The sequence below is a fragment of the Dipteris shenzhenensis genome, chromosome 2 (genome assembly GCF_047967505.1).
Source record: "Dipteris shenzhenensis isolate YYH24624 ecotype China chromosome 2, Dip_SZ_1.0, whole genome shotgun sequence".
NCBI lineage: Eukaryota > Viridiplantae > Streptophyta > Polypodiopsida > Gleicheniales > Dipteridaceae > Dipteris > Dipteris shenzhenensis.
Window position 1 is genome coordinate 56,085,045 of NC_141597.1, and position 72,089 is coordinate 56,157,133.

The 72,089-nt window shown below is 41.9% G+C and overlaps 1 protein-coding gene across 2 annotated transcripts; it reads left to right on the forward strand.

Annotated features, from left to right (window-relative positions):
• The first annotated feature begins 22,373 nt into the window (after positions 1 to 22,373).
• LOC147905008 (general transcription and DNA repair factor IIH helicase/translocase subunit XPB1-like) lies at positions 22,374 to 60,391 on the forward strand. 2 transcript variants are annotated; one of them, XM_087389313.1, is made up of 20 exons: positions 22,374 to 22,586; positions 22,948 to 22,991; positions 23,126 to 23,219; positions 23,341 to 23,506; positions 23,618 to 23,840; positions 35,205 to 35,264; positions 35,643 to 35,795; positions 55,009 to 55,089; positions 55,275 to 55,362; positions 56,882 to 57,219; positions 57,311 to 57,386; positions 57,543 to 57,736; positions 58,087 to 58,250; positions 58,390 to 58,462; positions 58,546 to 58,659; positions 58,744 to 58,824; positions 58,964 to 59,023; positions 59,177 to 59,260; positions 59,380 to 59,522; positions 60,038 to 60,391. In XM_087389313.1, the coding sequence occupies exons 2-20, from the start codon at positions 22,989 to 22,991 to the stop codon at positions 60,126 to 60,128; spliced, it is 2,286 nt and encodes a 761-aa protein (XP_087245439.1). In that variant the 5' UTR covers positions 22,374 to 22,586; positions 22,948 to 22,988; the 3' UTR covers positions 60,129 to 60,391. The 2 variants fall into 2 exon arrangements, with proteins under 2 accessions (XP_087245439.1, XP_087245446.1); XM_087389320.1 differs by lacking the exon at positions 22,374 to 22,586 and adding an exon at positions 22,657 to 22,813.
• Positions 60,392 to 72,089: the final 11,698 nt, after the last annotated feature.

A 72,089-nucleotide genomic window follows, 5' to 3' on the forward strand; every position in this document is an offset into this window, starting at 1 on the left:
CCCCTGAACTGTGATCTGCCCCTTTGCACATTTAAGGCTGCATCCTGCTTGTTGCCGTCCATAGACTTCCGTCTAATCTCCTCAGCCAACAAGCTACCCACAACATCATCAAATTTCAGTACTCCACTAGGTGCAGAGTTACCGACAGCTTATGGAAGGTATCCCATGAGGATGGCAATGAACATCAGAGAAATATTGCCTTAGTCTCCGCATCAAAGTTCATCTTCTGAGCTTGAAGCTGACTATTGAATTCATTCAACTGAGAAGCAATGGAGACCCCTTCCTTCATCTGCAGCTCAAACAACCTCCTCATGAGGTAAACTTTATTAGAGGCAGTTTCCTTCTCATAAGTGGCACACAGTTTCTTCCACAAATCTTCCGTAGTTTGCTCATTTACTACTGTGAAATAAACTGACACTACAACATGAAGTCTAATAGTAGACTTTGCTAATGCATCCAACTCATTCCAATCATCCTCAGACATATTTGCAGGCTTAGCTTCAATCCCTACCAAGGGTTTAATCTGCTTCTTTTGAATAAGCATATCCCTTATCTGTTCTTTCCACAAAGAAAAGTTTGTCCCATCAAACTTTTTAATGTTGAAAAACTCCTTTTCAGACATGGAAGAGGATGCCATAATGCAAATAAAGCAAAATCCCAAATGCTAGTGCCTACAAGAGAGAATCACACCAAATACCAGGTGCACCCAAATGTGTATGCCACAATAGAGTGAAATATCACCAAAACTCATGTCTCAAAGCATCTGACTCATGTGCATATACTATGCATCCATATGAGCAAATCTGGCCCAAAAGAAAATGCCAACTACAATGGCAATCCAAAATGCCAATAAGTGCCAAATGACTCAAGCATAAACACCGTCCACTGGCATATGCATTAATAATATCTCATCCAAGAGAGCATAGCACTATCAATGCATCACCTGCAATGTGTCAAAGCTGTCCCTCAGCATAAAATAGCATCCATGTGCAAAGCGTCCATAAAAATAGCATCCCACAAGGCAATTTGGGCCTATCAGCGCATCCAATAAGGATCGCAATGCATCTAAATGGCCTATAAATCATCCACTGCAACCCAATGCACACCACGAATGAGCGCACACTGCTCAAATTGCAACCAGAGTGATCTGCATAAGGTATGCTCAAGAAATCATGGTCCTACGGTAATGACCGCTACTGAAAATAGAACCTGAGATGCCTCAAAACATGGGTGCTATTGCATAATCGGACTCAACAAGAAAATCTGCAAATATCTCTCTTCTACCGGAACTCCAAAATCCCAACCAATGAGTGAGATATGGGAGTCAACACTTATCCACTGCCATGTGGCATAAATCTAAGGTTTCAAAACCTTAGAATGAAAAATGCATAACAGAGAGACGAAATCGAATACACAGAGATCTATAACTCTAAAAATACTTCATCGAATCGCACAAGAACTGATAGGTAGGGGTTTTTGGGCGTCCGAAACGCAATGGGATAGACGGTTTTGGAAACCGTGGTCTTATTCACTGGGTCCAATACACGCGCTGAAAAAAGTTTTTGGAAACAGAGCTATTTATAAACTCCACCGGAGTACGAATGATGAACAACATAGAAGTTTTAGGACCTCCTGAGTCCACTGGAACTGATAGATCTGCAAATGGTTACTCCAAACTTGAGTTCCAACACTCGAGTAGAAAAACGCAAAAATTGACATAGTGAGTCAGAAATCCAATGAAATGATCCCAGATTCAAGAATGAAGGTGTTTCCAAGCTCTTGAAGTAAAGTGGACACCAAAAGCAAGCAATAGTTGCCTCTACAAGTCAATACGGAGTCTCTGTCATCGAACGGAATAGGGAAAAGCTAAAAAAACGACTTTTTCTTTGAAAACACTTAACAGGCTCTCAAAACCACTTCGCAAAACCAAAGTGACTTTTCCAAAGGTTCCTCCAAGGTCTCTATACACTCGGATGCAAGTAAAGTCACCCACAAAGCTTCCCACAGAGCTTCTCCTTCCTCCCACAGAGCTGTTGAGCTTCCAGCATTCACACATGCTCAGCTAGATCATTTAGGTTCTGATACCAGTTGAGAGTGCTCTCAACGGAAGCAAGAACGGAAGAGGGAGAGAGAGAAACAGAGAGCCACACAAGTTTTGGTGGGTGCAGAACCACCCTAATCTTCTTTTTCATTCATTTATATATGTGTTTGAGTATTGTACATAACCAGGGTAAAGGCACAGTGACTTTTAACCCCCACATACTCATGAGGCTTCCAGATGACTAAGTGAATAAATGGACGACAGGATAAGGAAGTTGAAGAGAGACAAAGCCAAGATTTCAATGCCAAATGCAAGAGTAGTTTGAGGAGATGGAAGCCCAGTGGATATGGTAGGTTTAGAAGATAAAGTACAGAGAGAAGAGACTAAACGACAGGTTGAGGAAAATAGTACAAGATGAATTGAGCTGCAAAAGGAGGTTTCCACCTTCAATTGAAGAAAAATGCATTCGTGGGGTAGGTCAAAGCTAAAACAATCTCAAGAAAAAACTAGAGACTCAGCGCAGGAGATTTCAAACTTGAATAATGCACTTGAATGCTCTCCAATGAAATTGTCAGTAAATGAGTACAACAAACCAGCAAGGAGGAATAGGGAGACAAACAAGGAGGTATAAGGCTAATGGAAAGCTCCACAAACTATGTACAGTGCAGGAGACAGTGATACAAGGGCTACTTTAGCAAAGCCGTTTTCTCTCTCTCCTTTCTCTCTCTCTGTTAATTTTATTTGGACTTTCCCTTTGTGATTGTATTTGGCCTCATTGTGGCTTTCTTGACATTGTCATTTGATTTGAATCATTCCCTCGATGATTTAAAACAATTTCTTGCAACTTTTCCTTTAATTTCAAGCAATAACATTTTAGGTTTTATTATAAATCTCAATCTTTAAATTTTTTAAAGGAATTTTTGAATTAGATATAAGTAAATTCAACATTTTTTTAAGTTGAAAAAAAGGTTTTAGGCATATTTAACAAGAAGAGCTAAAAAGGAATTATACACGTGTGTTGCACAATCAAGGCCACACACACACCTATAGACACGTCTGTATTTACCTCTTATCTTTTATTAGGGAAGACTTGCCATGTGGAGCCAAAGACCAGAGAGAGCTTTGAGTTTCTGTTTGCATGTGTGAGAGGAATAGTCACAAGAAAGAATTTGTTTTTACATGAGAGAGAGAGAGGGAGAGAGAGTCTATAACAATGATGTGTGCACATACGTGTGTGCAAGTGTACATGAGAAAGAGAAGGGGGGAGGGATCTCCTATGTTGAGGGTGCATGTGTGTATGCATGTGAGGAAGACACTCAAGGGAGAGAGAGCACATGTGGGCATCATGTGTGTGATGGAGAGAACAATATTATGTGCACTAAGAGAGAGAGAGTGTGTGTGTGTGTGTGTGAGAGGTAGGAGAGAGAGAGAGAGATGTTTTAGTGCATGTGTGTGCACATGTGCGTGCATGAAGGAGACAGTAAAAGGAAGAGAGGGAGAGAGAGAGTGCCTGTTTGTGTTGGGGGGCATTTATGTGAATGCTTGGCCTCTCGATCAACATCATATGGCCTCTCATCTAGCTGAATGCTTGAGTAAACTGAGCATATAGCTGGCTAGGACAAGTGGTGCATATAGTGGAAGGGATGTTGAAATTTAAATTTTTATTTCTTGAAATTAAAGACATTTCAAGAGATTTCCACCTTGAGACCTAGCGGAGCGGGTCTCTAACCCATCGTAGATGGGTCACACTCCTCATCCTTTTATTATAAGAGGACATTCCCGTGTAGTGGAAGCTCTTGGACCAAGAATTAGGCATGATTCATGCCAAGAAAGCCAGGCAAGTATTCCCCCGTGTTTGTTGTTGATGCAAAATTCCACCTTTGTTGTGAAATTTGGTGACTATTCTGTCATCTCAGTTGCCATAGACGTTTGGTGCAACATCTCAGCCCACAAAAACACCTTTTGATCTTTAAGGGCTCCTATAATCCCACCTAACATCAGCCATATAGCCGATGTTAGTAGAGGCCTTTAACAATCCTATAAGCACGGCATAATTCAAGGTCGTCTACATGGGAACAACTCAAACCTTCCATTGTGTAGAAATAGGGAGAGCATTCCGTGAGCATGGGAATGTTGTCTAATATTTTTTAAAGTGTTGTGTAAACAATTGAGTGAGGCGAAGTTTGTCCCGAAGATAAGATTTTGTATGTTGTTATTTGTCCAAACATGGTCTATAGTGGATCCGTCGGTGAACTTATTAATTGTGTCGTATCTATTTTGATAATGAATTCTTTTAGCAATTTAGATGGCTTGTTTGCTTTTGGAAGTCGATGTTGAAGTCTCCGACAATCTAACTTATTGTGTTTGTGTTTTGTATGTTATACAATTCTTGCAAGCATTGAAGAAGCTTCTCTAGTTGTGTTTTTGGGTGTTTGTAGACATTAAATATTCAAATTGTATTGGTTTTTGTTGTTTCGAAAATTGTAAGTAGGCACTCAGCTCCATCTTTTATTCTATAATGATTTTCTTTTAGTTGCATTTCTTTTTTGTAGTATGTTGCTATTCCATATCCATCTTCCCTATGAATATTTAGAAATCCTTATCGTTGTAGTGTATTGTTGTTTGTTGTATGTGTTTCTTGAAAGCATATTATGTTTGCTATCATGAGGCTGTTGGTTGTCAATATATCATGCTTATAGATTGCAAACGATGTTGTATTTAGTGATTGGATATTGATTTTGTTGTTTTCAAATGTTTGCCAATCTATTTATTTAAATTGCCATGTTGATTCTTTTTGTATTTCTTATAGTACATGTGTCTCGACTTTGATGTGTTTTGGTTCAATTTTGTTTAGTAGTATTAGTTACTTGGGTCCCGTATTCTCGATAGTGCAATATATGCTAAACCATGTATTTATATATTCGTTGGGTCAAATGCAAGACAATGCAATGATAGGCCTTGTGATCGATGAATTGTTCTACCAGACGTTGGTTGGATTGGAAATTGTGTTCTTGTCATGTTCTTGTCATAGTGTTTAATTGGTTTTTCCCCACTTGAAACTCTCTTTGTATTTGTGTGATTGGTGTCCATGTTGGTGGTGTGTTTTTGTCATAAACATCTTTGTTCTTGTAGCGTGTTATTTTTCCTATTTTTTGGTCTCTAAAGAGTATCCAAACGAAAGGCTTGTCTTTTGTGTTACTATATCCCATGAATAATCCATCTGCTCCATTTACTAGTCCATCCAATATATATAAGTTACCTAAGCAAATTTCGACAATCATTCCTTCTTTAAGTCGTATTTGTGAGTGAAGTCCTGTTGTGCACTTTGGATCATTTGGTATTTTTATTAATTTGATGCATGTGTTATGCTTTTTATCTATTGCATTTAGCAAATGAGGTTTTCCTTCAAGGATGTTGAAAACTTTAGCATTGTGTTTATCTTTTAATGCATTTGTGTAGAATAAGTGGGGAGTGTGTTGTTTGCTTATGGGTTATCGATGGTATTGGTTGTTTATAGTTGTAATATCATCTTGGGATTGTTTGCCTACTCATATTTAGTTTAAGATTTGAATGTATTCCTTAGGTTGTTGTCTTATTGTCTAAATGAGCTCATAGTATTTGATGTGCTCTCTCCAAATGGTATTTGCTAGCATCAATTCCCTTGCTTTTTTCAAGGAAATCCAATTGTCTTTAGTTGGGCTTGCTTGGCAGAGGTCTCCATAGAATATGATGTCCATGCCTCCAAATGGTTCTGAGTGGTTGTGTTTAATTTCATGCATGTGCATGTCAATTGCTGTGAATGTGTTTTGGTTGACCAATGATATCTCATCGATGACTAGTAGTTCTAATTCTACATATAGTGTTGCTAATACTTAAAGTTTTTTTAGAGATAAACCTGTGTACTTAGTTAATAGTGGCAGATGAAGTGCAGAGTGTATTGTAAATCCACCAATGTTGTACATAGCCTGGCCTGTGTATGCTAGCAGTAGCGTCCTTGGCTTTTCTATGTTATATGTTTGCTTGTGTGTGTAGTGTCGAAGTAGCATTTTCACTAGTACTAGTAGTACGCACGTTTTTCCCATTCCTACATTTCCAGAAAGAAATAGTTTGATTTGTTCTTGTGGTTTGGTTCTCTTCTCGAGTGCAATGTCATCAACAAGCAAACATTGTTGGCAATTTAATTTTTGAAATAGTTCTTGGTACTCTATATTTTCCATTATTTCGTACGTTTTGTACATTGCTCTGAGCAGTTGTGTGTTGGTTTTGGGGATATGCATGTCCAGTGCCAAATCATATTGTTGTGGTGTTGGTTGTTGCATTGTTCTAGATGATGATGTTTATGATTCAATACCAATGTTATTGTTCTCGTTTAGTGGGAGTATGTTTTCATTAAACTTTGCTTTGTTGTTTTCTATTACTACCTTCTTTTGCATATAGAAGTCATGCCAGTTAGTGTTTACTGTATCAAGTGGTGCTCTTTAAATGTAAAAGGTAAATATACTAGACAAAGTTCTCTGTAGTGGTTCTCAAGGTCTTGTTTTGATTGTAGTTATTGAACCGGATTATTATCGGTTTTTGTCTTCTAGTTATTTTCTGACCAGCTATTGTGTAGTTACTATCGAATTCTACTAAGCAAATGTCGTGGATGGTACATGGTCTTTTCTTGTACTTTGTGATTATGTCATCGAAAAACACTTCTGTGTCATTCAAGTGCATCTTCTCCAACTGCGTCCGCCGTTTTAGTAATAGGGTGTGTTCATCTAGTCGACTTGTGTTGATGTATGTGAACTCTCTTGTGCTGCTTGCAAGTGGTAGGGAAAGTGCATTATAAACTGCTTGTTGTGTGCTAATGTGTTGTGCATTAAGTATTGCATTTCCCATTCTTCATACTCTTTCATTGGCAGGGGATCCAACTTGAACACATTGTGTTAAAGCATCATTCACTACATTAGTTGTTGCTTTGTCTACCTTTGCCATGTATGATGTGCAATAAGCTACAACTCCATGTGGGTTAAGTAAGAATTGTATCTCAGTGTTCGCTTGTTGCCACACTATGGATATGTTTGGGTTGAAATTGTTTGTGTATATATCTTTGGGGTGGTGGTGCAGGTACACTGTCCACTGTGTAGTGAGTGTGTATTCTTATATCGCAGTGCGCATATGTACTCATGCTCAATGAGTCCAAGTTGTTGTAGAAATGCTTCGAAGTTCAAATTAATTGTATTAGGTTCTTCAAGCATCTTCACTAGTAATTTTTTTAAGTTTGTTGTATGTCGAACATCATCATTGTCATTGTTCAATGGTAGCAAGATATGTCTTTCCCTCATTGGCAGTTTAGGGAAGCCAAACTGACATTGTTTGTTCTGCCTTTGACAACCTTTTTTGTGCTTGTGCGTTTGGATTTCTTGTTCGAGAAGATCTAGTAATGCAATGTCAATTGTTATGCACTGGTCTATGACTTTTAGTATTTCGTCCATAACAATCCATGGTCATGTTGACTTCCTTTATTTTGAAACCCTGTTACAAAGAAGTAGTCCATTACTTCTCCAATGATGTTGTTGTCCTTTTGAAGGAGTTATTTTAGTGCCTCGAACTGGTGGACATAGTATCGTGCTGTGGTCATGGGATCCAAGCATATTAAGTCTCTTAACTGTGTAGGGCTTTTTGGAGTTTGAATTGTTGTGTTTGGGCTACGTAAAATTATTAAGCATTCGATTAGTGGATCCCACAGCCTTTCAGCTACTACTACTGACACCGTGATGAAAAAATTTGGAGTGCCTAATTGACATATCATTGCAAAGATGTTCTTCTTTAATTTGTTTTTGTAGTCCATTGAAGTTTGCCACACAAAGTCTTTGTATCCAATGTTTGATTGTAACATCTTCTCAATGTTTGTGTCAGCAATTGCGTCTTTGACACATAGACTTCTTCCTTTTAGCTTTCCTTTATGCTTCCTTACCCATGTAGAGGACAATCCCTGTTTCGTCATTATTTTCATTGCTTTAAAAAACAAGTCTCGATTGATAGTGCAAATCTTCGATCATAATTTTTCAATTCCCACTGTGCAATACTCTGATATGATGTAGTTGTTGGGATTTTGTATGTTCTAGGGTGTCCATAAAATAGATTAGGGAAAGCAAGCTCCTCACAATACTTGTCTTTGAAGAAGCCCAGTGGTGAGAAGCCCCCAGAAGGTGCAACATTAATCACTTTGTCTTCAAAATTGATTACTCATTGGCTAGTGCATATTCCGTCCAAAGTGTCTATCTCTAAGTCAACCTCTATTTCATTGGAAATGTGGTGGTTTGTGTGACTATTGCTCCTGTCAAAATTTGTTTATAGCTCAACGGTGTGGTGCAACCAAGTTGAGTTTAGCTTTATGTCATTTTTCTCGTACAACAGTGACTGCAATAGCTCCTTCAATGCACACATTGTTAAGAATGGGCGTACAAGTCCACATAGATGGTTGTGGTTGTACTCTAACTTTTGCTTTAAGGACACCATCACTGTTGCACTATCATCAATAAAATGTAGTACTATTTGCACCCTATCTACATCTACAAACACATTGACAATGCTTCCTCACATTCCATATTGCCCCTCATATGATAACTCTCGTATTTGGGAGAATGGAATCTTGATTGATATAAGGTGATCTTTGATGGTGTTTAATAACAACACATAATGTGTTTGCGTTGACATAGTCATGTTCGTATTACTAAATGTGGGAACCTTTTGCCTTTTAATTTGCTTGGCACAAAATTCACACAAAGAATGTTTACTATTTTCAAACTCAGATGAGATGACTTGGTGTGATTGTAGGAATTCCCCTTTCTCTTTGTTAATGCTATTAATTTCCTTTTAAAAGTCAAAGTTTTACAACAAACACATTCATTTTGAGGGCTATCTCCAAGTTTAATTTTATATAGTTTATTCGAAGAGAGTCTTTTCCTCCCTTTCCTCACACTTTCCCTTCCCTTTTTTTTATTTTTGTAAGCTACTACCGCACCATGTTTTTCCTTTTAGTTGGCCTGTGTTCCACTTCTACATCGTTGAAGTACGTAGTTGTGGTAGTACCTTTAAGCTTGTAGACTTTATTCATTACTGCTGCAATTTATGGCTTTATGTTTGCAACATTGGTAAGAACTTGATTGCTATGTCCCTTGCCGAATCATGTACAAAACTGTACACTAGTTGCTTTAGTTGTCGTTGATCTTCGACTGTCCATAACACATACTTCCTCTTCTTGGTTCTTGTAAAGAGAGGATAGATGGTTGTAGGATGCACTATCTCATCAACTAAGATCACATGGGATTGCATTAGTGGTGACATTTTAACCTCAAAAAGTGTGACTACTTTGTCATCATTGGCTAGAAGTACTTTAAAGTGAAGTTGAAGTTGCTATGACAAACGAAGAAGGGAATTATAAAGTACAAATCTAGAAGATGACGTTGTACGAATAAATAACGCAATTTCATGGCGTGTAATCGAGATGGGTTGTACTTCATGAAGAACTCTACTGAATAGGAACCATGGAGATTTATTTAATCTCACCGATGTTGCAATTGATGTGCACAACATGTTGAGTAATTCTTCATATGTATTGTTTGGAACAAATTTTTGCATGCACTTGATGATGTCTGTGTTAAGTTGATTATGATCGTTGAATGCTTTTGTTTTATCAAGACCAAATTCGTGTAGTTGCTTGGTAAATTGTATGGCCATAGTAAATAGAATTTTATCTTTGCACGTTCCAAATATATGAAAACAACATGCCAAAGACTTGAGCAAAACAAATAATCTTTCCAAGGAACTATTTTATGCAACTCAAGCTAAGGCACTCAGAACTTCTTTATTGCAACACCAAGGCAAAGACAAATACAATAAAAGCCTTGCAAGTAAGGCAAGCCAAAATGAGGGCATCAACCCCTCTCTCACACAATGAAAAGTAGCAAACCAAAACTAGAAAGTTGTTTCAAATTCAATCACTCTGCATCAAAGGCTATGATGTGGCTAGAACTATTTATGGTAAAATAGTCGGTGGGCTTTGAATGGACACGTAGAATATTTTCGTCGTAGAGTGCTATGAATGGAACCTCCAAGCATAAGACATCGTCAACATGGGACCCTCTAATTTGTACTGCAATATCAGACCCACCTTCCATAAGAATTCTACCCTTCAAAGATGCTATGCATAGAACGGCATGTGGAGAATCACATGTAAAACAAAAAGGCCTAGCTGGATCCCTGTTGGCAAGATTTCCAGAGCAAATGTAATCACACATCTCTTTGTAGCAGCTGGCACATTCACGCACGTGTTGCATATCTTCTGGCCGTGGACAGATCGCATCTTCTGGTAATGACAGATTTTCTGAGCTTCTGCAAAACTGTAACAGATCCTCACATCGTGCCCCTCTCCTCTATCTCTATCTTCTCTTTCTCTTTCTCTTTCTCTTTCTCTTCTCTTTTTATTAAGGAGTGGGAATTGAACCCAAGACCTCCCCATTCACAAAAGAAAGATGTATCAATGGGTCAGCAAATAGGAAGTGATGAAAATGTAATGATTTTGCTTATATATTGAAATCTCGGGAACTGTAACTTTCTAATCGTGGGGAGTTTCCTCTTGCTGTAAAAAGCAAAAGTATTTCATTTCATGTGCTCTATCTACATCTCCTACTAGATCGCCGATTCGAAACTTTTTCAAGTTCACTCTTTGGATGCACGCCACACGAGGAGGGTGGATATTTATGTCACTTCTCGACGAGTTCAAGGATTTGGTGCTTGGTTCTCCGCTCATTATGGCTACCAATTGGCGAGATCTCTTTCTTGATCTTCATGTCGACCTTCAACGGCTGATTGTCCAGTGCATTGTTCAAGGAGACGATGGGTGGAATGATACACTGTGGTTGATTCAAGGTAAAGAACTGATGATATACTTGGAGGACTTTGATTTCACTTCTACTCATTGTGCGGTGATCGAGCTACATCTAAGGTAATTAAAAGGGTGACATTCTTCGAAGGGTGGGATGTTTCCCAAGCTTGGGGGGAGATTTAGCGCATCTGCTTATTAATTCCAGTGGATAAGCTCATCTTAAATGATTTCTTCTCGATCTCACTACAAAGGTTTCTAGGGCTTGGCTATGGTTGGTAATGTTTCGACCAAGGAATCCCTTTGTACCTAATCAACCCTTTGTGCCTCATTTTGAGCTTTAAGTTGTAATTCTTTTTGGTCTAAAGATAAACTATCAACAAAGGATTGCAAGTTTATTTGGTGCTGAACGTCTTGCTCAAGTGTTGAATTCTCCCCACCCTCTCCTTCTACCTATCTTGGATTACCGAGAAACTTGGGATGTTCAGATTTTGGTCTTGGTGTGATGACATCTTGGCTACTTCAATTTGACGAAGCATACAAACCTTCAACCAAGGCTACTAGTGTGGGTGTGAAGCTCACTTCACCAGGGGGTGAGGTGTATTTTATAGCAAGTCTACACTAGCAAGTACTTGCAACCAAGCTGAGTACTCGGCACTCATTTTTGGGCTACAAAAGGTGCAAGAACATCGCATCAAGCAACTTGAGGCGCAAGGAGATTCTCAACTCGTGTGTGAACAAGTTAGTGGAAGGTGGAAGGTGCGGAGCGAAGGCTTGGTTCCACGACATCAACAAGCATTGGAACTATGCCAACAATTTGAGGAGGTAAAAATTCAGCATATCCCTTGAGCTCAAAATATAGTTGCTAATTTCTTAGCACGTGAAGCTTGTACTTTAATCACGCATGACGCGAGTAGAAGCACCACCCCAACAAAGCTGCAAGCCACGAAGGAGGGTGATCATTTGTAAGGAATGCAAAGGTTGTGGTCATCATGAAACTAAGTGTTGGGCATATTTGATACGAGTTTACCGACTTCGAAAGATCATCAGAAAGGTCCTCAAGGAAATTGCTCAAAAGAAGGATGCCAGACCGCACACCCCTTGAAGAAATAGCATGGCAATTACAAGAACTGGAAGAAGCTGAAGGTGATGTGCAAGCTCTCCAACTGTTGACATTTGTCATGGCATTCTTGTTTGCCTTGATGAACAACCTCATGCAACACTGTGTCTCTAACCCTAGCTTGTAAAGATGGATGCGATATCATGAGGGTTAGTCCTTTTAAGATTTTCTATGAGCTATTCTATGCTGAAGATTCTTCCCATGTAGTATTTCACAATACACCAATCACACCCTACCCTGCCTATGTGTGCTTTGTGGATGTATCTTCACCTGATTTTCAGTTTAAGCTACCTCTTTCCATTGTTTGCCCATAGGTAAGCCTCATTTTGTCTCTCTCTTTTTCATTTTCCAAGCATGGCTAACATTCTCGTGTTCTGTGGACGGGTTGAAGAAAATCCAAATTAGTATCTTGTGGCCTTCAAGCACCGTTGTGTTTCTCGCAACTTTCTTACTGAAGATAGATGGCTGTTGGTTCTTTCCGCATTTCTAGAGGGTTTGGCTCAAGTGTGGTATGAGAAGTAGGACGACGACGTTTGCCAAAGCTGGCCAAGGTTAACAACAGTGATGATTGAGTATTTCTGCAAAGAAGAGGAGCCAGAGAATGTGTACCTACAGGTGGCAAACTTGAAGCAGTTAGAAGGTGGCGCATCGATATGTGGATCGAGCGGCCGTGCTCTTGGACCGTTTAATTGCCACGCAGGAGGACAATGCCGGATTTTGAGCTAGAATGACTCAGCATGTGTTGGGCTACCTTGTAGCAAGAGCAAGTGACGAATTCCGCCTCAAGCTTAAATGGGAGAATCTAGAAACTATGGTGCTAGCACATGAGATTGCTCAAAAGTTTGATAAAGTTCAGTCTGACCCCACTTCAAAGAAGATGATTGTCCCTCAGCAACCCCCTCAATTCTTCCAACAACAACCTGCCCCCTCAATTCTTCCAACAACAACCTAGGGGGTCTAACTCAGTGGCATACCCCCACCCCTCATTAGGGATGTATCCACCGCCTCCACCTCAAATGTATGGTCCTCCCTTAGATGTTTACCCTCAACAAGGAGTATATCCTCAACCTCTGCCTGGAAGATTTCCCCAGCCTCGCCCATGAGCCCCCCTCCTTCCTACTCCCCTGGCCCCTCCTACTAAAGAACCCAAAGTCAATGACCTAGCCAAGGCCTTGAATGATCTTCGGCTTGAGATGGTGGGCATCAAAAATCAATCCAATCACCCTCCAAGAGAACGTGCCAATGTTGTGTGCTAGGAGTGCCACCAGAAGGGTCATTATTGCACAGAATGTCCCAATATTCCAAGGGTGAATCTTCTAAGTGAATCAGGCACTAAGGATTCTGATGTAGAGATCCTTGACCTCGGGAAAAGAAGTCATACCACCTCGGACCCCTCTCCAAACCATGGACCGAGCCGCCCCAGGAAGAAGGTGTCCTTCTCAGAGCCCTCAGATGCTGAGATGGCAGACCCACCAATAGAGAAGACTAAAAGATCTCACAGGAGTAAGTGGTCGCCCTCGAATTTTTGCATCGACTCACGGCAAGAGAACTATTTGGTCATTCAGGACCTTGCTCATTGGTCTTTAAGCATCACGCTCCCTCAACTAATAGCATTAAGCCCTAAGGTGAGACGTGAGCTACAGCAAGGGCTCTCAACAAGGAGGAGCAAGAAAAAGGGAAAGGTACAAGAGGTCTCTTCTATCTCTAAAGAAATTGATCGGCACCCACATACACTAGATGTCATCATAGATAATTGTTGTGTCAAAAGTGTGTGTGTTGATGGGGGAGCTGCATGTAATATCATGGTGCCCCAAATCATGAAGAAATTGAATTTGAAATGCACAAGGCGTTCCTCCACTCGAATCAAGGTAGCACATGGTCGACGACTCGCCACCCTGGGAGTCATTGAGGATTTGCCCATCACTGTCAATGGGTTGACCACCACCGTCAATTTCTATGTAGTGGACATCGAAGATATAGGCAGGAGTTACCCAGCCATACTCGGGAGACCATGGTTGAGAAAGAGTGATGCAGTCAGCTATGAAGATAGGACACATGTCTTTTGGTGCTTCTAAGGAGAATATCCTGGTGCAACCAGGTGCCACGGAAGCAGAAGAAGAAGAGGAGCAAGATAGTGATACTCTCTCATCCTCGATATCTAAATCAATAGAAGAATCAGACGAGGGGGAGGAGTTCTCAGAGGAGGCAGTTTACATGATGGGGGTGTCTCCGATCCTGCCACCTACAGAAAAGGTAATAGCTAGTCCTCAACATCTTGAATCTATGCTTTCCCCAGACCTCACTCCAAGTGAGAAAGATGAGTTCCTAGAAATGTTCAAAGATTTCCCTGTCCTCTTCGCAACTAGCTACGGCACCTTTGCCATGTGACTGCCATAGAGCACAAGATAGAGCTGAAGCCTGATGCGAAGCTTGTGGCTCAGAAGTATCAAAGATTAGGGCCCCTACAGATCGATGCTTTGCACTCAGAGTTGCAAAAACTTGTAGAAACTGAGTTTATTATTCCGGTTCACAATACTGAATGGGTTTCACCAGTGGTAGTCACCCCAAAGTAAAACAACAAGTGGCGGGTCTACATCAACTATAAGAAATTCAATGCATCCACCAAGAGGGACCATCATCCTCTTCCCTTTCAAGACCTCATTCTTGAGAAGGTAAGTGGTCATGAGATGTATACTTTCTGTGATGGTTACTCCGAGTTTTATCAAATCAGAATTGCTAAGGACGATGTGCTTAAAACCACATTTACCACACCTTGGGGGACATTTGCATTCAAAGTAATGCCATTTGGCCTCACTAATGCTCCTGCTACCTTTCAAAGATTTATGTAGATGGTGTTTGCTCCTTATTTGGGGGTTTTCTTAGAGGTGTTTTTAGATGATTTCTATATATTCTTGACATGTAAGGAGCACATCATGAAGTAACGTTGGCCTTCCAAAGCGTCAATCATGCGAATGCAGCCTCAACCCTGATAAATGCACCATTCGAGCCACTCAAGGGAGGTTACTGGGACATATTGTCTCATCTAAGGGTGTCATTCAAGCCTAACCTCGAGAAGGTAGAAGCTATCTATCCTCAAGCTCTCCTCGCCAACAACCAAATGTCAAGTACGCTCATTTGTCAATCTAGCATGATACTATCACCGCTTTATTGATCAATATGCTGCTTTGACGTGACCCATGACTATGTTATTAAAAGATGGAGTTGATTTCTCTTGGGATGAGGATTGTGATCATGGGTTTTTACAAATCAAGAGTGCTCTGGCTTTCAAACCCATTCTATGCAATCCTGATTGATCAAAGACTTTCTATATCAATCCTGGGTTTGGTGAGCACACTCTGGCGGGTATTCTTCTCCAGCAAGGGGAGGATCAGTTCATGTATCCCATTCGATTTGCTTCTTGATAATTGCTTGAAACTGAACGACGCTACTCTGAGGCTGACAAGCATGCTTTGTCTTTGGTGTTCTGCATTGAGAAATTTAAGCATTATGTTGTTGGAAAGTCCTTCATTATAATCTGTAACAATGGTCTTGCAAAGCAGGTTATTCAATCACCAAATCCCATGGGCCGGTTGGCCAAATGGTTGGCAGTTTTACAAGAATATGATTTTTCTTTGAAAATTATAAAAGGGGGTTGTTCCAACTTGAAGAATGCATTGATTGATTTAGAGGAGTGCCTTGATATAACCCTTGTAGCGGCCATAGAAGTTGGGGAATCCATGGTATGGCGGTATCTACAGGTTTCTGACTGCTTTCTCCTTTCCTCCAGAAAGTACTAGCTATGAGAGAAAGAAATCCGCAGCTCTAGATAGTAGGCGCTACACCCTCTTTGATGGGGTGTTGCACCGTCAAGGCATGGATGGGGTACTAAGACGGGCCATTGATGCAGATGAAGTACCTAAGGTATTGAAGCATTATCATGATGGATTTTGTGGAGGCCACTATGCCAGTGACTATACAGCTAAGAAGATTTTACATGCTGGGTACTATTGGCCAACCTTGTTCAAGGATGTCACTATGCATTGCAAAACTTGTGAACCATGCCAATTCTTTGGTAGGAAGGATTTGCGTCCTAGGCAACATCACCCAGTGATGTCCATCCATCCGTTTCAGAAGTGGAGAATAGATTTTGTCGGGCCCCTCCCCATGACTGCCCGCAAAAAGAAGTATCTTTTGGTAGCCACTCAATATGTCACTAAGTGGGCTGAAGCTATCGCCCTCCCCACAGCAAATGGTAAGGCAGTTTCAAATTTCATATTTGAACGTATCTGCACAAGGTTTGGGACACCCATGGAAATAGTATCTGACAATGGGAGTCCATTCTTAAATGAAGCAGTGGAGTTACTCATGGATCACATGGGTATTGATCATCACACTTCTAGCATCTATTATCCAGCATCCATGGGTCAAATAGAGCGGACCAATGGCCAACCATGGGAAAAATGGCTACAGGGAACAGGAGCCAGTGCGATCAGAAGGTCACAGAAGCCGTATGAGCTTACAACATCACACATAAAACGTCTATAGGTCACACTCCTTTTGAGTTGGTGTATGGTACTGAGGCCGTTTTACCACTAGAGATAGAGATTTCGGCTTTGAGATTGGCACAAGAATAGAGGATGACAGAAGATGAACATGTAGAGGCCCGGTTGTTGCAACTTGAGAAGCTAGATGAAACCCGACGCCTTGCCCTACATCAAATAGAGATTCAAAAGAATCAACAAAAGGCCCGCTTAGATGCTAAGATTCGCAAGGGATGGGAAAGACACTTTGCTGAGGGGGATGTTGTGCTATGCTTTGATAACAGATTGGACCACCAAATGGATAAGAAATTCCTTCCATTGTGGACTGGTCCATACAAAGTCATTCCACGTAAGAGGACCCATAAGGTGTGATGTACATAATCCATGGTAGTAATATTATAAAATGTAAGGTGGCATGGTTCCTCCATGTGCCACCCCTCCACCTAGGTGGTCCCAAACTTGCATTTAGTGAGATATGGCCCAAGGACCATGGGAGAAGTAATACAAAATAGGTGGAGATGGATATTATATTGGATTATTCCCTCCATGTAGGATAGGCCCATGTGGGGGGGGTGTAGAAAGTCCAAGAATGCAAGCTAAATAATGGGAAATTAGGATGAGGTGGCAAGATTCCTTGTGCCAACCCTCCACTTGTCCTCCTAGATGTTTGAACGTGTTATAAAATTGGGAAGAGACCAAGGGAGTATCTTAGACAGACGGGGGTTGATGTATGTGGAAAAATGAGGCAAAGGGTTGTCGCACACAATTGAGAGTGCGTAACCGCCTAGCCCACATGGGACACTCTTCCACACACACCATGCATGTGGGAGGATGCATTTATTGAAAGAGACCCCCTCTCTTGGCTATAAAAGGAGGGGGCTATTCCTTGATGGAACATGCTCATTCTTGTAAAGCCACCTAGCTAGTACTTTGGTTTCCCCTTCCCTTTCTTTCAAATAAAGCATGGTCCTCTTCCCTTGATGTCTCCATCTTTACATTCCTCCTCCCATCATGTACATGCTTCTCTTTCCCCTCTCCCTTTCCCCTTGTGCCATAATCTCCCTCTTCATTCCCTCCCCTTCGAATCCCTTTTCCCCACCCATGATAACGTTTCGTCCTCGTTCTCCTTTCCTCTATGGCCCTTGTGCAAGAGCTGCGATTTAAAGCCCCATGTCCAATACGGTAAAGGTGACATTCCGTTGATACTCTTCTGTGTTTCGTGAAACTCCACTAATGATGGTCTGCTGCTCTGTTGTTCGTGATTTGTGAATGCTCAGTTGAAGTAAAGGAAGAGGTCAAGACTTGCAATTCGTGGATAGCAGAAGTTTAGAGTCCATCCGAAGTCAAAATCAAAACAGAATCGGAGAACTATGAATCGTTCGCCCAAGGTATGCATGCTACTTGTCTATATTGATTGTGTGTTGTCTGTTTGCATGTCATTGTATTGAAACCTCTCGATCTAATTGTTCGTGCAATACCTTAGGTTGGTCCTACTGATGGCGTTGTGGAGATAGAGGTACTTACCAGAGATCCTCGTCGTGGAAAAGCAATCATGATAGCTGAAGACGTCCAGATTTCTTCCACTAGTTTCATCTACGCCTTTGTTTCTGCTATTCCAAGTGCTAGTTTTTATTTCAAACGGTGATTTGCAGATCGTGAAGGTGAGGGTCCTCCTGTTGCGTGTCACAAAGGTGTTGCTAGTTCTCAGAATGCTACAGCCGGCTACTGATCTGTTGTAAAGCGCAGTGGGATAGGCAAGGGGCCCAAGAAGTCGCTCAAACGTGTGTTGCAAATCGTTGCCAAGGAAGCTTACGAACAAGGTCTATGAAACTTTTGAATTGTTGCTTATTTTTTGTTATTTCTGCAATAGCGCATAACGTTTGACTAGCTTCCAATACCTGCATGTTATTATTTTAAAAATCCATGCTTCTATAACTACTGTTGCACCTACCTTGGTTGTTCGTATACTCTTAGCATCTGACTGAAGGAGTTCTTGGCGTGTCGTAGAGCAGTTCGACTAGTGCTTCAGTTTTTTATTTTGGCATTGCCAAGGAAGCTTACGAACGAGGTCTGTGAAATTTTTGAATTGTTGCTTATTTTTTGTTATTTCTGCAATAGCGCATAACGCTTGACTAGCTCCAATACCTGCAGGTTATTGTTTTAAAAATCCACGCTTCTATAACTACTTATGCACCTACCTTGGTTGTTCGTATACTCTTAGCATCTGACTGAAGGAGTTCTTGGCGTGTCGTAGAGCAGTTCGACTAGTGCTTCAGTTTTTTATTTTGGAAATTTCAGTTTGTTCAATTGCCTCGGCATTGATGACGTCAGTGGGGATGTCATAGGAGCTAGTCCTTGCTATGCATGATGGAGTTTATGGTTTTCAATCTTATGAGTGACTCTTGTGAGATTGAAACTGCACTATGTTGTCTAACCACTATGATTCATCTAGGTATCTGCTTGTTGGAGCTTCTTTCACATGCTACATATAATCAACTAGTCCATATACTTTATATGTCAATTGGTTCTTCAATAGACACAAAAAAATCTCCTTGGTGTCTCTTGCCAAAATTTTCAAACAAAGTAATTGAAAGCCATCTCACAAAATAAGAGAGCTATCTTATGAGGGTCAATTTGGCATGAGAGGAAGCATGGTAAATGTATTTGAAGATACTGAGCGAGCTCAACGATTACTTCCACAATTTATTGATAATTCAACGACAGTAATGGTAGCTTTAAAGAGAAAATTAGAATATAGTCATAGCTACATAACTGGCACTGTGTGACCCACCTTAACAATGCATGCTCTACAAGAGCTACTAAGCTCTCCGTTGTACCAACAAAACAATGTGCAACTAAATCCTCTATGGATGGAGCACATTTCGCAATTACAAGAGCAGTTAGCAGAGAATGACACATGGAATGATGGACCTATAGACATTGTACATGATGAAGACTTATAAACAGACACACTAGTCCATGGAATATACACTAGTCAACAAGTTGTAGACTATGAGGACAAAACTATAAATGTGGCTCCCTCCAAAGGTTTCTCTCCATTAAGTTTATTCAGGGACAAGAATTGCGAGGAGCTTCCCAAGTATATTTTATGGCCATCCAAGGCAATATCAGATTCCTCAGTGTGCATCACACCAAACCATAGCATACTGGGAACTCACTAATAGCGACAGAAGATTTGCATTTTCCATTGACAATCTCTTTTTTAAGGCAATGAAAATCATGGTTAGACAAATACTATCGTCAATGTGGGTTCGAATGCGTAAAGCACAATTAAAGGGACATACATTATTTGCAAAAGATGTTGCAGAAGCTGACACTAAAATCGAGAATCTCCTACAATCAAATATTGGACATAGGGATTTTGTGTGCTTAAGAACATCGATGGACTACAAGAACAAGCTCAAGAAAAACCTATTTGCAATGTTGCGACAACTTGGCACACCAACATTTTTTCTCACACTATTTGCAATGGAAAAACTATGGACTCCATTAATAGAATGCTTACAATACCTACTACACGGAGACAACACAAGCGAAAGTGAAAATACTACAACATAAATTAGAGACCTAACTAGATCCAACCCAATTACAACCACACGTTATGTTCATAAATTCCAAGCATTAAAGAACCTTCGTCTAAAAGAAAATAAAATACTGGGCAAAGTTAACGATTATTCCTTCGTTATTACTAAGTTCCAAAATAGAGGAAGCCAACACGACCATGGCTCGTTATGGATCGAAAATGCACCCTCAATTCAAAATCCAACACGATGAAATAGTTAACTTCACAGACAAGTACATTATGACTGATAGTAGTTTGCTAGATGAAGCTCAAATGGACATCCAAAAACATTGACACATGGGAACTTGCATAAAGAGGAAAAAACGATGCAGATTTGGGTTTCCAAGGCCACCAATGCGACAAACACAAATACTTACTCCTTTGGAAACCAATGAACAAAATGCAACACACAAGCTCAATGCAAAACATATATTTAACACACTAGAAAATAACAATGTAGATATGTTAAAATTTGATAGTTTATTACAATGCATTAGACTAAGAGAGGAAGAATATTTGCTTGCTCTTCAATCTACTATAGCTACAAAAAGTGTATTTCTAAAAAGGGACCCAAAAGACATTCATACAAATAACTTTAATCCAAAACTTTCTAAGATGTGGGGTGCTAATATAGATATCCAATTCACATTAAACCCACATGGTGCAGCAGCGTATTGCACTTCATACATGGCAAAGGCAAACAAAGCGATGATTGAAGTTGCCAACGAAGCGTTAACTCAATGCATCAATGCAAGCATCAGCAAATGAAAGACTATGCAGAATGGGAAATGTAATACTGAACACACAACACATAATCTCCCAGCAAGCAGTATACCTAGCGCTATCACTACCACTAACAGCAAGCAGTACAAGAGAATTTACTTATATTAACACAAGTGAAAAAGATGAGCGCACTCACTTATTGAAACATAAAACACAACTACAACAACTAAACAATTTCCTATTCAACCAGCATCTGCCAGAACAATACACCGTTCCCAAGGACTATCAATGAATTCACTAGCATTTGACCCATTGCAAATAAAATCACATGGCCTAGTCTACACAACGCTATCAAGGATAAGAAACCTTGAACAAATGTACTCAATCAACAAACTCCAAAACAAACACATCAAAGTGGACAACAATGTGTTAGATGAGATCAAAAAATTAAGAAACCATAGACAATGGAAGTTCGATCAAATAAACATTAAAGACCAAAAATTAAAACATATAAACATTCAATCACTCAACACAAGCGGATTGGATATGCACATCAACGACATTATTAAAACAGAAAGCATAATGGAAGCAACAATACTATGTATTCAAGAGATGCATAACAACAAAAAAAAACAAAAAAATCCAAAACATTTCATAAGCATTTACAAGAATGAGGGTGCCGGAATTGCAACACATTACAACAACAAACTTCATCTTATACAAGAATTCTACATTAATGAAAACATGACAGAAGCATTGCTAACCACTTTCGAAACATTAACACACAAACAAGTAGCGACCATTAACATAAAGGAAAAACAAAATACTTATTAAATAACATAGCAAAACTTCTCCAAAATATAAAGAAAAACACAATAACATATATTTTAGGTGATTTCAACATCGACTACCAAAAGAAAACAAAAGAACTATCAACTCTAAATGACTTCATGGGACAACATCAAATGAAACAACACATTAACGTTCCGACAACAATATATGGATCCACTTTAGATCACATTTGGACTAATGCAAAAACTGAAGACAATTGGTATGGAACAAACTTTGCCTACTGGAGTGACCATTCAATTATTTATACGTGCACTTCGATCCAAATTTAAGATAGACTTAGGGCAGGCTCGGTGAATATAATTTACCTTGTTTTCCTTATTTTGGATCTTGGGCAGGCCTTATGAATGATTGCCATCATTTATAGCTTGTTTTGGTACTGAAATTGAAGTACCAAAAATGTCCCCATACAGGGGTAATCAAGATAGAATCCTAAGCTGCCCCTGGAGCTTGAACTCAGGATCGGCACACAAACACCCAAATATGCAATCACATCTCCTTAGTGTCACACAAACACTTTTACTCAACTCTCGCATCCAACTTCACCACCAGTGCCAGCTTTGCTACACATTTTTTTTAATAGTGAAATCCAGCTTTGCTTCACACACACATATATGTATGTATGTGTGTGTGTATATATATATATATGTCCTGCTTGTGCGGTATTTCTAAACATTTGATTGTCCAACAGAACTTCTCCCTGTTCCATCCGTGTATTGAGGTAGGTGATTGGGCTGGGAATTTTTTGCTCTTGCTCATGGTTTCTGGAAGGCCAATGCGAGTGCAGCTTTAACGGTTTGAGGATCGGTGTTGGAGCTGTACCATCTACCTTCAACAATCCACCGGAGCGTAATACTTATGTAAGGATTGATTTGGAGCCGAATGCAATTGTCTTCTGAAGCGTTTCTTAAACGATGCACAAGCAACTAGGCAAAGTTGGCCTGAAGTTCGATTTACTACACCTTCTGCAAACACGAGGGCATCCATGAGTAGAGCCCAGAGAACAAGGAAGGACAAGTTGGAAACGAGGCCTCGCACAAAGATTGAACGTATTATAATGTTACTGGGATACAGTAGCTGCACAAAGGTCTCACAATTGTGAAGGTTGCAAGAGGAGCTTGTTTGTAATCGATGATTTCCTTACACCCAGAGCAGGCATCGTTTTTTTTCAGGCGCTGGGGCACGCCTACTGAACGTAGTTCACCTTGTTCTTGATTGCAGGGGGAAAAGGCAGGGCAAGTGAGAAGTCAAGGCGTTCTAAGATGGTCTGCTTTTAATCGACTTCTGTTGGTTGCACGTATTAAAACAAGAAGTTTAGGTTCAAATACATCTTCATTTAGCGGTTGCATGTATTAATACTCTTTATGGAGGTATGAAATATAGCTTCGTGTTGTTACAGGTAAAGCACCGTCAAAAAGCTGATTCAACGGACGTGGAGGAGGAGGATACAGAGGAGGTTATTTACACTGAAGAATACGAAGAAACTTTTCAAGGTTATTCCTTGATAGATCCTATGAATGTTTGATTGACAGAGAGAGACACGATATAGCTGTTAATGTCATATTTAGTAATCCTAGTAAGTAGGGTGATTAATATAATGTACTTGTATGCCAGATGATGAAGGAAAGAAGAGAGATTTCAGCCAACTGGAGCTTAAGTCCGATCATTTCAATAGGCCCCTTTGGGTATGCGCTGATGGTCGAATTTTCCTGGAAACATTTTCGCAGCTCTATAAGCAAGCCTATGATTTCCTCATTGCCATTGCAGAGCCTGTGTGCAGGTAATCCTTTACCGCACTCTACGGCTTGCTACTTTCCGACTAAGGTGCTGCTAACTTCTCAATTTAAGAATTAGGTTATTATCTTACTTCTGGATTTGACAATCTTTGCAGACCAGAAAGTCTTCACGAGTACAACTTGACACCCCACTCACTTTACGCTGCAGTTTCTGTGGGTTTGGAGACAGAAACTATCATCACTGTACTGGATAGACTCTCGAAGACGAGGCTTTCTAAAGAAATAATGGATTTTATACGTGATTCAACCTTGAATTATGGAAAAGTGAAGCTTGTTTTGAAGAAGAATCGATATTTTGTGGAGTCTCCTTACCCCGAGGTAGGGGCCCTCTAAACGTCTTGGAAGTATATGTGATTGTGAGATGCTACTAGCGTCTTTTTTTTCTTGCTATTTATTTGCTATATATCTTGATATGCCATGCCTCTTTCCATGGCATGGTGTTGTGGCTTGCTAAACATCATTATTGTTGGGAACGGTGATAGGCTTTGCTGTTATATGTAACATGCATGCATGCTTACATACATACATCCACATGCATGGGTACGCACATAAAGAGATACATATGTATGTATGTACATGCATCCATGCTCACTCACATACATGCATGTGTGTGTGTTTGTCTCTCTCTCTCTCTCTCTCTCTCTCTCTCATACACACACACACTCACACACACACATCTGCTTAGCTTCATGTCTTGCTTCTCCTTCTCTCTCTCTCTCTCTCTCTCTCTTTCTCACCCATTCTTCTCCAGCACTTTCCTCTGGGATTCTCTTTCTTTCTTTCCACACTTTTGCTACTCTTTTGATCCCCTTCCACATTACTAACCCCTAATGCCTTTCATTCTATTGTGTGCCATCTCCTATGGTTCTTTCTTTCATTTCTTGGGTATTGTCATCATATGGGGGGGGCCCGGGGGCTATAAATGTCAGGCAGTAACATAAGTGACATAGCTCAGCCACATTCATGCGCCATACAAAAGGCTCTATAATCAATGTAGAGTGTATAAGACCCATCAGATTTAGGAACCAAGATGACAGGGGATGCATAGGAAGAGGGGGATGGCTTGATGTAGCCAAGGTCCAGTAATTTTAAGGGGCTGCTCTTTTAGAGAGGTCTGTTGGGGAGAGATGACCTTGGAATCAAGTCAATGACATGCTCCACTGATATGTGGAGGCTGCCAAACAGATGGGAACCTCTGCATCAAAGAATGAAGAGCAGATGGAACAGAGGCTGGAACAGAAGGTGGAGTAATGGTTGCTGCAGAGGTTACATCAGAGGTGGCTGAGGGTACAACAGAGGTGGCTGCTGCTGCAGAGGGTACAGCAGAGGCTGGAATATATGCTGGAGTAGATGTTTAGCAGGGTAGACAGCAGAGTGTGCAGGGTATGCATCTGTAGAAGGCAAGGATACAGCAAAGATTGTATCAGGGGGAGATGCTGAATCTGGGCAATTGTACAGTAGCAAGATATGAAAGATTTTGGCTTTCCTGGGAGGGTACAACATTGCGTGGCAGAGATAAGAGACTCTGCGGGTCTTTAGAAACCCAATATAGCTGCTTATGCTTGGGCACTGATAATGACATAAGTGTTGCTTTGCTTGCTAAGTATGTCTTCCTTTTGTTTTTTAAAAAAGTTTTTGTTACCTCTTTTTTTCTTCTCTTTCGTTCTCTCTTTTATTTTCTGTGTAGATTTTTGGACTTTAGAACAGCAAAAAATCTAAATCTGTATGATTGGACAATTCTAGTCTTACAATGGTACATAGATTTTGATGTTGATTGTTGCTGCGATGAAGGGAAAATGCCCTTCCATCTTTGACAAACTTGTAGAGGTTCTCCTTAGCCATATAGTACTACTGACCTGTCATATTGGTAAGGCTTGCCCAAAATAATGTCCCCACAATCTATGGGTACCACATCACAAAGGACTTGATCTTGAAATCACCATATCAAACTTGACAAGACATTGTTCAATAACCTTCAAAGATGGACCTTTGTTCATCCATGACAGCGCGTATGGATGAGGATGAGCTTGAGTAGGCAGATGAAGCTTTTTCACAAGTTTGGCATTGACCAAACTTTTATGACTGCCATTGTCAAGCAAAAATGAAACCAAACTCTGCATCATCTGGCCCTTAGTGATGAGCAATGAATCCCTTTGATGATGATGAGTGTTAGATACATGGAGCGGATTTGTTGAAACCTCCTAATTTGTTGGATTGTTTCCTCTCAACTCTTTGCAACCATAAAGAATTGCCATGTATGTAGCATCCTTTCTTTCTAGCCAAGTTGTATGAATTGCTTCGGTATGGCTTGGACCACTTCATCCCCATGTAGTGATGGAAGTGTGGAGTCCTTTCTGGACAATACTTTGGATTGAGTCTCACCACTGCAAAGTTTGATGGTGGCTAGATAAAGCATTGCATGCTCCTTCCTCAATTCATTGAGCTCTTGATGAACTACAACTGCAGCCTTCTTGGGAGACATTATGGACTCAAAAGGGAAGAGAGAGTCTATGGAAAGAGGGAGAGAACTTCAGTGAGGAGATAGTAGGAGTGGACTGTGGAGGAAATGAGAAGACTTAGCTCCAAACAGAGCTACCAATGATGTGCGCTCCGACTAAAACACACACTCACAGATGCTTTCAAGAACCTAAAAATCATTTAACGAATACAGGTATAGACTAGAAATGCAACTTTATTACTCAAGAAGGGGAATGGAGGGAGGAAACCCTCAATACAAGCTAGAAGTCCACTGTGGGCAGCAAGCTAGCTGAACGGAGAAGAGTGTACACCAAAATGGCTTATCTACTGCAGCAGGATCTCGATTTTGTTTTGGAACCCTTTTGCTGAAACAGATATAGGTTCTCCAAGGTGGGTAGGAATCTCCTCCACTGGCTGCCACCATCGTCTCACCAACCCCTAAAATCTAGTAGTTAGGGCTAGGTGAATATCTGAAGATCCATCGCGCATCTCCGAGATCTCTACAGAAATAGAAACTCCATTTCATTTGAAGAAGGAAGTAGGTGGATCTGTTGGTAGGATTGTGCAATAGGTAGCCCCCAATTGGGGTAGGTCTGTGGAGCCTCCTACAATCAAGAGCTAACTCTTAGACAAGAAAAAAGAACAAGACATATAATACATCAAGAAAAGTGGAAAGATAGACCTAAAGAGAGTTCAAAATGGGAAAGGGTAAGCAATCTTTAGAGGAGATTTCTCAATTTTGTTTTCGAGGATGTATACCATTCTTAAGGGGAAGGAAATGCTACATCAGGATCCTTTGATTTGCAAGAGAAGCCCATGGGAGGGCTTTAATTGAAGGGTCTCACGGAGACATGGCACCAAATCAAAAGGCCAAGTGACAATTGTTGAACTAGGGGGAGGATTCTAGAGAGACTTTGAATGAGGAGTTTCTGAAGGAAGACCTTACATGAGGAAGAGATGAGGAAATTCGAGCTCTATCGAGATTCTTTGGCTAGGTGCAAGGCTTGTTGACATCCCTCTTTGCTAGTGGATGCAACAAGCATTCTCACCACCAACATGTAAACTTCTTGATAATGCTAATGGAAAAGACACTAGCTCATCTTCTCAATGACTAACAAAAGGAATAGTCTTTTGTTCCAAAATAAAAACTATTCCTCATTGCCAAGCCGGAAAGTTCAAACTGTTGATGGTCCCTTGCACTCTAGCCTGTACCAAGCTCATGAATTGTCCTCCTCACTCCAGGTCGTAGGTTGTGCATAAATCTACTTTGCATGTCTCTGCAAGCTTTAATGATCTACCCATGGAAGCTCACTATGCCTTTGGTCTTAAACACACAGCAAGTTCTCAATTTGAAGAGCCACGCCTTCATCTAGCTCTTTAAACTAGACTAGTAGGATTCTCTCCAATCTCAAGGTGTGCTATGATATCAATTTCAGGTCCTATCCTTAGATAATCACCTTGAGTTAGGATCCTATCTAACCATAGATAGATGCAAGCAACATGAAGTAACCTGTGGGTATAGGATTAGAGGCCAAGAGGTTTCTCGGAGTGAGATTGAGGACACAGTTCCTCCTTTGCGTGTTCGCTTGATGGTTTCCATGGAGGACAGTGTGAGGGGGACTGTGGCTAGCATTATTACCTAGCACATTTGGGTCACCAAATGTAGTCAAGTGATGGGAGGCCAGCAGGTCCCTTCAACGGCTACACTCGTTGCCATCTGGTAGGATATTATCTTTACCCTGCGAGCCATTTGGGAGCGCGGTATCCCAGGTTCACTTGTGACCATTCAGAGGCGGGAGCTTTTCTGCAAGGCTTGGCCTGCAGGCATATTCTACACTCTATCTGCGAGAGGTATTCGCTGGATGTATAGACCACCACCCTGGCTGTTAGCCCCGGTTCCAGAGGGACCCTTGGCAGTGCGCTGGAACCCGACTTGGCTAATAGTTGGTTTCCTCTATTGTATTCACCTTCAACAACTCCATAGGAAGCTGACTTCAAGGGTGCATAGAAGGTTCTTTTTTCTGCAACCAAAAAAACAAACACACAACACACACACACACACACACACACACACACACACACAATTTTTTTTTTAAGTGAAAACTTTCGATTGATTATATTACAAGAGTAGCGACCTCAAAACGAGGCAGCCAAAATTACATGAGATATACATCATGATCTATGCAGTGCGTTTGCAAGCACTTAAAGAAGGATTGTTGCAGAGAACGCTTAAAAAAGCCAAACAAGGAAAATCACTAAAGACTTTACAATTCCTGTCTGTTTGTTAAGTCCAGAGTGCCCAATAGCGAACCCAAACAAAGAAAAGATGAAACTCCGGTCTGGGTGGATGAAAACCAAAGAGCCAGAAAGACTTCCCAAAAGGAAGAGTCGGGAATCTCGCTCGTAGGCGCTGCCGAAGAAGATCAATGAACTCACGAGAACATGGACAAAACCAGAATAAATGAGGCACAGTCTCTTGAGAACTCAAACATCTGTGGCAATGAGCAAGAGCAATGTGTCTACGAGCCAATATGTGTCCAGATGGAAAAATGCCCAGAAGCACTCGCCAGAAGAAAACCTGTTGGCGAAGAGGAGTTTTGTAGGCCCAAAGCTGCTGTAATCTCTTTCTCCACCACTTGGCTGGGCGATGCATTCGCCAAATAGAATTGCCTTTCTCTAAAACCCAAGGTTGAGGCAAAAGGATTTTATACAATGCAGGCATCGTAATTTGAGATAGCCTCAAAGGGTGAGAAGAGGACCCTGGGGAAGTCAAAGTCCAATCCTCCAACCTGTCCTGAAGTTCCAAAGGAGGAATCGGAACAAAAGGCGAAAGCATATAAGCAATTTGTTGCCACAAAGCACGATAATGAGAGCCCAAGTCATACCGTGTAGCTGTCAGAGAAAAAGGTAGGATAGAGCCATCATCATGAATAACATCAGCAACAGAAGTGATGCCCTTAAAAGAAACAAAGTAGGAACGGTGAGGTTCCTGTAAAGCCAGTGGAGACTGAAAAACTGTCGACCAGTGAATGCTTTTAGCTTGCAAAGAATTACCCAGCAAGGACTGTCGACCATGCCATTCCAGATGAGAGAGGACGTGCTTCCAATCAAGAAGCAAACGGGAGACCAAAGGGCAGCCAGGCAAAGTGCCATGGATGTGACCAAATAAGAAATCCCAGTAATTGATTTGCCAGTGACCAAAGGCAGAAAGACTGATATGTGTGACCAGAGATCTAATCATAAGAGCCCAAGGCTGATCACCTTGTAGAAATTGCAGCAACATTTTTCCCCCTGTGAGCAAGGATGTGCACCTAGATATTCGTGATGTTCAAACCACCATGCATCTTAGGAGAACAAATTTGATGCACTGAAAGCAGCCTGAGACTCTTTCTGCCATGTTCGGAACGCCAAAAGATTTTTATAATGGCAGAAATGAAAGAAGTAAGATCTGCCTTGGTGAACAGGATCAATGGCAAATAAAATTGAATATAAGCCACAAGAATGGACTGTACTATCCGAAGCCGAACATGCAAAGGCCAGGTTGTCAATTTCCAATACTCTAGCTTTTTCCGAAGCTTGACCATTACCCAATCAGTTTGTTGACGACGAGTAAGACCCCACCCCAAAGGGTAACCGAGATGACGAACAATCTGAGTGTGTGGAATGATTTCCCCGGGCCACAGAAGACTATGCCAGTCTTTAGAATGCAATGGGAGCAGCTTAGACTTTTGAAAATTTACATGAAGACCAGCTGTGGAACCATAAATAGAGAGAGCCTGCATCAAAGCAGAAAGATCATTTTGCATATTCTTCAGGGTAAAGAAAGAATCATCAGCATAGGCTTGCATCCAATTCCAAACCATGAAGGGAGCTTGTAGCCACGAGATGATCAATATATTGCAGCATAGAATGAGTAGCAATGGCATACAATAAAGCACTAAGGGGACATCCCTGACGGACCGAACAATGAAGAGTCCACTCATCAGAGAGATCTCCAGAAAGAATGCAAGCTACATCGCTGTCCCTGTAAAGCCAGTAAATAATCTGCTGCATTTTTGTTCCAAACCCCAAAGCTCACATTGTTTGCGAGATGAATTCCCATTGAACTGTATCAAAGGCTTTTGCAATATGCACCTGTAAGAACATAACATCTTGTTGCTTGTATTTGGCATATTCAATCCCAATATAAGCATTGGCAATATTATATGTGATATGCCTACGGGGAACGAAGCCATATTGCGAAGGATGCAACCCATCATGCAAATAACCTTTAATACGATCAACAACCATTTTGGCTATGATCTTGTAAATGACTGGCATGAGCGTTATTGGTCTCCAATCAGTGAGCGAATCACATAGCTGCTTTTTGGAAGGAGTTTGACGAGTCCTTTTTTTCATGACATAGGCATTTGCTGATTTTCCCATGCTGAATCAACCATTTGCAGCAAAGTAAGCTTGAGGATATCCCAAAAGGCAAGAAAAATTTCCACAGTGAGACCATCCCATCCTGGAGATTTCCATGTGCCATAGGATTTAACAACATCTGACAATTCTCTTTCAGTGAAAGGAATTTCCAATTCCAAAGCCTGAGCATCAGAGAGAATTGGATGGACATGCTGTAAAAGAAGTTGGCGAGCAGAGACAACCCGAGGAGAAAGAATGCCCACATGCCCAAAATGAGATGAAAAGTGCTGCACACAAAAAGCAACAAGTTCTGAGTGAGATGAGGACCAAGAACCATGAGGCATCCGGATCCGACAAATATTAGCAGCCTGTCTTTTGTAATGCAAACTTTTAAAGAATTGCTTGGAAGAGAAACCTTTATGCAAAAAAGCCCTTTGCTGAGATCGGGTCTCCCATTTAGCAAGCTTTCTTTGATCATTTGATTGGAGACAAAATTAAGTCTGACATAATAGCATGCTTTCTTTTGAGGACAAAGTCCGAAGATGACCGAGTTCAGTTAAACTTTGGCAAGTGTATTTGGCATGCTTCATGGTCTCCCGTGTGGCTTGCATGTAGGATTTACCATAATCCCGAATAACTGCTTGCATTCTTGGAACAAAAGCTTGCCATGCATAATCCAGATCAATGTGCATCTGATGAGAAAGAGGTTGAATGGCATAAAAAACCATGGCTTTAAAATCAGCATGGTCAAGGTAACCATTATTATCAGCAAAAGGCGTCTGCAAGCCAATCTATCATTTGGAAAGTCATGCAAAGAGAGCCTCAGCCAAAGAGGAGCATGATCAGAATATGTGAAAGCATGGTCAATCCAAAGCTGACAAGTGAAGGCATCAGAATGCTGCGGATCAACCCAATACCATCTGTCCAAGCGTGCCTGATATGAAGATTGAGCATTATGCTGAAAGGTATAGCCCGTAAGCATGGGTTGTAATTCCTTCCAAAGATCAACCAAAGACAACTGAAGCAAAAAATCAAACCATGCCTGCTTTTCAGAAGCCAACATGTGAGAGTGGCCCGAGGTATTATCTCCCGGTTGTGGGGCATTATTGAAATCACCACAGATAAAAGTAAAATGCCGCCAGGGATATTTATCCACAGCATCCCAAATTAAAGCTCAATTCTCGGAGGATTGAGGAGCATATACTGATGCAAATTCAAAGATGTTGCCTTGAACAAGGCATTGTATGATCATCCATCGACCATGGTGATCATTGAAGGCCACAATAGGGTGAAGATCATGCTTAACCAAAAAGGCTACCCCAGAGAAACAGTGCTCTCCAGCATAGAAAATGCCATAACCAGCAAAATGTCCAGATTTACCAGCATACATATGCTGATTATGCTCTTGTAAAGCCACTATATCAGGCTGCAATTGGCGTATATACAGCCAGACTAGTTTCCATTTTCGACCATCACACAAACCCTGTACATTCAAAGTGACACATTTGAGATGATCAAGCATATTTATAGATATAGGACAGGTATGTACAACAGCCAAAAGGCCTTCTATGTGTGCATTTCCACCTCAGTATCCGGGCCTCGGCCCTGAGAAGAAAAGTTAGCCCGAGGAGAAGACAATGGGGCAGCAACTTCTTCTTCTGGAAAGAGGGTACGATTGGCAGTCACCGCAGCCCAAGTCAAACCAATGCCAGAGTTTTCGGCTAGTGTTTTGCCCTGAGAGGAGGCACCATTCCAAGTTCGGGAAGGCAAAGGTCTTCTAGGTGAGACGACTTTTCTTGGGGCTTGTCAAGCATTATTCAAAATTTTTTCCTTCGCTTGAGGATGAGAGGCCGAAGGGACAGAAAGAGTAGCATGACCATTCGAAGCAACCGGTGCTTTCCCTTTGTCCTGGACAAAAAAAACTGTTTTACCCCCTTAGGCTTCATCACAGAGGAGGCATTAGAATTCTTGCTCGGAGGCGGTGACAATTGAGCCTGCAATGGCATTTTGGGAGCACGTGAAGGGCATTGTGAAGCCATATGCCCGAACTTCTTGCATTCAAAGCAAGCACCTCCAAAGAGACCCCATTTCAATTTATAAAAGGAACTGTCCATTGAAACATTATTCACTGTGACCGAATAAGAGTCTGGGGTTGGATTGTATGTATCCCACAAAATGCAAAATCTATTTGAATTGCCATTTGACCGTGGTGGGCAAACCACTTTGCAAAGAGAGGCTGCAATTTTTTGCAAAAGAGAAGCCAGACATTGAGGGAAATCCACAACTTCCACCCAGAGAGGGCATCTGTGTCTGATCAATGCCTGATAATCTCTGGTAGGTGACCAGGGCAACACGTGAACCATCTGCTGCCCATAGAAAAGAGGAGAGTGCTCCAATAAAATCTGTCTATGCTCTTCATCTGCCATGATCACTTCAAAAAAGCCCTTTGCTGCATAATGAACTTTTTTGACATACCAACCACCCAGGGTTCTAGTCAACCAGTTACCAACATCTGCAGCAGCTGGCATACGTCCTGGAAAAAAGATGATAATGGCATGCTTGGCATATTCCTTAACATGATAAAAAATATCATCCACCTCCACCATGATGCCCGTGGTGGGAACGGGTCCTTCCAACTCTTTCAAGTGTCTTCAAATCCCTCATGCATCACCTCATAGACAAGTTGAGCGTCATGAAGGGGGTCATCCTGACCCATAACTTGCTTTTGTTTCTTATGGGTGTAAATCTTTGTGGTAGCCATAACTCCTGTATAAGTAGAGATGACAAAGAAAAGCCCGCAAGAGGTCTATATAACAAAGAGGAAACAAGACTAAAAGGTGTAGGGATAGAGAAAGAATATAGATAGAGGCTGTTAGGAAAAGAGTCGAACAGCAGAAAAGTACAAGACCCAAGAGAAGAAGAAAAGAGCGACAAAAGCCCCAAAAAACACCCTCAAAACTCACACACAACACACAGATATGATGAGGGAAGACGAAAACAGCAGAAAAAGGGTGGCTGAGAGACTAGCTGCACAAAACCCGAGACAGGTCCGTACAACAGTACGGGACTGTACGGCTGAAATCCGTACAGTACGGACCAAAACAGGCAGCTGAGGCAGGAAAAGGAGGACGCAAGGCAGGCCGTCAGGGTAAACGTCAGCAGTACGGAAGGCAAAACGGGCCTGTGTAACCTCTGCATAGCCCTTCCGTACAACTCCTGCGTAGCCTCTCCCGAACAGCTCCTGTGTAGCCCTTCCGTACAGCTCCTGCGCAAATCTTCCGTACAAGTCATGTGTAGCCTCTCTCGTACAGCTCCTGTGTAGCTTCTCCCGTACAGCTACACACACTTTTTTTTTGGTGAAACCAGTAACTATATTATTAACATGAGATCAATGTACAGCTACACACACACACACACACACACACACAGACACATACATTTTTTTAAAGTGAAAACTTTGAATGCTTTATATTACAAGAAGATAGCTATCCCAGAAAACTGGTAAGTTGAAAGATTACATCAATCTAAAATCCGTGCGCGCGCGCGCACACACACACACACACAGAGTAACCAAATTCTCAGGGTTGAGCTAGCAAGCTCACTTCCTAGCCATATAGGTTCACTCTTTCAGAACCACCCCTTGGGCTTGAGGTGTATACCAAGTTCCAACAGGTCCATGTCCCTAGAAACACCGGTCTCCTCCCGTGGCTTGTATTTATAAGAGAAGTCTTGGCTATCTTGAGCAGCCATCCTTTAAGGCTCTCATTGTCCACAAAGGCCTCTTCTCTTCCTCAAAGCCTATCTTTTTCCAAAGTAGCTTGCTTCTCTTGAATTAGATTTGCCTTTCTTGGATCAGCTTTATTCACGGGATGGAAACCTTATCTAGCTAGCTCTCTAAACTCGGTTAGACTATGCCCTAACCCTTTGCCTATTTCTGATACCAAGTTAGTCTAGCCTTAGCCTTGGCCATGGCCAATTTGCGATTAGTTTACCAATAATTCTAGATCCAATTTAGATCTTAGGTTAGTCTGGCCCTAACCCTAGATTATCCGATCATGGTTAGATTAGCCCTGTTAGGGATGTAACACCATGGCAGATGCTAGACACCCATATCAATCAGGTCGAGCCCTATTGAGTTTAATTACAGGAAGTTGATGTTGGGGCACTTCACTCTTGTTTAGCAGAAAACACTTGGGCCTTCCTTGGAAGCTCTCAGGTCTCCTTCAACAGCTGCAGAATGCCAACAAAAGCAGGAGCAGCAGTAGATGTATGCAGCCATTCATTTTTAGGGCATCACTTGAGGTCTTTACCTTACTTAGCATTCAAAAGATGCTCTTTGTGCACCTAGTGATGGTGTCGTGTGATCTCTCTCTCTCTCTCTCTCTCTCTCTCTCTCTCTCTCTCTCTCTCTTTGCTTTTTCCATTTGGTGTAGATTGTTCCATAGGCCCATGAGGCCTCCCGAGGATGTTAATAGATCTCTCTCTCTCTCTCTCTCTCTCTCTCTCTCTTCTTCTGCTGTCAATAGCCAAGCAGGGCATGGGTTGCATGACAGCCATGCTGATATTGCTTTTTGCCAGTTCTTGTATGTGCATTTATGCATCATTGTAAAATTTGGGCTTGTGTTGCATAGAAATTTGAGAACTCAACCATAAACTAGGGCAGTTTTGCAGTCTGTATTCAATTCATGTGTTTTTAAATTTGTAAATTGTAGACTTATGCAGAGTCTTAATTGAAACATGCAGTTAATAAATATTATGTTGCCAATGTACGCTGGCCAATGATTTGTTTGGCTGTTTCAGGTTTTGCAAACTTTGTTAAGAGACGATGTTATTGCTCGTGCAAAGATAGTTTCCAATCAGGTATCCATCACATCATTGATTGGAAAAGCAGTATTTCGCCAAAGGAAAATATGAAACAATAAGCTGGCCATTACACGTTTTTGGAACCCTCCTTGCTATGCTATTTTCCAGGTGTTTGATTTTGGTCTTATTCTTGCCTTCGTTGTGCATTTAGTTTCCAACTATTGTTGCAGAGGCTGTTGTCTCCAGAATGATATTATTTGATCTAGTCATGATAGATATTGATCATGATATTGCATCCTACTTAGCTCTGATTTTGTGTAAGGTGGCATGGATACTACATGTTCAAAGATAGGAATTAATGGAAAGACCTCTTGGGTTAATGTTCTCATCGGCATCCCTTTGGTTGATTGGGCCATTCTTGTTTATTGGTGACAGCTCGTTGATGGAGATCAGTCGGGCCTCAGCTTCAGCATAAGCAAAGCTCGCACTGAAGCTGATGAAACACATCAAGAATTTCTTGCTGAGGTTGATCTTGCTGCTGCTGCAGAAGAAAAAGAATTGCACTCATTTGAAATTGATCCTGCACAGGTTTGTGTTTCAAGTTGAACGAGTATTTCTGCACAGATGAGCAACTGTGAACGTGGAAAGTAATAATGTTGAGGTCAAAACATAAACACCTTTATATATGCGCATGCTTGCAATTATCCAAGCATGTATAAAGCACACACTTCCAAGCACGCAACCCAGTCCACACACATTCATTTATTCAGCAAAAGTGTGTACATAATAAAAAAGTTCAGGCATGCTGTTACATACGTGTCGATTTACAGAGCCACTTATATATACTTCCATCCATTAGCAAAGAAGTTCACATATGTTTCATGAATGGCGATGTATTCCTTTTCAACCTTTGGACACTTGTGAAAGAGTATGCCCTTTTTGTTGGATGTTGAGTAATGTGGTGTGAACACCCCTTGGGGCACTTTTTACCTCTAATTAGGAGGGTTTTTCCCCTAAGGGTTAGTTCTTTCTATGACCTCATTTTGGAGTTGTACTGGACAACCTTTTGACATTTCATAATGCATTGACAAGCTTCCTTCTTGCTCGTGTGTGTGCATCTGCTTCTTCGATTCTAATATTGGGAGTGTAAATCATGGTTGTTAAGACACTCGCGTCTTCCTTTAAAATTGTGAGTCGTGACTTGCAAGCTCTTGAGTCATGACTTTTTAACTTGCAAGCTCTTGAGTTGTGAGTCTTAACTTTAACTTCTAAGTCTAGAGTGACAAGTCATGACTCTTAACTACATTGTATGAGTGCATTGTTACTTGTTGCCTTGTTTGATTGTAGCTTATTGTACTTCTAGAGTCTAGCAACTAGCTAATGCTAGCAAGTTGTACACACTTGTATACATATATTAGTTAAATATTTATTATTACAACCACAATGACATGTCTTATCTTTAAGACACTTTAGACACTCGTGTCTGAAGTGTGTCTGACGTGTCGTGTCTTAACGTGTCTTACACAACCATGGTGTAAATGCATTGAATAAATATCGAATCCTTTCATGTTGCTTCTAGCAGACTATAAAAGAGCAAGGAATTGAGAAAATTCATATCCCCTCTAATGTACATCTCCTTTCACGTATATAGCTAGAAGTAATAGATTTACACAAGTGCATGCATTGCAATATAAGAGATTGATTGCCTTGACAGCGCAAAGCTGTAAACGAGTAGGTTGCAACGTTAGGCTATAAGCAAGGAGAATGCTGGCTGGAGTCCAACTAGTAGCGTGTTGGAGTGCAGTTTGGATAGCGACATGGTGAAACAATACTTCTACTAAAGATTGCTAGTGGTGACTAGTCTAGGGAAACTAAAGGACTAGATAGCAGGAATAATAGAAATACAAGAGAGAGATGTCACCAAATTGGTACGTCTCCCAAGGCATAAAGAGGAATCTTTATTGCATTGACGATGGTCAAGAAAGTTGACTTTGTTTTACTAGAAAGCTTTGTTTCACTTTTGCTTTGCATTAGTAAAAGAGAACTGTGGGGACTCCCACAAGGGACTAGGATTAACTAGGAATGTGTGCATTTCGCTAACCTCTAATGGGTTAAAGTGTTGGAACCTATTTGTGCAATGTGCAGGACCTAAGAGAGTGCAAAAAGGACCCAAGAGTGGGGAGAAAAGCACAAAAAACAGTCCCTACTTATGTCATTTCTATCACTGATGGACATATATATCTATCAACGGATCTATTCAATGCTGGAATTCGACCAACAATCAATGTGGGGATCTCCTTATCTAGGGTAGGATCCGCCGCTTAGATCAAAAGCAAGTCCCACGAGGCCTAAAAGCATGGACAAGGGGATGCCTCTTTAAAAGGAGGGACAATGAGATAAAAAAGGCAACAAAAGCACCAGATTTAAAAAGAAAGCCTAAAAAGCTTGGTTTTTTGGGTAAAAGTAGTTTTTAGAAAGCAGGCCCTAGCTTTTTGCTAGGCCTAGTCTATAAAAAAAAGCCCCAGGCCTCCTAGATTCATTCAAGAGTTGTACTCAGCCTATTGCTCATTTATGAGCCAGTTGTACAAACTTTATTCTATTGCAATAAAGACCTTCGGGGGGGTCCAACCCTTATTTCTGGGCCCTAGTGTGTGTGTTTTCTATTCTTTCTCCCCCTCTCTCAGTTTGTTTTGCTTCCAAGAAGAAATCTATTGCAGCTCCTCGTCAGATGAAGCTATCAGATGCTGTTTTTCCTTGTTATTTATGAAATTTGAAATCTATCTTGGTGATTATTTGCTATGAATCGAAGATCCAAGCTGCATTTCTAGCAGGAGTAATTTGTTTTCAGGGCTTCAAGGTTGATTACCAGTTCGTTTTAGGGTTTCTGGTTCGGTTTCTGTGGTATCACAGCATAGGATTTTCACTTTCCTTGGTGGAAACAGTCTAAGGCTAGCACGCAGCTGTGAATCAAGGTGAGGCGCACCTGTTTTTGCATCAGTTCGAGTGCTGGAGGGTGAGGCACACTAATTGTGAACTTGAAAGGGCCCGTAGTACTTCATATTCAGCTTGGTATACAGCTTTACCTTCACTTTCTTGCTTTTGAGACGGGTCTTAAGAAAAGGCAGCAATACCCAGTCACCTTCCTTGAAGACCAGGCTCCTGCGATGCTTATCTGCAGCTCTTTTCTGCTTATCCTGGCTGCGTTGAAGGGCTTACTTAACCTTTTCATACGCTGTCCGCAAGTCTTCCACATACTGATCAACCACAAATATCTTCTCTTTTGTATGCAAAATAGGAGGAACCTTTTTCCCACTTTCCACTATTTGAAATGGTGCCTTACTAGTGGAAGAATGCACTGTGTTGTTGTATGCATACTCAATCAGCGGCAAATACTGCTCCCATTTTGCTTTGTGCTTAGACACACACCTACGCAGCAAATCCAACGCTGTAGAATTCGCCTCTTGTGACTGGCCATGAGACTGTGGATGATATGGAGATGAAAACAGCAGTGAGGTACCCATGTTATCAAACAAACCTCTCCAAAACATACTGGTCATCCGTGGATCTCTATCGCTCACGATAGACTCAGGCATTCCATGATACTTGAAAATACACTTCAAGAATTCTTTTGCCATTTGCTTGGTTGTAGTCTTCTTCCTCATTGGAATGAAGTGAGCTTGCTTGCTAAATCTGCAAATTATAGTCCATATGCCATCATGACCAGAAGGAGTGCGAGGGAGATAAAAAACAAAATCCATAGCGATACTCTGCCATGGTCTATTTGGTATAGGAAAAGGCTGAAGTAAACCGGGCTGCTTCTGCCTGTCATACTACACCTCCAAACATAAGCCTCAACATCCTTCCGTAGAGAAGACCGATAGAAGTAGTGCTCCACTGCTTTGATTGTAGCCTCAATACCCCTATGTCTTGCATACGGTGGGGCCTGTCATTGGCTCGGAAGAGGATTGGGGCACTGGATGTGATACTCTCTTCTGGGGAAGCAGTGGCAAGCCTTGGACTCAGTGATGGCTTTGATTGGTGTGGATGTATTGCTTGGCATGATGTTGGGTTATTCTACTTGTGATATGCTTGGCTACTGAAGGGAACCAAGAGGATAGCCTTTGTCACCACCAATTGAGCTGTATTGTTTGACTCCGAGTTGGCAGCCTTCTTCTTCTATCAGTCTTCTTCTTTTAGCAATCCTTCACAAAATGTCTTGGCACATCATAGTATAAGCACTTCTTCTCTTTCTTTCTCTTCTTCTTGTTGTCTTCATCTGAAGAGTCCGCTCCGTTGTCAGATTTGGGCTTGCCTTTGCCAAGCTTACCCTTGCCCTTGGCTTTGCTCTATAAAGAAAATACTTGGAGACAAATAAAACAATACTGAAGACAATCAATGGCTGAAGAAGATATATATATCACAAACGGAACTTAGTACAAGTGAAGAGAAGCTCTGGAGGAAACAAACTTCAGTCCTGACAACTGTAGTGGACTTCTGCACTAGCTCCACAAGTTGGAACTGAACCAAATCTGAGACAGCAAACTGATGAAGGGGTTGCTGCAGATTTGGAATAGAAAGAACAGAATCTGGAGCGGAAGTTGGAGGTAGATCTGGAGCAGAAGTTGAGGGCAGATCTTGGAGCAGAAGTTGGAGCTGATCTGATGCAGAAAGGAGAGCAGAACTGAAGCAGAAAGGAAGGCTGTTCTGGAGCAGAAAAGTGGGCAGATCTGGAGCTGAAAAAGGGAACAGATCTGGAGCAGAAAGGAGGACAGATCTGAGCAGAAAGGAGGGGCAGATCTGGGGCAGAAAAGAGGGCAGATCTGTAGCTGTAAAAGGGGACAGATCTGGAGCAGAAAGGAGGACAGATCTGAGCAGAAAGAAGGGGCAGATCTGGGGCAGAAAAGAGGGCAGCAGAGGAGGCAGCCAGGAGGCAGAAGTTGAGGCAGCAGAGGAGGCAGCCAGGAGGCAGAAGTGGCTCAGGGTGTGCAGGAACCTCTGGAGCTGGAGGAGAGATGATTTATAAATACCTAGCCCCCCCCCCCCCTTTAAATAGGAAGGGGCAGAAAAAGTCGGTCAACCAGCAGGTTGACCGACCTGGTCAGATTTGACCGACCAGGTCAATCTGGTCGGCCAGATCTGGTCAGACCAGAAAAAAACATTTTTTTAAATAATTTTTTATTTTGTTTCTCCTCTGCACCGGGGCTTTTGACATTTCTTTGGTTGTGGTTTTTGCCTCCGATTCGAGGTTTCTTTGACAGGATTTGGAGAGGCACCAGTGGTGTTTGTACCTGTTTATCTGGTCCTGGAGAATTGGAGATTGCCTGGCTTAACACCCCCTCTCAATGTCCAATGCAGACAGGAGAAGCAAAGAGGTGTTCCATGAGTGATCTATCATCTTCATCAGCCTTTTTTTTTTTTGGGGTTTTCATTTAGATGGAGATGCCTACAGAGTAGATTATCATCTTCACTAAATGCCCAGATGATGGTACAAAAAAGAAAGACTTGAAGGAGTGCCCTCGCAGGGGATTTGTTCACTTCCTTAAGTACACAAAGAGAAAAAAAAACTGTTAAAGAGGAGGAGGTAAACCAATCCCCAACCGTGGGCAGAGATGCTCAAGAGTAGGGCGATTAACCGGCTTGGTAAGAATATCAGCATGATTATCGGCAGCTGGAACATAGATCAACCGAATAGTACCTAATTCCACTTGCTCGCGAGTAAAATGAAAGTGAACACCGACATGTTTGGTGCGGTTGGAAAAAATGGGATTGCCTGCGAGAGCAATGGCACTTTTGTTGTCGACGTAGAGGATCGTGGGTTCAGTACAAGGAAAGTGTAATTCTGCCAAAAACTGTCAGAGATATATGGCCTCTGTGGTACAATCATACAAGGCCCGGTATTCAGCCTCAGTAGAAGAACCAGCAACAGTCTCTTGTTTACGGCTAGACCAAGAAACAGGTACCGAGTCAAACGAGAAAATATAGCCGCCATGAGAACGACGATTGTCCGGGTCACCAGTCCAGTCGGAATCAGTGTATCCCTGTAGGGTTAGTCCTGGTCTGAAATGTAAACCATAAGAGTAAGTACCACGAATGAACCGCAAGATACGAATACATGCATGCCAATGAGTGAGCTTGGGTTCATTAAAATACTGACTGAGAATAGAGACGGAGTAAGCAAGATCAGGACGAGTGTGAAGGAGCCAGAGGAGTTTGCCAACAACCTGACGATAGAGATGTTCATCAAAGGGAGGAGACTCCAAGTCTTTTGAGAGCTTTACGGTGGGATCTAAGGGAGTGGCAGCCAGCTTAGGCTCATGAGGAATGATTTGATCAAGGAGTTGAAGAGCATATTTCTGTTGAGAAACAAAAGTACCACCAGAATGTTGTACAACTTCCATGCCTAAGAAATAGGAGAGCCGACCAAGATCAGTCATTTCAAAAGTGATGCTGAGTTGAGTTTTAATGTACTGAAGTGTAGTGGGAGTGGAGCCTAAAAGCAAAAGATCATCGACATAGAGTAAAATAAAGCAGACCCCCTCTGACGAATGATGGATATATAAATTTGGATCAAAGGGAGTAGAATGAAAACCATTAGTTTTGAGGAAGGTGTCTATCCGGTGGAACCATGATCGAGGTGCTTGTTTGAGACCATAAAGAGCTTTGCGGAGACGGAAAACCTTATTTTCATGGCCAGGAGGAGAAAAACCTGGTGGGGGAGTCACATAGACTTCTTCATCAAGGTAGCCATTGAGAAAGGCACTCTTGACATCCATTTGATAGATAGTCCAGTGGTGAAGAGCAGCTAAGGCAAGAAGAAGACGAAAGGAAGTTAACCGAGCAGTAGGGGCAAAGGTTTCCTCATAATCGATACCATGTTTTTGGCGGAATCCTTGCACGACTAAGCGGGCTTTGTATTTGTCCAGGGTGCCATCGGCTTTGAGTTTTGTTCGGAAGATCCACTTGGTTCCGATGACCTTTTTGTGAGTGGGTCGATTGACCAAGATCCAGGTCTGATTGCGATCAATACTTTCAAGCTCCTGTTCCATAGCACGATGCCACGCAGGATTTTTAACTGCTTCCTGCCAAGTGGCAGGTTCAGAATGGATGATATAGGCCGTGGTAAAAAAAGAGGCAGTGGCAGTAGAAGAAGTTATTCGAGTAGAGCGGCGAGGACCAGAAGGAGGAAGTTCGACAGGAATAATCCCGGAATCCTTCATAGTTTGACGATACCAGCGTGGCAGTGGGTCGTGAGGAGAAGCAATGGGTGGGGGGAGAGATGTTTCGGGAGGAGAGGAAGGAATTTCGGGTGGAGAATTGTCGGAGGGAACTGGAGTGGAGACGTCATCAGTAGAGAGAATAGAGGAATTTTTAAGCACTGCTCTTTCATCGAAGGCCACATCTCGGCGAACCAAAACTTTGTTTGTACGAGGATCAACTAATCGATAAGCTTTGGCTTCTGCCGAGTAGCCAACTAGAAGAAAAAGTTCAGCACGAGGTTCGAGTTTACCGCGAGTATCATTGGGAGTATGAGTGTACGCGCGGCAACCAAAGATTCGAAGATGAGAAATAGAAGGACAATAGCCATAAAAGGCCTCAAAAGGCGTCATGTTCAGGATGGGTTGAGTAGGATAGCGATTAAGGATATAGACAGAAGTATTGACGGCTTCGGGCCAGAGACGTTTAGGCAACTCGGCTGCAAAAAGCATGGAACGGGCCATGTTCATGACAGTACGTTGTCACCGTTCGACACGAGCATTTTGGGAAGGCAAATTTGGAGATGTAAGATGGCGTTGGATACCATGCTCTTGAAGGAATTGAGTGAATTCATCGGAAATGAATTCACCACCATTATCACTACAAGCAATCCCAATAGACTTGCCTGTTTGGTTCATAACCAAGCGAGCCCAAGTAGCAAAGAAAGAAAAAGTGTCCGATTTCTCTTTCATGAAAAACACCCATTGATAGCGAGAGTAATCATCCACAATTAAGAAGAAATAATGTGAACCATTGAGGGAAGGAACAGGAGATTTGCCACTAATATCGAGATGAATTAGACGCAAAATCTCACTGGCTCGAGAAGTGGAATGAGAAGGAAAAGGAGTGCGGCTTTGTTTACCTAATTGACAGGGATGACAAATATCTTTAGCGCGCGATAATTTAGGTAGGCCATCAACTAGATGATCCCGAGACATTTCATATAAAGAGTCATAGGACAAATGTCCCAGACGATAATGCCATAATCGTTCTGTGTCAGTTGGATCTTTTAGGGTAGCATTACCGTAAAGCCGATGAAACTCAGAACCGCAAGTAGAGGGAGTCGCAAGAAATTGATTTATAAAGTACAAACCATTAGGTTGAGCATCACCTCGAGCTAGAAGGAGTCCCGAGGACTCATCTATGATGTCAACATGCATCTTTGTAAATAGCACTGTGCGACCAAGGAGGCAAAGTTGATGAACAGAAAGAAGATTGACCCCTAATTGGGGCACATAAAACACTTGATCCAATTGAGCAAGTTTGGGACCTTTGTCAGTATCAAAAGTTATTGAACCAACACCATGAATAGTAGCAACAGAGTTATTGCCACAACGAACTCCCCCTGTTGCCGGTTGGCGAGAAATGAAGAGATCAGGATGAGAGGTCATATGATGAGTGGCTCCACTATCCACAATCCAAGAAGATTTAGAGTCACATGAAAGAGTATGAAAAGCTGACCCAGATAAGGAAGAGGAGGAGTCAAGCTCGGTGATATGGATCAAGGCTTGAGAAGTGAAGTCTAGAGAATCTCCGGTGGACCAGTCAGACAGACCTTCAGGAGTTATAAAGGGAGGAGAAGGAGTGAAGTGATTAGTGACATGGCCCTGGGGTCTCCAGAGACCAGTGTTCGAAGGAGGAGGAGGAGGACCACCCCTAGGACGCCAACGAGGTGGCTGAGGAGTCGTGGTAGGGGGCTGTGGAGTCCAACGGGGTGGTTGAGGAGTCGTGGTAGGGAGCTGAGGAGTCCAACGGGGTGGTTGAGGAGCCATGGTGGGAGGCTGAGGAAGAAGGCCTTTGGCTTTGGAGCGACATTCATCGTCAATATGCCCAACTCTCTGGCAATGCTGACAAAACCTATTCTTTTTGGGAAGGGAGTGCCAAGCGGGTTTACTACTAGAGGGGTTAGGAGTAGGAGAGGGCTTTCCGGAGCTAGGTTGATCTTTTGGAATCCCGGAGAGAAGAGCCCCCTCTGAAGCAGGAATGCTATGTTTTTGGTGGACCTGAGAGTAAAGACGAGCATAACGCAAAAGTTGACATTCAAACTCATCAAAAGTAGGAAGAGAAGGTTGAGAAATGATTTGTTGCATAAAACTGAAATACTTGGGCGGAAGTTTATTTAAAAAGAAAGTAACTTGGTCATCCTCGGATTTGGGAGGACCAGTTGTGGCAAATTCAGCAACTAACCGCCGGTAATCGGCTAGTTTAACCTTGAGATCATCGTCAGCAAGAATCTGGAATTGTTGGAGATCATGGTCAAGATTGATACGACGAGTACGATCTCGAGCTGCATAGCGGTCAGTGAGATGTGCCCATCGCTCAGAGGCAAGATCAAAATGCTGTAATTGAGAGTGAAATTCAGGTAAAAGACCTTGCATAATTTCAACAATGGCAGTGGCATTACGATGTCACCACGAACGAACTACCTGAGGAGGATAAACATGAGGATCAGGTGGCGATTCGGTACCTTGAACGAGTTCCCATAGGTCTTGAGAATCAAGCACATGGCGCATAAGATTTGACCATGTGGTATAATTAGACCCGTTAAAACGAGTCATATCAGTGAAAGCATGTTTAGCTGTTGCAGAGACAAGGTGAGGGGAAGAAATAGAATGATAGGGAGAAGCAACCGGTGGAGGCAGAAGAGAATTGGGAATAGTAGCAGAGTGAGAAGAAGGGAGAGGTGGCATCACCGGAGGAATAAAGGAATTTGAAAAAGGTCCTGAGGGGGAGGGATGAATATGAGAGGCGGGATAAGACATGAGAGGTGAAAAAGAGGCAGCGGGAGAGATAGAGGGAAATAAACTATAGGAATCCAGTGGCATGGGAGAAGGAGGAGGATGAGAAACCAATGGAGGAAAGATGGCAGCGGAAGAGATGAGAGGGAAGGGAGGGAGGGAGGGATGTGAACCGAAAGCAAACTCATTGTTAGACGCATTTCTCCCTTCTCGTCTGCGAGTGTTCACATGCATGTATGGATCTGTGTCCTCGTGATTACTTGTTCCTATGCCTTGCATAACAGAAGGAGTTGCACTAAGGGAATAGGGCATCATACCTTGCACTGATTCTTGTGGAATAGGCACTGTCGAATAATCCAATGTTCTCATGCCGGCCTGTCCTCTTTCGTCAGGGGATACTTGTTCTTCGTTGGCACCGAACTTGAGATGTTGCTCGGCTTCTTCTGAGTTGAATAGAGGTCCTTGTTGACGTATTGGAGAGAACCGTGGAGAGGTAGAGGCACGAGGTGTGCGGGTACCTGCTTCAAGTTCCTTCCATTTCTGGAATTCAGCAAATTCTTTAAAGAGTTTGGAGAGGTATTCATCACCTTCAATCCTAGCAGACTCTCTCTCGACATATGTCGAAGGTGATGGTTGAATAGAGGTTGATTCAGGCTGAGATCGCTTCGGAGAAGAGGGAGAAGACATCTTCAGGTGATGATTTATCTTCCAAGCTTTCCAGATCAAGGCTCAGGTGTCGATTGGCACACCTGGCTCTGATACCATATAAAGAAAATACTTGGAGACAAATAAAACAATACTGAAGACAATCAATGGCTGAAGAAGATATATATATCACAAACGGAACTTAGTACAAGTGAAGAGAAGCTCTGGAGGAAACAAACTTCAGTCCTGACAACTGTAGTGGACTTCTGCACCAGCTCCACAAGTTGGAACTGAACCAAATCTGAGACAGCAAACTGATGAAGGGGTTGCTGCAGATTTGGAATAGAAAGAACAGAATCTGGAGCGGAAGTTGGAGGTAGATCTGGAGCAGAAGTTGAGGGCAGATCTTGGAGCAGAAGTTGGAGCTGATCTGATGCAGAAAGGAGAGCAGAACTGAAGCAGAAAGGAAGGCTGTTCTGGAGCAGAAAAGTGGGCAGATCTGGAGCTGAAAAAGGGAACAGATCTGGAGCAGAAAGGAGGACAGATCTGAGCAGAAAGGAGGGGCAGATCTGGGGCAGAAAAGAGGGCAGATCTGTAGCTGTAAAAGGGGACAGATCTGGAGCAGAAAGGAGGACAGATACCATATAAAGAAAATACTTGGAGACAAATAAAACAATACTGAAGACAATCAATGGCTGAAGAAGATATATATATCACAAACGGAACTTAGTACAAGTGAAGAGAAGCTCTGGAGGAAACAAACTTCAGTCCTGACAACTGTAGTGGACTTCTGCACTAGCTCCACAAGTTGGAACTGAACCAAATCTGAGACAGCAAACTGATGAAGGGGTTGCTGCAGATTTGGAATAGAAAGAACAGAATCTGGAGCGGAAGTTGGAGGTAGATCTGGAGCAGAAGTTGAGGGCAGATCTTGGAGCAGAAGTTGGAGCTGATCTGATGCAGAAAGGAGAGCAGAACTGAAGCAGAAAGGAAGGCTGTTCTGGAGCAGAAAAGTGGGCAGATCTGGAGCTGAAAAAGGGAACAGATCTGGAGCAGAAAGGAGGACAGATCTGAGCAGAAAGGAGGGGCAGATCTGGGGCAGAAAAGAGGGCAGATCTGTAGCTGTGAAAGGGGACAGATCTGGAGCAGAAAGGAGGACAGATCTGAGCAGAAAGAAGGGGCAGATCTGGGGCAGAAAAGAGGGCAGCAGAGGAGGCAGCCAGGAGGCAGAAGTTGAGGCAGCAGAGGAGGCAGCCAGGAGGCAGAAGTGGCTCAGGGTGTGCAGGAACCTCTGGAGCTGGAGGAGAGATGATTTATAAATACCTAGCCCCCCCCCCCCCTTTAAATAGGAAGGGGCAGAAAAAGTCGGTCAACCAGCAGGTTGACCGACCTGGTCAGATTTGACCGACCAGGTCAATCTGGTCGGCCAGATCTGGTCAGACCAGAAAAAAACATTTTTTTAAATAATTTTTTATTTTGTTTCTCCTCTGCACCGGGGCTTTTGACATTTCTTTGGTTGTGGTTTTTGCCTCCGATTCGAGGTTTCTTTGACAGGATTTGGAGAGACACCAGTGGTGTTTGTACCTGTTTATCTGGTCCTGGAGAATTGGAGATTGCCTGGCTTAACATGCTCCTGTGTTGAGCTATTAGGATCTTGTCATCCTTATTTGTACCATCGTACTTCTTTTCCCGAGCTTCTTGTTGCAATAGCAATGGAACGGTGCCGCCTCTGTCCTACAGGCATGGTAGTCACAAAACTACCATAGCTCTGGGGGAGCCTAGCAACAACCTTGCCATCTTGGTCAAGCTCATCCTTTGATTAACTGCTGCGAGCTGATTCCGCACCACCTTCATCTTGGTGATGTGTTCTTGTATCGATGTCCCTTCATCCATACTCATGCCGTATAGCTCCGTCTCGAGGTACAAGATTCTCGCCTCATTGTTGAGGTGATACATATCCCTCAATGTCGTCCATGTCTCGAAAGGAGAGTTCGCCATTTGAATATGAGGCAGCACCATATCTGCTATTGTACCCACAATGATAGCCAAGGCTTATGCATCTCAGATCTACCATGCTCTCACTAATAGAGGGTCTGCTGGCGTTGTCACCGCCGTTGAGGTTGATGTGGCTGGAGTGGTTACGGTTGCTTGAGGCAACATGTAAGAAATCCTAGATCTACTATATTTAGAAATGTGCTAAGGAACAGAAAGGAGACTGAAATAGCAGAGAACAAGGAATATTTGTATTGCTTGAGTGTCTGTAGTATGTCATCCATACAATTGGGCCTCTCTTATATAGAGAGTGAAGAGTCACACATGAAAAGGTATGTACTCCAAAGTGTATGTGCATGAAGAGGTGTGTACCTCTTGTGAAGGGTGTGACCCTTGATGAGAGGGTACATTACAATAGGAGTGTCTTTTCCATAGAATGTCTCTTGTGAAGGGTTGTGCCTCATAGGAGGTGTCCCGTCGAAAGGGCATACCCTTCCACAAGTGTCCATTCATCAAACCATCCATAAGTCTAGATATAGAGAAAGGAATACGTCACAGATCGTGACATCCCCTCCCACTCAAAATAAGACCCTGGTGGAGATAATGAACTGATGCAGAAAATATCACGGTAAATTCTGAAAATACTGCTGTAAAATGTCAGGGTACTGGTGTAAGTCTTTATCAGATTGCCAAGTAGCATCGGAGTCATCCAAATCTCGCCAAAGAACAAGGAATTCCGTGATAAGTCGATGTCGAGTCTCTCGCTATCGATGGTCCAGAATACGCTCAGGAATAAGGAGAACATAATCGTCTTCGATTTCTGGGACATAATCACCTGTAGGAGGAACTGCTTCATCGTCTGGAATGTACGTCTTTAGCCAAGAAATATGAAATGTCGGATGGATTTTACCCCATGATGGTGGTAATTTCAATTTGTAACTTAAAGGTGAATTTTTCTTGACGATCCGGAAAGGTCCATAGTATCATGGTCGCAACTTAGGAAACACAGACTTAACCGTCTTATAGCGATGTGGGGCTACAAATAATAGCACCATGTCACCAGTGTCAAATTCCAGGTGACGTCTATGTTTGTTGGCAGACCGTTGATACCGCTCTTGCGCTTTTCGCATATGATCCCTGACTTGGAGTAGAATGTCTTGCATTTCTTGAACCAGTTGATTAGCTAGGGCCACTCGATGTTGAAGTACAAAATTCGTTGGTACAATCGGAGTGTGTCCATAAGCTGCTTGGAATGGAGTCATGCTGATGGCACTATGGAAAGAGTTATTATAAGCAAACTCAAGGAGTGGTAGATACTCTTCCCAAGCTGCTAGGCGTGATTGAATATAATGTCGAAGCATTTCTTCTAGAACTTGGTTGACTCTTTCAGTCTGGCCATCTGATTCCGCGCCCCCTCTCTCTTGTTTTCTTATTCTTCTCTTTCTCTTTCTCCTCTCCTCTCCTCTCTTTTTATTAAAAAGTGAAATTTGAACCCAAGACCTCCCCCTTCACAAAAGGGAGACTTATCATTAGGCTAGCAAGTAGGAAGTGATGAAAATGTAATGATTTTTACTTATATATTGAAATCTCGAGAACTGTAACTCTCTAACCGTGGAGAGTTTCCTCTTGCTGTAAAAAGAAAATGTATTTCATTTCATGTGCTCTATTCACATCTCCTACTAGATCGCTGATTCGAAACTTTTTCAAGTTCACTTCACGGACGCACGCCACACGAGGAGGGTGGATATTTATGTCACTTCTCGACGAGTTTAAGGATTTGGTGCCTGGTCCTCTGTGCCTTACGGCTACCAATGGGCGAGATCTCTTTCTTGATCTTCATGTCGATCTGCAACAACTGATTATACAGTGCATTGCTCAAGGAGACGATGGGTGGGATGATACACCGTGGATGATTCAAGGTGAAGAACTAGTAATACACTGGGAGAACTTTGATTTTAATTCTACTCATTGTGCAGTGATCGAGCTACTTGCTGCTTTGGAGGTAATTAAAAGGGTGTCCTTCGAAGAAGGGTGGGATGCTCCCCAAGCTTGGGGGGAGATTTGGTGCATATCTAGTTAATTCTTGTGGATAAGCTCATCTTGAATAGTTTATTCTCAATCTCACTATAAAGGTTTCTAGGGCTCAGCTATGGTTGGTAATGTTTCGACCAAGGAACCCTTTGTACCTAATCAACCCTTTGTGCCTCATTTTGAGCTTCAAGTTGTAATTCTTTTTGGACTAAAGATAAACTATCAACAAAGGATTGCAAGTCTATTTGGTGATGAACGTTTGGCTCAAGTATTGAGTTCTCCCCACCCTCTCCTTCTACCTATCTTAGACTACCGAGAAACGGAAGACAGATGGCTCCATTGACAGATACAAGGCAAGGCTGGTTGCTAAAGGCTATGCTCAGAAAAAGGGCATAGATTATGAGGAGACATTCGCTCCTACATCCCGGATGACCACCATCCGATCAGTTATTGCAATGGCTGCACATTTTGAGTGGAATGTTCATCAGTTGGACATAAAAACAGCCTTCTTAAATGGGGACTTGCTGGAAGAGATGTATGTCAAACAACCTCCAGGCTTTGAAATTACAGCAAATGCACTTCAAGTATGCAAGCTAAACAAAGCTTTATATGGGCTGAAACAGGCCCCTCGTGCATGGTATGCCAAGATTCATGCCTTTTTGACCAGCAAGGGGCTGCACAATAGTCCTACTGAGAGCACCCTCTACATCAAGATGGATGGGGGGGAAATTTTAGTCATCCTTCTTTATGTCGATGACTTACTGCTCACAGGGTCCAATGAAGACAAAATTACAGATTTCAAAGTTGATTTGCAGACCAACTTTGACATGTCAGATTTGGGGCTGCTTCACTTTTATTTGGGGATCCAGTTCTCTCATGAGACACGTGGCACTGTTATGTCTCAGTCCAAGTATGTGCAGAAACTCTTGGACAGATTTAACATGCATGATTGTAAGCCCATAGCCACTCCCATGGAGCCGGGGCTGAAACTCACAATGCATGATGCAGGAGAATTAGTTGATGCCACACTTTACAGTCAGGCTGTTGGATGCCTCATATACCTCTGCAACACTAGACCTGATATTCAGTTTGCAGTATCTTAGGTGAGCAGGTACATGCACAGCCCAAAAACTATGCATTGGCAAGCAGTTAAGCGCATCTTCCGTTATTTGCAAGGCACTAAGTCTTTCGGCTTGCTATTTCCCAGGGGGGGTGACTTGCAGATGCATGCCTACAGTGATTCAGATTGGGCTGGTGATTATGACACTAGGCAGTCCACTAGTGGCAATTGTTTCTTTTTGGGTAAATCTTGCATTTCCTGGCTGAGCAAGAAATAATCTACAGTGGCTACCTCATCATGTGAAGCTGAGTACAGGGCAGCTTTCACAGCAACAGTTGAATGTGTCTAGCTGCGACGTCTATTTGCTGATCTTCATCTGTCTTTGGAGGGTCCTTCTCCAATTCTCACTGATAGTCAGAGTGCCATTGCAGTGGCAAAGAATCCAGTGTTTCATGCTCGCACGAAGCACATTGAGGTTCACTATCACTACGTCAGAGAGAAGTTGCATGCAGGAGAGATCAGTATGATCTTTGTGTCCACACATGACAACGTTGCCGATATTTTCACCAAAGCACTACCACGTGAAAAGTTTGAGGCATTTCGCAGTGCTCTGAACTTATATCCGTTTGGTGATTGATCAGCCTTGTACATGACATTGGCACTGCAGGGGGGTGTTAGAATTATAGATATAATTCAGCAGTGACCAATGTAATTTAATAAGCTAGTTAGGGGCGCTTTTCCCTCTTTAAGAGGTTTTTCCCCCTAACCGCAGTTAGTTCACTAACTATGGTTAGTGACTACTAAGGTTTTGTCACTAGGACAAAACCTTATCTCTCACTCTTTGAGTTGTACTCTTTACACTCTTCTATTGCAACTCAGCTATCAGGATTTCAGCTTCCAAGCTCACTCTTTTGCTCTCTCTCTCAATCTCCGATCTCACAAGGAATACGTCACAGATCGTGACGCAACAGCTCTATCCCCATCGCAATCCCCCACGACTCCCTTAACACTAAGTGGCTCCGAATCTTCATTTTCCACAACGGGTAGTTCGTCCTGTTGAGCTTGCTTGTCTCACCAAAATTTGGGGTCTGATATCTATTGGCCATAATAATAAACTGAAAGAGGTAAAGAGTCAGGAGTGTTGTACACCTTTCTGAACTTGAGCCTCCCACCTGGGTACAATCCTTTAGACGCTTGCTTGAACCCGAGCCTCCCGCTTGGGTACAATCCTTCAGACACTGAACCTAATTCCTCTGAGCAATGAATTCATCAAGGTCCTTGCCTTCAAGCTCCACTTCTTGAGAACTTCCGTCAGGGCACTGATACCATGCTAGAAAATGAAATCCCACCAGAGTGTATTCTGTAGCGGAAGACTATAGACGGGCCTAGGAATTACACGCGAAGTGTTTCACTACAGAATCAAGACAAAAAGGAAAAATCACTCCTACTGGGAAGGGGACATGGGAAGTGACAGAATCTGGATTGTATTGTCATGAATTGAATTGCAAGTATAGATGAGCCCCTTTTTATATGTCTAGGAAAGTGGGCCAGCACACAATTATATATGGGATAATACAACAGGGGTGCCATGTGGCAAGCCCTCATGCAAGCCTACTAACACTGTTAAGTGTACAAGGAGAACTCTAAAGTTTACAATTAGTGCGACCCTTTTATAGACTAACAGGGCCCATTACTTAGCTGGCTGCTAGACTAGAACTCACGAATGTTACACGTGGATGCATAGCGCAAAGCATGGAGGACAGTAAACAAAGCAAATGTGGCGGTTGCAAACTTCAGCTATGCATGATCATTGAGAAGGGGCCAGAGGAGCTGCCAGGTAAGGAGATTATACTGTATGGTTGCATTATTGTATACTGCATAGTGCAGCCCATGAGTGTTGTTCTAATTCTCCCTTTGTTTTTCATGTATCTAGCCTTGGTGGGAGGGACAATTCTCCATGTCCTACTGTTCCCCTAGTATTGCGCGCACAGTTATTTGAGAGAGAGTGCCATTTTCGTGAGCCTCATTATCTGATGTGAGGATTTGATTAGGATGGGGCCATGATGGAAGAGGCTGCATATTCCTTGGCTATTGGTGAATCTTTGCAAGTACAAAGGAGGGCCAGAACAGCTCTTCATCTTGGCAATCTTGTTGCACCATCCTTATCTAGAGAAATATGGCTACTAGTGTGGGGACACAGGCCACTGGCTGAAGAAGCTGCAACTGATGTTAAGAGCCTTACTAGCTCTCTATGCTGCTTCATATAGTGGATGAAACGATGGCCTTTGCAGGTTGGTGGTAGCTGAGGAGTAGGGGTGACAAGGAGGAGTACTGTATAGGGGGATACTGTGGAGGTTGGACTAGTAGGACATTTCAGGGCCAGTATTGATACCGACCCTGATACCCGATGCCTAACCTAGTGTCGATGATGATGATGATGATGCTGCCATGGATGATGACGGCGATGATGATGTTGATGCTGAGGCTAGGGCTGAAGCTGAGGCTGTTGCGACTGCAGGCGTCTGCATTGTCATACCATCCGTCTGCAAACCGCTGCGATTGCCGCCGTTGTTGATGTCATTGACCTCCAATTGTCCTTTGGGCTGTTGTTTGAGTGGCTGGTTGTTTGGCCTCTCTTCTCTATTCTCTCCTTTTGTCACGATTTGGGACTTCTCCTAAAAAAATAAAGAGTAATCTTTATTAGAATTGACTCCGGTCAAAGAATGGTGGAGTTGGTTGACCAAGAATAAGTTCTATTGTTTTTACTTTTGCCTTGCATTGGTAAAAAGAGAACTGTGGGGATGCCCACAAGGGACTAGAAATAGTCCAAGAACTAGAATTCATGCATTTGACTAACTTGTTAAAGTGTTGGTATTTGTTTTGGCAATGTGTAGGACCAAGAGGAGTGCAAAAAGGCCCAAGAATAAAAGGGAAAGTGCAAAAAGCAGGTCCTACAATGCAAAAAGCATCTAGAAGTGGGTGCCTACTTTATGGAGGACCCCACAAGGCAAAATCAGCCATAAAATCCAGCGCAATTTCCAAGAAAAGCTTCCTAAAGCTGAATTTAGGAAAGCTCAACTTTTTGAGAAAAGTCTGCCTAATTTAGGCCTAGAAAAAGCTAAAAAGATAACCCCAGCTTATTAGAAAGCTCTTGCTTTCGGGTTGGAGGCTAAGCCTATAAAAGAAAAGCCTCTAAGCTCTAGATCACACGGATTGCACTCAGGCCATGCTCTTGTGAGAGCCAGTTGTACAAAGCCTTATGCTAAGACCTTCGGGGGAGTCCAGCCCTTATTTCTGGGCCCTCGTGCTGTATAATGCTCATCACCCTCATCTCCCAATCTCTCTTTGTTGGCGAGTTCGTTTCTTCAAGCTCCGCATGATTCCGAAGGTCGTACGAAGTTTCAGCGCCAGTTTCTAGTGCTCTAGCAAATTGCAATTTGTTCCAAGAGTCTGCTAGAGAATTGTGATTTGATTGGGAAGGTGTTTTCTTGCTGCACTTGACCTTTCCAGCCACCCACAGCAACTCTAGTTGCTGTAAATCAGGGTTTGGAGGCTGTTTTGAGGTTTCACTTTCTCTCATATCGTTGTGCTGGTTTTTACTCGTCTACTTGCGTGGTAGAATAGGGTGTAATAGGAAACTGGTTTTCAGCAGTACTGTACAGGCAGGCTATGCACAGGAAGCAGGAAGTGAAATGCAATTGGTTAGGGGGAATGGGGGGAGCATGGCGTGGGGGGAGCGCATGCTGTGAGCTGGAGGAGCAGGGTGGGCTGGGAGCTGGGGGAGCAGGGTGCTGGGGATTAGGGGGAATGGGGGGAGCAGGGCGGCGGCTTTTGGGGGGGAGAGAGAGAGAGAGAGAGAAGGGGGGAGGTGGAGGGAGGGAGGGTTTCAACTTGTCCACTTGGCATAATTTTCCATGATAAGTTTGTCTAGCATTTTGAGATTGTGGAGTACATGCATCCACACATAGGTATATAGAATTGCGAAAAAGTATAGAAGGGAGGGTGTCAATGAAACATTAGAATTCTGGGGCATGAATGTACCTCACCTTACACTGTTTTTTCTGTGTGGTTTTTGTTGCAGGTGGAGCACGTAAAACAGCGCTGCCTGCCAAACGCACTAAATTACCCTATGCTAGAAGAGTACGATTTCAGGAACGATACTGTACGTTTGAGCAGACAGCTACTTGTTACTATCATAATTGTGAATAATTCACATCTGTTTCATCTGATGATCACTTGTGTGCTGATCCACACTCATAAGGAGTAATCCTTTTTGTTTTTCTGTGGTTAGTGGTTATTTTTGTGGGTTAAGTTTGGTTTCACTTGCTCATGATCTTGTTTGTGCAGGTAAACCCTGATTTGAGCATTGAGCTGAAACCACAGGCACAACCACGGCCATATCAGGAAAAAAGCTTGAGCAAGATGTTTGGAAATGGTGAGATATTTATTAATTCCTTGTATAGAATGTGATTAGGCTGATGATATTGATCTAACATTTTGCAATGCAAGGGCTGCTCACCTCCCAACCTGCTAGCTCGCCTCCCCCCATTGTCTTCCTTCCCTCTCTTGCGTCTTTCTCTTCCTGCTTACTCCCTTGCCGCCCCTTTTCCCCGTCCCAGCCGGTGACGGGTCTGGTGGCAGGCTGTTTTGGGGCCTACCTGTACTATGTGTTCGGGCTGCCCGTTTCTGCCTCCTCCGACCTCTGTTTCACGCCAGCCCTAGCTTGCCTCTCAGCCTGTTTTGGGCTGTGGAAAGGCCTTACACGGGTCTTGCTTTCCCTTCACCTTCATGGGCCTGTTCTAGCCCCTTGCACTGGCCAAAAGGGCCAGCTTTGGCCCTTGTGCCTCTTTCTCCCTTTTGCCTCTCCCTGCTCTGCTGCCCCAGCCTCTTCCACCGCCACACCTCCCCTGTCCGCACTTGCTCTGTTTCACCAGCTCTAGGTTTGGCCTTCGTCCCCCCTTTTTGGGGCTGAGGGAAGCCTCTTGAAACAGGACCTCCTATCCTAGCGCAGTGCTGCTGAGTTTCCCGGCTGCACAGAGGACATGGTTGTGCTCCCTTAGGATTGTGGCTAAGATGATGAGGATCCAACGAGTCGACACTTGCCCGATGGTAGCTTGGTTGACGGATTAGTGATATGCGTACTCAATTGAGATGCTCTCTTTGGCCTATTGGACAGATGGACTGAGTGTCACCCGTCATGACATTCAGGATTCAGTCCCACCCCCTCGGCAGAGACCCAATTCATTGCTTGAGGACTGTCTGGGAGACCATCGCCAGCATCGCTGCATGGAACAACTGGGCAGCACGTTGCAGTCTAGCTATGGGGGGGCAGCAGGTGCATCCTGCTGCCGCCTTGATCAATTTATGGCCCATCATCATCTATACACTGCCAGAACTTTGGGAGTGGGTACGGAGGGATCGAGGAATATTGTGGAAAGGTGGGAGCGTTATGGACTTGGGAATCTCTTGGATACACCCACTGCCACCCCTAAGCCCAGTGTTCATTTCCATTTTTGGGTATCAGTCCACGTAGACACTAACACCATGTAGGACCTAGGCTTACGTGGCCTAAAGGTTGGCTAGTACACAGTACTAACTGCTATCTTCCTAACTGTGTACTAGCCAACCTTTAGGCCACGTAAGCCTACCATGAGGCTAAGCCTAATGAGTGTCTTAGTCCTATCTTCCTAATCTACTAAGGCGTCCCCCTTAGGGTATTGTTACATCATACTGTCATTGATGTGACAATGAGCTGGGATGTTGAGAGGCAGGCTGCATAGCAGCTACCACATCTTTTGGTCAGCGCCTCATGGATAGCTGATCCGTATTGGTTTTCACTCAAAGCTTTCTAATAGATGGCTTATAAAAAAAACGTTTTGCAATGCGTATTTGCAATTTCAATCAAGTGGATATCATTCAGAATTGCTGCTTACATTACAAAGTTTCATGTGCAGGGCGTGCAAGGTCTGGCATTATTGTTCTTCCTTGTGGAGCAGGCAAGTCACTTGTAGGAGTGTCAGCTGCCTGCAGGATTAGGAAAAGTTGTCTTTGCCTTGCAACGAATGCGGTTTCTGTGGATCAATGGGCTTTTCAATTCAAGCTTTGGTCCACTGTCAGAGATGATCAAATATGTCGGTTCACCTCGGATAGTAAAGAAAGATTCAGAGGCAGTGTGGGTGTTGTTGTGACTACTTATAATATGGTTGCATTTGGTGGGAAGAGGTCAGAAGAGTCCGAGAAAATTATTGAGGAGATTAGGAATAGAGAGTGGGGTTTACTTCTGATGGATGAGGTAAGCTATCAATATTGGTACTGATGATTTTGGCCTAAAGAATGTATCCACTCTTCATCTATTCCTATTCCATTCATACATTTTGTGGCAGGTACACGTTGTTCCAGCTCATATGTTCCGCAAAGTGATCAGCATCACCAAGTCCCATTGCAAGCTTGGGCTAACTGGTTAGCCTGTTTTTGTCCTTATGCTTTTTATAGTAAATGTGAGACTTGAGTGCGTTTGTTTGTTTAGCTCACATCTTAAGAATGTCGTAGAACAGTAGATTTGAGATAGTCGTCTTTTATGCTCCTTCCTGACAAAAATTATGTTGTAGAATGCAGCTACTCTTGTAAGAGAGGATGAGCGCATTACTGATTTAAATTTCTTGATTGGGCCAAAGTTGTATGAGGCTAACTGGTTGGACCTAGTAAAAGATGGCTATATTGCCAATGTTCAGTGTGCAGAAGTATGGTGTCCGATGACCAAGGAATTTTTCTCAGAATACTTGAAAAAAGAGAATGCCAGGAGACGCCAGGTTTGTTCTCACTGATGCTTTTGGTTTTTCCAGATCCCTTAATAAGTATTGCCTAACTGAACAATTCACGAACTTCCATAGAATGCAGTCCTCTCTCCTTTCCTTTTCAACTGGGGTCTTATGTATACACTTGTACACTGTTTTTCATCCATTTCAGAACTTGAAGTTATGATAGAGGCTATACGAATCCTATAGATTCTCAGCTTTTTTTGCCCTGCAATTTACTTGTGTTTTCTCTGTAGGGAATGAAATGTAATATAAAACAGTAATATTTGTTATTAAAATTCTCTATTGGCTGCATACTTTTTGTTGTCTTGATTAGGCTTGACTCTCTCAATTTTCATGTGCAGGGTTTGTATGTGATGAATCCAAACAAGTTTAGAGCTTGTGAGTTTTTACTGCGTTTTCATGAACAGCAGAGAGGAGACAAAATTATTGTTTTTTCTGACAATCTTTTTGCCTTGCGCGAGTATGCTACCAAATTGAAAAAGCCTTTTATCTATGGGGCTACAAGGTCAAGACACCAAACTCTTCTTTGGAGTATATTAGCTACAAACTCAAGGGCGTCTGAACAGCTTGTATTAAGACATTTAAAAGCTTTCGTACTTTATGGTTTAACAAGTCTGTTTTTGAGATACAGTTTACTTTTGCAGTCATCACGAGAGGACGAGAATTCTTTATGCCTTCAAGCACAGTCCTGAGGTTAACACGGTCTTTCTTTCCAAGGTAACATAAGCACATTGAAAGAGGGTGTCTGAATGAAATCCGGAGTGGAGATTTCACTCACAATGACCTTATTTCTTGTAAAGGTAGGGGATAATTCTATTGATATTCCTGAAGCTAATGTCATCATTCAAATCTCTTCGCATGCTGGATCTCGCCGTCAAGAGGCACAGCGTCTAGGGCGCATATTGCGTGCTAAGGTAAGACGAGTAATTTTATACTTATGTTTCAAAGCTTTTTATATTTTTGAATTGATACAATGCATTTACTTTTACAAATTGCAGGGTAAACCAAAAGATAGAGTGGCAGGAGGCGCAGAGGAGTTCAATGCTTTCTTTTATTCTCTTGTCTCGACAGATACACAAGTGCTGTACATGTCTTAAAGCGTCATTATGTGATAATAGACAATACACATTATCAAAATACTGGCTTTTCTTTTCACAAAATGATCAGTGTGTATGGTGGTATTGAAACAGAGCTTGATGATTTTTTGGATGTATCTAGGAAATGTATTACTCTACCAAGCGGCAACAATTTTTGATTGATCAGGGGTATAGTTTCAAAGTAAGTGCGCTCTAATTCTGCATTTGTGCTTAGGGCATATAATCATAGGCTTCATTTGGTCATAGTGCAATTTGTCATAGGTAAGCCAGATGGTTTATTGGTAGCAGAGCTTGTATATTCCTAACAGGTCCACCTTAAACCCGTGAAGGACAGATCTTAACAAGCATTCCTCCAGCAGATTCAGGTCCGGAGCTCAGCTACTTTCAGCTTGATGAGCGGTTGGATCTCCTAACGAGGGTATAACTATTTGTGATTTCAGTCTTTTTTTGGTATGATTCTGTCATTGCTGATGGCTTCATTCCAGTTCACCAGAGGATTAAAGCTCAGAGTAGATACTTGTAACTGTGTAACTGCAGGTCCTTAATGCTGGGGATGAGGCAGGGGGGGTAGAACAGCTGGAAGAGGATGTTGATGATATCACCCAATTACGAGCTCGGCGCAGTATTGGCTCTATGAGTGCCATGTCGGGGGCACAGGGCATGCTTTATATGGAATACAGGTCTCTCTTCTCTCTCTTGTGCACATCAATGTGCTTGCATGCCTGCATCCACATGCACAAGGGGATATGTGCATGTGCCTGTGCAATGCATAGTTACCAGGGAATGCCCTTACACTGCCGTCTGGAACGGGGGGTACACCGTTCCATGGTGGAAGGAGAAACCGGAGCGTGGACCGCATCCGGAACACTAGGGGAACAATTTCCCTGCTTCTTTGTACGCGTTTTTGGCATTCCCATGCAGGTTTTGGTGTTACCATGGTGTTCCTGTGCAGGCGGACATTCCCGTTCCCTGGTAACTATGCTGTGCACGCAAGCAGGAAACAATGGTTACAGGTGGCATGCACTGTTTGGTGTGTTTTTGTTTTGTTTTGTTTTTTTTTGGGGCGAGAGGGGGGGGGGGGGTGTGTGACAAGGGTGAGTCTTTTTGTGATGTAGCTGGTGGGATGTGTAGTGTGGCTGGTGCACATTTTGGTTTGCATGTCCCTGAGAGGGTGGTGTCCTGTATATTTATGCAGCACTGGACGAGGCCAAGGAGCTGGAGGGAAAGTGAAAAAACGGGATCCACACAAACCTCGTCATTTACTTTTTAAGAAGCGTTTTACTTGAGCGTTTGGCCTGACATGATTATGGCTCTTGTTTCATTAGTATGGTGGTATTTGAGGACTATTTCTTCCTCAGATATATCTTTACGAATGTGGCACGGGACCGCCGTCTTTGCACAACAAGCCATGTTGACCAAAATATTTTTATTGAATTGCTTGATTGTTAGGAGTCCACAATATGACAGTTTGGAGTTTGATGACTTCTGTAGCCCTCAAATGCTTTCTTAAAATAAAGGAGAGTTTTGTAATGGTGCCTTCCTTTTTTCCTTGCAATAACATCCCTTTCTTTCATGTTGTAGTTGAGCTTGGATTGCACGTGTATATTAGTGTCGACACCACTAACCATTCAAGGGCCATGGATGTAATTTCTAGAGAAAAATATAAGAAAAAATGAAAGCTGGGAATTGAGTAGTCTTCTATAACACCTTTTTGTCACCTTTGACCATATAGGCTTTGAGTTTGAAATTGTATTGAACAAGTTTTTGTTAGTTAAGGATGATGAAAAGTTGCACATGCACATTTGTTCTTTGGCAAGCTACCGCTCTTGAGATACAATGAGGTTTTGGCTCTTCTAGCCTTTGAATAGATGGTGGTGGTCATGCAAGGTAAAAGGCTGCCATGTTCGCAGGTCAAGTGGGGCATTCACTCAATGCTCAAATGGTTTGCATGCAAGTCGAAGGGTTGAAAGGTGGGGAATAGTCTTCTGGATTAGTGTGGTAGTGATATCTCGTTTCCCTCATAAGGTAATGTGATTTGATTTTGCACAAGTCTTCAAAAATATTGGAGCAAGTTTTTGATTGGAGGGTGAGAAGTGAGGATTCTAGTTTGGTTAAAGATGTTTGGTGGAAGAGAGTATGGGATATCAAGTGTGATTTGTTTCCCAAATTTGAGGAAAACTAGACACTCGAGAAATAATAAGTTGAGTTAGTTGTGGGATGGTATAGTCTCATCCATAGCATCATCAATTTTACTATCTACCATGTTCATTGCCCCTTAAAGAAGCCAAGGTATCACATCACCTTCTTGTTTCTTTTGAGCCATATTATTGACAAAAAATATTTCCCACGTCATTGTTATTGCTGAAGTAAAAATTGACTACTCCCAACATTACATATTGTCATTTGTCTTTGAGACTTGAGAATACAAGTTAGAGCATGATCACACTATTTGAGGCCATACAACTTATTATTTCTCGATTGTCTAGTTTCCTTAAATTTGGAAACAAATCGCACAACTAACTCCAACTTATTATTTCTCGATTGTCTAGTTTCCTCAAATTTGGGAAACAAATCGCACAACTAACTCCAACTTATTATTTCTATATCCCATACTCTCTTCCACCAAACATCAACTAAACTATAATCCTCACTTCTCACCCTCCAATCAAAAGCTTGCTCCAATATTTTTGAAGACTTGTGCAAAATCAAATCAAATTACCTTATGAGGGAAACATGATATCACTACCACACTAATCCAGAAGACTATTCCCCACCTTCCAACCCTTTGACTTGCATGCAAACCATTTGAACATTGAGTGAATGACGTTTGACTTGTGAACATGGCAACCTTTTACCTTACATGACCACCACCATCTATTCAAAGGCTAGAAGAGCCAAAACCTCATTGATCTCAAGAGCGATAGCTTGCCAAAGAACAAATGTGCATGTGCTACTTGCCATCATCCTTAGCAAACAAAAACTAATTTCAAACTCAAAGCCTATATGGTCGAAGGTGACAGAAAGGTGTTACAGAAGACTACTCAGACATTCCATCTAGGCCACCCACCATTCCCAGCTTTAATTTTTGTCACCTTCGACCATATAGGTTTCTATAACACCTTTTTGTCACCTTCGACCATATAGGCTTTGAGTTTGAAATTATATTGAACAAGTTTTTGTTTGCTAAGGATGACGGCAAGTAGCACATGCACATTTGTTTTTTGGCAAGCTATCGCTCTTGAGATCAATGAGGTTTTGGCTCTTTTAGCCTTTGAATAGATGGTGGTGGTCATGCTCTAAGTGGAGGGCTCATTAAAAGGGGGGAAGATATGTGGCCAACTACTAATTTTTGTTATCTTAATTGTTGAGTGATTAGTGGCGCGCTTTAAGAAAACGGTCAAAGTTGAGTAGGTTAAATGCTATTTAAAGTCAATCAATATCAATGTCATTGTGAAGACATGGATGCTTACAATTGTGAAAGTAGTATTCCTTTATTGAATTAATGTACGGTAAAATTGTTTCATTGTTTGTTCTCACAAAGTGCAAGAGGTATGCACGTGTCTTGCTTGATAGCATGTAAGATTTTGGAGAACGGTGGAGTTATAGATTAAAAAAGCCACGATTGCTGCAAGACTTGTATTATTGAGTCTCAAAGACCAATGACAACATGTAATGTTGGGAGAAGTCAATTTTTACTTTAGCAATGACAATGATGTGGCAAATTTTTTTATCAGCAATATGGCTCAAAAGAAACAAGAAGTATTAAGATCCTTGGTTGTGAAGTTGGTGTGATACCTTGGACTTTTAAAGGGGCAATGAAAATGGTAGATAGTAAAATTGAGGATGCTATGGATGAGGATTTTGAAGGCCACCCTATTTGATCATTGGCCAATGCAACAAGATCTCTTTTTTCCTTTTTCGGGAAGGGGGGGGGGGCGGATAATAGCTATGACGACGTATGCAACATGTAATGCTATGCAGGGGAAGAATCCTCCTAGAAAAGGATATCCCAACGCTTGTATTCTATGGTGTTGTGTGTCAAAACTTTCTTTCTGCATGGAGGAATACCATTTAAAAGATATATACACATAAGGATTAGGAATCTTCGAGGAGGACTATTGAATTAAGGTTGTGTTAAACTTTTTTAAAGAGCAAGAAGAAACACACTTGTTCGACATATGTTGAGCTTTAACTTCAAAATGTTTGGACATACGTAAAATCAGATTTCAAATTCGGACTAGAGATAACTCCAAATTTTATCAATACTTTATTACTAAAATTATTTGAAAAAACAACATAGGAGACTAGGTCACGACATGTGCAACGTTTTACTTGGCTAGAATTATAGATATCATAAAGATTCCTATGATGACTGGTGTATATATACATCTTGTCAAAATTGGTACTTTAACAGAATGACATCATGGTGCCACCTTGAAGTTCCACCTCCATGTTCAACTTGCTAGTAGCATTTATGAAACGCTCAGTGCTATACTTTGGGCTCTTCACCTTCTCTAACCACCTCTAGGGGGGTTAGGGAGAAGGAGGGGGTAGAAGGGGGGAGTGGGGGGAGTAGAGGGAGGGGGCAAAGTGTTGCATACGCAACCCCTTGGCAGAAGGGGAAATGAGGTCGAGAGGAAGGGGGAAGATGTTGATGATGCATGCCTTGGGGACTTAATGAGGGGGGAAGGTGTTGCTTACACAACACCTTTTGGGTGGAGGGGCAGTGTAGTGAGGTTGGAGAGGATAGAAGAGGAGGGGGGGGGGGGAGGAGAAGAGGAGGAAGGGGGGGAAGAAGAAGAAGGATGCATATGAGGGGGCAAGGTGTTGGATACGTAACACCTTTGTGGTGATGTGTGTGTGCGTGCAGGGGGGCGTTTGGGGGGGGGGGAGTAGGAGGGGGGGGGTAAGGTGTTGTCCATGTAACACCTTGGTAGGGGGAGGCTCGGGGAGGGTAATGAGGTATTAGGAAAAAAGGAAACTTATTTTGGGGCCTTTTAGCCTGGAAGGAAAATAGCCCTCCACCAATCAAAGGAGGGCCAACGTAACGTTGAAAAAATACCAAAAAGGAAGAAAAAATAAATATTGTGAAGTTTGCATTCGATGAGGATACTTAAGCAACTTTATTATATTTGATGCACATTGATGAATTTGGTACTTTTGACATCACCGACGCATTAGGAGCAGGCGAAAACCCGTGGAATGACATTTGAAACACTGAAAACGGGCACCCGGAGGCTCGAAAAAGGCCAAAAAGGCCTCGTGAAAAAAGTATACTAAAGAAAGCGATTTGACAGGTTGGCCGGGGGCCAACCTATTAAATCACCCGTAGCCAACCTGTCAAATCACTTTCTTTAGTACACTTTTTTGCGGGGCCTTTTTGGCCTTTTCTGGACCTCCGGGTGCCCGTTTTCAGTGTTTCAAATGTCGTTTTGGGGGTTTTGGCTCACTCTCGATGTGTTGGTGATGCCAGAAGTACCGAATTCTGCATCGTGCGCCAGTGGAGTTATGTCGTATTTTAGTGTTTTAGAGGAAAGAAAAATGAAGAAATTGTGAATTTCTCTCAAGGCCCCAAAATGAGCTCCCTTTTTTCCTAATGTTGGAGAGGAGGTTGAAGAGGGTGGGGGGGGGGAGGGACGCAGGAGATGCTAGGAGGGGGGAAGGGGGAAAGGTGTGTTGTGTGTGTATTTTGGGGGAGGGGTAGGGTAGTGAATTTGGAGAGGGTAGGAGGGGCGTGGACAAGGGGGAGGAAGGTGTTTTGTGAATAAAACCTTGAGGGGAAGGGGGTAGTGAGGATGAGAAGAGACGGGGAGAGGACTCAGGAGGAAGAGGCCGAGGATGGGGAGGTCAAGCAAGAGGAGGAGGTGAGGAAGAGAAGTAGGAGAGGAGGAGGTGATGGAAGAGGAGGGCAAGGGGAGGAGGAAGAGGTGATGCAGGAGGAGAAGCGAGAGGGGAAGAAGAAGGGGATGCATGAGGACAGGAGTGATATAAGAAATTTACTTTAGCTTTTCTGTTAACTGCTACTTTTTTATTTTTTTCTTTTCTATGTTTTTGTCATATAAGGAGTACTTAGTCCCTCTCTTGTTTGTTTGAGTGTAGAAGCACAAGAGGAGGAACCTATGTAGGAGGCGAGGAGGTGACACATGGGGAGAGAAGGTAGCCAAGAGGAGGAAAGGAGAGGAGGAGGAGGGGATGCATGAGGAGAGGAGTGCTATAGGATTTTCACTTTTAGCTTTTCTTGCTTAAAATTTAGCATTATGTGTTCCCCCCCCCCTTTTCTTTTCTATGTTTTTCTTAAATAAAAAGTATGGAGTCCCTCTCTACTTCATTTGAATGTCTTTGAGCTAGGAGTGCTTTCAAAAATTTTTTTTGAGATCATATGCCAAGCAAATTGTTTGACCTCAAAATTATTGCAACTTTTTGAAAAATTTTGACATCATACAACAAATACATTTCGTTCCAAGGTGTTGCGCATGCAACGCTATCTCTTTTTTCCTTTCTCCCTTCCAAGGTGTTGCAAACGCAACACATGTAACACCTTCATTATCTTAAAAAGGCAAAAAAGAATAAAAAACCTACCAAGTGTTGTGCAGGCAACTCCTTTAGAAAACATCACTTTAGTTATGTTTCCAAATCTCAACATATTTCAAACGTGTCACAAGCAACAAGTTTTAAAAGAAATCATTATTAAATCTAATAAATCAGTTTTATTAAAAGAATAAAAGTCTTATAGGCTACCATCATTTTTCCATTACTTGTTTCCATGGTGTTGTGCATAAAACACCTTTGTTTGACAAAGAAATTATTGAAAATAAAATTAGAAAAGATTAAGGTTTTTACAAAAATGTGTTTGGTATAATCATCAAGTTTTCAGACCCATGCAAATTGTGGAGAGAAAAGAAAACTTAACAAAAATGAAGGTTTAGGATTTGGGCTCCTCTCTCCCTTTCTTACCATTCATCTTTCATTTTTCTTTTCAACACTAAAAGTCCTCTTTTTTTCATGATGAAGAGGTAAATCCTTTAGATGAGGGTGACATATTTCCTTCATTCTTGTTCTCCTTCGCCAATACTCGATACTCAAATGTGGATCTTCATCAATACTCGATTTTCAAATGTGGAATCTTGCTGGGCGTAAATAAACAATGATGAGGTTGCTTTCATCCTGGAAATGAATTGATGGAAGACTGGAGATCTGCAAGCAATTAGTGTGAAAGATAGTACAACAAAAGAAGAGCAGATAAACTTCAATTGAATTTCGACTAAGGGTGATTATTGCCTTCACGGATGATCTAGGAGCAGATGTCGAACACAAGAGAACAAGAGACTGCTACCCATAGAGGCCGTACATATTTCACCAGGATGAGAGCCAAGTCTAACGCCTTAAGCCAAACCAAAATTCCACCTAAAGAGGGAGATAGTAGTGAAGATGTTGACTATGTGCCGAAGAGAGAAGGATCTTCAACGGATTCTACTCGAAGTTTCGAGTATTTATAAGTGGAGGAAGCAGTAAAACTGGAAGAAACAGGTCCAAGCTTGACCCCGGCTTCACCATCTGAAACTTTCATTATAACTACCTATGGATCCTATCTAGCAACAGGAGTTTGTGTAGCAGCACGAAAAAGCCTATTCAATCCATTGCCACCTCAAGCAAGGAGACAACCTATTTCAATACATGTCATCATGGCAAACCCAAATCTAAATCCAATTCCAAACCCAAACTAAAACCCACACCCAAAACCAAATCCATTGGTTAAAGGTGCAAAGTTTGTAGGTAAGAAAGGACAAGACCCAGACAATCATGTAGGCCAGCTTAAAAAAAAGACTTATTGGTGGAAGACTATGTACAAAAATTCAGAAACCTGAATAGAAGACTTGCAATAGGGCAAAAACCCTCTAAAGAATAGTTGCGAGACTATTTTTGCAAAGAACTCAAGAAGGAGTTGCGGACCACAGTAGCAGAACGTGACCAACTTGCTGGAGCAAATAATTTCAATAACCTATTTGAAGCTGCTCAAAGGGCAGAGAGAAGATTGGTGAGACAAAAAACAAAGAGAAGAAGGTCAATAAGTAAAAGCATAACGATTCTGACTCAGTGTTTGATGAGGAGGATTTCGACTCAAAGAAAATGATAGTTTAGAGGATGACAATTCCGACAAAGGAAGCAGAAGGGAAAAAGAGGAAGAAAAAAGGAAAAGACAAGAAATCTAAAGCAAAGTCTAAAACTAAGGCAAAAAAAGAAGAAGAAAAGAGCCCTAAAGGAGACTCTAAACTTGAGAAGGTAATGAAGGAACAACTGAAGAGTATGGGAGTGGAGTCAAAGAAAGAGAAGGTACCATGTGAGTTTTGCTCAAAAGATAATCATGATAAAGAAAGACGTCGGTATATTTTGATCTGTGCATATTTTGGCTTTTTTGGCACTAGAAATGAGCTCAAAAGGCCAGAAACAATTGAAATATGGGTACATTTCAATGGTTTTTGGCATTTTTAGCACTAAACAAAAGGCCCAAAAACCCTAGAAATGAACGTAAACACGGGTACCTTACAATCACTTTTTGAGCTCATTTTTGGTGCCAAAAAGGCAAAAAACCATTCAAAGTTACCCATGTTTACAATCGTATCTAGGGTTTTTGGGCCTTTGAAACGATTGTAAGGTACCTGTGTTTACGTTTGTTTCTAGGGTTTTTGGGCCGTTTGAGCTCATTTCTAGTGCACTTTCAGGGGGAGGTTACCTCCTCATATGCAGCCAACAGGGCTAATTGCCCAAGCAGCAACTGTAAATCAAGTGGTAGCAGAAGCTAACACAAGATATAATAATGCAACCCATAGAAGACCACAAAATCAGATTTGGGGTGCTCAGCCAAGACAAAATAATCAAGCATGCACTTACTGTGGGCTTAATGATGGACATCGCTAAGGCCCTCAGTGTGAATTGTGGTGCAAACATAGAAATGAAAGAGGTATTCCTATCATGCAATTTAATCGCAGACCCAATGCAAACCCCCACCACAACCACCAATAGGTGTAAATGTTATCATACTTGAGACAATTGTGGTAGAATCTAAAGAGACCTTCCAAGATGAGATTATAAGGATAGTTACAAAGATTCATAGTCAACATGACATGTAGTATCCTGAAAATTAGTGTAATTGTTCAGAGTGTTAGAAGGAAGTTGGGACAGACAAGGCTCATCCGAATGTTGATGCTTTCGTAGTCATAAGAGCAGGAGATAAGGGTCTAGTGCAAACAAAAAATGTGTTGACCTTTGATCCTAAGCAAGTGATGGATTGGGAGGAGCAGCAAGAAGTCAGAGATGCAAGAAAAAGAGATGGAAAAGGGGATTTGAGTAACATAAACAAAGATCCGACCCACTTTCGACTGTCAACAGAAAACTGTCAGAGCACAGGTCCGACAGTAGCTTGATGCAGATCAGATGAAGGAGCATAATATTCCTGCCAAGAATTAAGCACCAACAAGTACAGTCTCATGAAGATAGTACTCAAAGTGACCCAATGAAGGAGGAAGTTTCGACATGCAGTCGTACTGAATCAGACAAGAATGTAAAAATAGTTAGAAGTAGTAAAGAGAAAGCCAAAGATGAGGAAGAAGAGAATGAAGCAACTAAAATGGAGTAGAGTTTGCTGATCAAAGATGAAGCATAAGAACCTAAAGTGAAGCTTAAAGGTATAGAAGGACAAGAGGAGTTCTTCAGGGAACTATTGCATTCAAAGATCCACATAACACTTGACCAACTGCTTAACCTGGCCCCTGCTTTTAAAGAACAATTGTGCCAGAATTTTCATAAGAAGCAACCCTCTATAAATGAGGTGGGAGTAAGAATGGAGAGTGAAGAAGCTATGGATACCTATACCTCTGCTGTGGAGGATGGTGATAATAAAGTACCTACAGTAGATGTAGAGTATAAATGACAAATAATTCCAGAGATACTTATTAATGGGGGATCTAGCGTTAACATTCTTTTTGAAGATCTGTATAAGCGCTTTTGTGGGAATGAATTGGTTCAAGCACCTTTTCAGGTCACAATGGCTGATCAAAGAAGAATTTAACCACTAGGTATAGTGAGAGGTCAGCAAATCATTATATGGGGACTGACATTTATAGTAAGTTTTGTGGTACTGAGAATGGAGGATCAAGATAGTTCTTACTCTATGCTACTTGATAGACCCTAGCTCCATGTTTCAAAGGCTAAGTAAGATTGGGGAGCTAAAAGGATTATTGCCAAGAATGGCAAGAAAAAGCTCAAAATAGTATTGACCCTGAAAAGAACTCTTCCTAGGCATATGCAACCCATGGAGATAGAGGGAGTTAATATGATGTCAGAGCTAAAAGAGGATTATTTTATGAGAGAAGAAACCCTTCATTAGTACAATTGTTTGAAATAGATGTGATAAGCATTCTATAGAAGTACACAAATGATAAGAAGATGGATTCCAACACACTTACGACTATGCAATCCAAAAAGCCAGACAGTTCTGACCAGAAAGCGGTTGTGGCCTAAAAGAAGTTAGATGACTCTGATACTATGATGAAGAAATAGTAGAGGGGAGTTTGAAAACTCATATTCAAGCAATAATTCAAGCAGAGAAAGCCTTTGAAGAACATAGGATCAAGAGTTCTAGGGTGAAAGAAGATGAGCTTGAAGACATGAATCTTGGTGATGACAAGGATGATCTAAAGATGGTTTGTGTCAACACTAAATTGAAAGAACATTTCAAGGGAAAATTGAAGGAGTTATTGTTGGAGTTTAATGACATCTTTGCATGGCACTATACAGATATGAAGGGAGTTGATCCTTCTTTTTGTCAACATAAGATAAATCTTAAAAAAGATCTAGTTCCAGTTGTTCAACAAAGATATAGAATGGATCCTAACTATGCTAAGCAAGTCAAAGAGAGTTAGATAAGCTTCTGAAAGTTGGGTTCATATATGCTTTGAATAAGGTCACATGGTTATCACCTATTGTCATAGTTCTAAAAAAGAATGCAAGCTAAGAATATGTGTGGATTATAGGAAATTGAATGCAACAACTATTACTGATCCATTCCCTTTACATTTTTGTAATACCATGTTGGATGCTGTAGCAAGCCATGAGTTTTATAGCTTCTTGGATGGATGGCTCAGGGAAAACAAGGACAAAACTGCATTTGTTACTAAATGGGGAGTATTTGCAAGTAATGTAATGACTTTTGGCTTAAAGAATGCTTCACTAACTTTTCAGAAGTGGATACAAGAGGTGCTTGTAGATGGAGGCTGAATTTAATGCAAATTTTCTTGACTGAAAAGCCTAGTTAGACATTATTTCCGATTCATGTAAGTGATGATAATGAGACACGAAGAAAAATTACTTTAAAGAAGAGGAAGGACACATCCCCAGACAAATTGGGGCATACCATCAAGAAGAAGAAGAAGACTAGCAAAGGTGAATGTCAATGTGCCAAGATGGAGGTCAACTACCTAAGTCTAATGCTAATATTATTCTTATATTTAAACTTTTAGGTAGGGAAATAGTAGCCAAGAACAACACAAGAGATCTGAATGGTGTAGCACAAAGTAGAGGTATGGATGAGCTTGGCGTCGACCCTCTATTAGTAGTAGCAAGCGAGAAAGCAGTCAGATAAGTACGAGGGGTCTGAAGACGATGATGAAGGGGCATCTAGTTGTAGTAAACCCAAAGCTTGCAAACACTTACAAACAATTGTTGTAAACCTATGGATGGCACTGTGGAATGAAACCAACATTGTTTTTTGGACAGCTTAACCTTGATGTGTTCTACTTTGGAAATGCCACTCTAAATATTTTGTAATTGAAACTCTGGATACTTTTCTAAATGAAACTTTGGAATCTTTTGTAATTGATTTTCTTGATACTTTTGTGTGTGAACTTTAGGCTCATAAAGCAGAGCACTTAAGATTTGCTACATAAGACATTAGACTAGTCCTATTTCATCACTTCATCAACATCAATGTCCTTCATTTTCATGTCACCTATATCATACAATACTTTTATTCTAGAAAATAGATTGATGTATATGCTCACAAAATATTATGCTCACATATTTTTGTCACTAAAAAACGAACTCACTTTCTAGAGATATTTAAGTATTACTAATGGAGTAGATGAAATATTACAAATTGAGTAGAGTAACATAGATAATGGATGATGGTAGTTTGAGAAGTGGACCACAAGTCATTTATTATGGGCTCTGTTATCATGTGACAAGATGTGAAGACAATGTGCAATGTTATTGTAGTAGGAGCAACCATGCATCAGAGCATTCCAAATGCGATTCATGGTGTCTCATAAGCTATCATATGTACATAGTTATAGTTTTATTTGAGAGACGATTGGGCCTTTCCAAAATGCTTGGAATCTAGATGAAACAAAATATTCCTCCTCAGGCACATCACATCAAGGATGTTTATCAAAGCTATACTTATAGATTAATATAATATCCTAGTGAAAGCTTATTGAGCTTACTTTTTACATTCATAATTTTGATAGAACATATTACAATTTTATAAAACATTATAATTCTTTTTTATAAAAATTCAAAATCTTGGTGGATGTTTTAAACCTTTATTTTTATTAGGGCACACAAACTTTTGATGCCAATATAGAAGCTTCACTTCTTAACAAACTTTTGATGCCAATATAGAAGCTTCACTTCTTAACAAAACTAAAAGGAAAATTTCATCCATGCATCACATACTTAGCCTTGCCCTTTTTGAAGGAGATTCTATAACTTCTAAAGTCTCTCCAACATCCCACAGTTTTGGTGTTTGAGAAGCCATCGACTATTTGAATGTTAGAAGCTCTCTTTTGCCATAATCACTTATCATTTTGGGATGCATGATCCTGCACATCAAGCCGTAATTTGTGTATGCTAAGCAATATTTTATTCTAAAAAATTATAGGCCTAGACCTTGGCCAAAAATTCTAACAACAAACTAATTCTCTAAAAGAATTATCTTATTTGCATTCCACCATATGTGATATCCCCCAAGTCACCTAGATAGTGTGTTTATTGCAAACAAGGGAAGTTCTAGATTGTCCTTATAGTACCTCCTATGAAATATTACAACGCATGGAAATTTAAACTATTTAAAGTACACTCCTAGGGATGCATCCTTTCACAGCCCCCCTTTGTGTTTGCCTGAAACACGCCCCAAAAAAGTCATCCTCAAACACGATCAGATGCAAGACAACCTTAAGAAAACCTAGAATGCT

Bases quoted from the DNA above. Each gene is read 5' to 3' on its own strand.
- LOC147905008 (XM_087389313.1), top strand. The intron at 57,220-57,310 runs GTAAGCTATCAA...ATTTTGTGGCAG, and splicing joins GTTTACTTCTGATGGATGAG to GTACACGTTGTTCCAGCTCA. The intron at 59,261-59,379 runs GTATAACTATTT...GTGTAACTGCAG, and splicing joins GGTTGGATCTCCTAACGAGG to GTCCTTAATGCTGGGGATGA.